The sequence below is a fragment of the Oxyura jamaicensis genome, chromosome 24, assembly GCF_011077185.1.
Source record: "Oxyura jamaicensis isolate SHBP4307 breed ruddy duck chromosome 24, BPBGC_Ojam_1.0, whole genome shotgun sequence".
Taxonomy (NCBI): Eukaryota; Metazoa; Chordata; class Aves; order Anseriformes; family Anatidae; genus Oxyura; species Oxyura jamaicensis.
This window is the reverse complement of record NC_048916.1, coordinates 4,264,240-4,332,101: the sequence shown is the minus strand read 5'-3', so window position 1 is coordinate 4,332,101 and position 67,862 is coordinate 4,264,240. Positions and strand designations below refer to the sequence as shown.

The 67,862-nt window shown below is 54.5% G+C and overlaps 3 protein-coding genes and 2 long non-coding RNA genes across 9 annotated transcripts in view; 3 read left to right on the top strand and 2 right to left on the bottom strand.

Moving 5' to 3' along the window:
• Positions 1–4,303, top strand: part of TECTA (tectorin alpha) — a 26,123-nt gene extending 21,820 nt beyond the window's left edge. The window contains exons 16-24 of one of the 3 annotated variants that reach the window (XM_035346369.1): positions 1–217; positions 325–435; positions 537–739; positions 1,109–1,272; positions 1,386–1,634; positions 2,244–2,406; positions 2,703–2,790; positions 3,008–3,124; positions 3,411–4,303. The exon at positions 1–217 is cut by the window's left edge and continues 64 nt beyond it. In XM_035346369.1, the coding sequence (XP_035202260.1) occupies positions 1–217; positions 325–435; positions 537–739; positions 1,109–1,272; positions 1,386–1,634; positions 2,244–2,406; positions 2,703–2,790; positions 3,008–3,124; positions 3,411–3,511 (1,413 nt within the window). In that variant the 3' untranslated portion in view covers positions 3,512–4,303. Of the gene's footprint in view, positions 218–324; positions 447–536; positions 740–1,108; positions 1,273–1,385; positions 1,635–2,243; positions 2,407–2,702; positions 2,791–3,007; positions 3,125–3,410 lie in introns of those variants that run through there. The other 2 variants (XR_004756073.1, XM_035346370.1) reach the window with 2 other exon arrangements.
• Positions 1–6,687, bottom strand: part of LOC118178118 — an 18,668-nt gene extending 11,981 nt beyond the window's left edge. Inside the window, exon 1 of the long non-coding RNA XR_004756075.1 lies at positions 6,551–6,687. This is a non-coding gene — a long non-coding RNA (uncharacterized LOC118178118). The remainder of the gene's footprint in view (positions 1–6,550) is intronic.
• Positions 5,789–10,051, top strand: SC5D (sterol-C5-desaturase). 2 transcript variants are annotated; one of them, XM_035346375.1, is made up of 5 exons: positions 5,789–5,915; positions 6,657–6,874; positions 7,634–7,766; positions 8,234–8,334; positions 8,663–10,051. In XM_035346375.1, the coding sequence occupies exons 2-5, from the start codon at positions 6,665–6,667 to the stop codon at positions 9,083–9,085; spliced, it is 867 nt and encodes a 288-aa protein (XP_035202266.1). In that variant the 5' UTR covers positions 5,789–5,915; positions 6,657–6,664; the 3' UTR covers positions 9,086–10,051. The 2 variants fall into 2 exon arrangements, with proteins under 2 accessions (XP_035202266.1, XP_035202267.1); XM_035346376.1 differs by having other exon boundaries at positions 5,895–5,915; positions 6,660–6,874.
• A 4,693-nt stretch (positions 10,052–14,744) lies between these two features.
• Positions 14,745–53,479, top strand: SORL1 (sortilin related receptor 1). 2 transcript variants are annotated; one of them, XM_035346368.1, is made up of 48 exons: positions 14,745–15,033; positions 21,879–21,995; positions 22,305–22,430; positions 22,736–22,897; positions 23,716–23,783; positions 24,444–24,624; positions 26,471–26,572; positions 26,701–26,870; positions 26,952–27,144; positions 27,223–27,340; positions 27,846–27,919; positions 29,637–29,725; positions 29,831–30,009; positions 30,567–30,753; positions 31,769–31,897; positions 32,135–32,220; positions 33,319–33,491; positions 33,670–33,801; positions 34,471–34,562; positions 35,047–35,293; positions 35,637–35,775; positions 35,942–36,115; positions 36,281–36,394; positions 36,774–36,896; positions 37,539–37,658; positions 39,843–39,965; positions 40,118–40,225; positions 40,472–40,603; positions 40,848–40,979; positions 41,618–41,752; positions 42,029–42,184; positions 42,406–42,555; positions 43,028–43,156; positions 44,006–44,132; positions 44,706–44,875; positions 45,076–45,188; positions 45,440–45,544; positions 46,515–46,587; positions 47,417–47,499; positions 47,786–47,882; positions 48,461–48,645; positions 48,913–49,032; positions 49,133–49,297; positions 49,754–49,928; positions 50,152–50,258; positions 50,969–51,161; positions 51,457–51,669; positions 52,085–53,479. In XM_035346368.1, the coding sequence occupies exons 1-48, from the start codon at positions 14,821–14,823 to the stop codon at positions 52,150–52,152; spliced, it is 6,567 nt and encodes a 2,188-aa protein (XP_035202259.1). In that variant the 5' UTR covers positions 14,745–14,820; the 3' UTR covers positions 52,153–53,479. The 2 variants fall into 2 exon arrangements, with proteins under 2 accessions (XP_035202259.1, XP_035202258.1); XM_035346367.1 differs by having other exon boundaries at positions 39,840–39,965.
• Positions 16,468–19,598, bottom strand: LOC118178117. Its single transcript, XR_004756074.1, has 2 exons — positions 19,510–19,598; positions 16,468–17,524 (listed from the first exon to the last, which is right to left on the bottom strand). It is a non-coding gene; the product is annotated as an uncharacterized LOC118178117 (long non-coding RNA).
• Positions 53,480–67,862: the final 14,383 nt, after the last annotated feature.

Below are 67,862 nucleotides of genomic sequence, written 5' to 3'. Positions count from 1 at the left end.
CAGAGCGACAGCTACTGCCTGAAGCTGACCGACATGAAAGGCTTCTTCCAGCCCTGCTACGGCCTCCTGGACCCGCTGCCCTTCTACGAGTCCTGCTTTCTGGATGGCTGCTACAACCACAAGAAGGTGCAGCTGTGCGGCTCGCTGGCCGCCTACGGCGAGGCGTGCCGCACCTTCGGCATCCTGGGCACCGAGTGGATCGAGAAGGAGAATTGCTGTAAGAGGGCTGGGTTCCTCTGGGATCCCACAAGGGCATCCCATATGGCACCCATCCCATGGCCTGAGGATAAAGGTCCCGCTCTTGGCGTTTCTCGTGCTGTTTAGCAGGAGTGGTGGAAGACCCCTGCGCGGGCGCCGACTGCCCCAACCGGAGCTGCGAGCTGGATGACGGCGGGGAGCTGTGTGGCTGCGTCGAGCCCCCACCCTATGGGAACAGTGAGCACATCTGCACCAGCAGGGGGGAAGGGGCTGGTTGGGGTGGGGTCTGGGTGTGTGGTGTCATTTCTGGTGGTCCCATAACCCTTCTTTTGCCCTAGACACCCACGACATCATTGACGCGGAGGTGACCTGCAAAGCCGCCCAAATGGAGGTGTCCATCTCCAAGTGCAAGCTCTTCCAGCTGGGCTTCGAGCGCGAGGGCGTGCGGGTCAACGACCGCCACTGCCCCGGCATCGAGGGCGAGGACTTCATCTCCTTCCAGATCAACAACACCAAGGGCAACTGCGGCAACGTGGTGCAGGTGGGATGGGGCGAGGGGCCGGGGTGACTTCTCTCAGACTTTTGGGTGAGATCTCATTGTTCAGCTAACTTGTGTCCCAGGATTAGGAGGAGGAAGAGGAGTTGTTGGGAGCCTCAGGAACCTGTGAGGTCCCTGAGGAGTTTGGGGTCGGGGAGGAGGAGGTTGTCCATGCCAGTGACGCTGGAATTGCTGGGTATGGATGCTCCCTAGGGGAAGGTACTGCACCGGTACACAGATCTTTGGGGCCAGAGGTGGTATTTTATAGAGATGGAGGGCCCCCATGGTCACACCGCTAGGCTGAGGCACCCATCAGGAGCAGGAGATCAGAGACGATTGGTCTCGAGGGGTACCGTTTGCTCCCTCCCGCAGTCTAACAGCACGCACATAGTGTACAAGAACACGGTGTGGATCGAAAGCGCCAACAACACGGGCAACATCATCACCCGGGACCGGACCATCAACGTGGAGTTTTCCTGCGCCTACGAGCTGGACATCAAGATCTCCCTGGACTCGGTTGTGCGGCCGATGCTAAGGTCAGAGCAGGGGGGGTGATGCCACCCCTCCTTCATGTGCACGTGTAGCAAGGTGATGAGGTGTGAGTAATCCTTTCGGTAGGTCCAAGCCTGTTCTGGTTTCTTGTTGTTAGCGTGATTAACCTGACAGTGCCGACGCAGGAAGGGAGCTTCACGACCAAGATGGCCCTGTACAAGAACTCCTCCTACAAGCACCCGTACCGGCAGGGCGAAGTCGTGCTGACCACGCGGGACGTGCTCTACGTGGGGGTCTTCGTGGTCGGGGCTGACTCCAACCACCTGATCCTGATGCTGAACAAGTGCTACGCGACCCCCTCGCGGGACAGCAACGACAAGCTGCGCTACTTCATCATCGAGGGAGGGTAAGGGAATTGGAAGGGTAAAAGAGAAAATGTGTAGGCTGTGATAAAGGTAAAAGGTAAAGCCCAAGCTGTGCCGAATCAGAACAAAATCAGCAATTCATTCACAACATCCCTTCAGCGGGCAGATGCTCAGTCATTTCTAGGAAAGCCAGGCTCCATTGTCTGCAACAGCTGTTTGGGAAAACAAAAGCTGCAAGCAGAACGTCCTCCCGTCCTCATCCAGCTTTCCCCCAGCATTTATTGCTCAGCACGGTGCCACACGGTACTGGATAGCCCTTTGGCCAGTTGGGGGTCACTGTCCTGTCCGGCCAGGGCCAAAATACAGCCAAAATATCAGCCCAGGTTTGGTTATAAATGGAAAGCATGGTGCCAGAGGAGATACTGTGATGGTGGTTAGCTCTCTCTCAGCCAAAAGCCGTAGGGATGAGGTTGTAGGGATGAGGTATGCTGACAAGTGGGTCCCATGATGCTCTCAAGGGTATAGCAGGACCAAAGAGCACTGCTACAGGACCTGGGCAAGAGGTCTTAGGGGGCGAGGGGAGAGTAACATCCCTCCAGGAAGAGTCCTGATAACAGGAGCACCATGGCAAGCGTCCGTACCTTGCACAGGTGCCAAAACATGAAGGACAACACCATTGGCATAGAGGAGAACGGGGTGTCCCTGACCTGTCGCTTCCATGTCACCGTCTTCAAGTTCATCGGGGACTACGACGAAGTCCACCTGCACTGTGCTGTCTCGCTCTGCGACTCAGAGAAATATTCCTGCAAGATAGTAAGTGGGGCAGGCACCGAGGGCCGGCTTGGAGAGGCGGGTCGGGACTTTGCTGCAGCTCTGGAAGGACACCGTGGGTATGGTTTATGTGTTGTTCAAGAGGTGTCCAGAGATCGAGGACTAAGCTAGAAGGACCGTGTCTGGGTCTGGGGAGGAGAGCTCTGCCATGGGCAGGGTGTACATATCCTGAGCTTTTGGAGCCTGGCTGCGTTGGGTGTCTTTTTGGGACCTGGGTTGGTCAGAGGGGGCCCGGACAGGGGCTGAGAGTGATGGATGTACCCCCTGTCCCTGCCCAGAACTGCCCCCAGCACCGGCGGTCAGCCAGCGCATTCGCCCAGGAGGCCCACGAGCAGATCCTCTCGGTGGGACCTATTCGGAGGAAGCGTAAGTGCGCATGGCCAGGGGAAGGGCACGGCGTGGGGGTGTCCACCTCCCACGGGGACCTCTGTGGCACGAGGTGACGGCAAGGTCCCAGGGGAGAGCGAGCACCCTGGTAGGACTTCTCGCTGCAGGAGGGAATGGGGGTCCCGGGTGGCCAAAGCGGGGGCTGCTTGGGGTCCGGCAGCATCGTTCCTCCCCCTTCCATGCACCTTGCCCCCAGGATCAGACTGGTGCGAGGACAACGGCGGCTGCGAGCAGATCTGCACGAGCCGAGCGGATGGGCCGCTGTGCAGCTGTGTGACGGGGACACTGCAAGGGGACGGCAAGAGCTGCAGGGGCAAGTCCTGGGGCCTGGGGTGGTCAGGGTGAGATGGGGGTGGGGGTCTGCTCTGAGACAGAGCAGCAGCGTGGGGAAGGTGGCATTTCATAGCAGGACAGGGATGAGGCTCGGGCTGTGGCTAGAGCATCAAGGTCAGCGGTGATGTGCGTTGTCAGTGGCCTCTTGGCTACGAGGTGGAGCATCCAGAGGGTCCAGAGGAGCAGTCTTGGCACAATCATCTCAGGGGATGTGTTCTGTGTCCATGCAAGGCTCCCAGCTCACCTGCTCCTTCTTGCCTTGACAGCCTCCAGCTCGTCAGGGGACACCCGAGCCCGAGCGAGCCTCGTGGTGGTGGCACAGCTGTGGCTGTGGCTGTGCGTGGCTCCGCGGGACCCGACCTCGTAGGTGTGGCTCCGCTGCCCGGCCAAGTACTGTTCTCGTGTCAGCCTGAGTCTCTGTAGGGTAGGAGCCAGCACCCCCAGCAGCGAGCCTGCCGCCGGCCCAGCAGGAGAGGGGCTCGACCTGGAGAGCGAACGGATGGGCGCCTGGATGGGCATTGGAGGCACCGTGTTTGAAGAGCTGGATGTCTGCTGGGGACTTGGCTTGTTCTTTGCAGCTTTTCCCAGGCTCTCTCTTGTAGCACCCCATCCCCAGCAGTGTTAGTGGAGCAGGATGGGCTCAGGCTCATGCACCCGTATGTGTCCGTGCCCTCAGAGGGGCTCCTGAGGGAGCAGGACGCATTGTTGAAGCACTCGGATCCAGCCAGAGGTAGGTGTTTTGGTGCAGGTCACGGACCAGAGGAGCACGTTCGGATCAGAGGACGTCGGCACACCTCAGGAGCACAGCACCTGGCGGCTCTCCAGAGAGGGGAGCCATCAGGGTGCACAGCGGAGACCCAAGCGTGTTCCTGGGGTTTTGGGAACCCAGGTGCACGTGGTGCCTTGTCCTGATGCATGGCAAGGGGCCATGGGGGGTGAGCCTGAGAAAAGAGGGCTGGAGCCAAGTCCTCTCGTCGTGGTCAGAGCCATCACGGTGTCCTTTGAGGGGAGGGAGCAGGGTCGGGGTCTGCCCACCCAGGACGGCACCAGGCGGGCGGTGGGCTCGGGGGGCCGGCTGGCGCAGGGGGGGCTGTTTCTGTGGGGGACTTGTCTTGTGTTTGTGTTTTGTGACACGGCTGCGTGGGAATAAAAAGCGTTGTACTCCTTCGTAAAGTGGCGTGGTCCCGTGTGGCGGAGCTGAGAGGGGGCAAGGCCACAAGGGTACCAGGGACCCTGGGGGGGCAGGGCCAGGACTTTTGGGGGAAAAATGTGCGGGCAGGGGGAGGTGGGCAGCGTGGTCACAGGCAGGAGATGGCTGCAGGGAGTCCAAGGGGGCAGGCATGAGGAGGGGGTCCCAGAAGAAGGTGACACCAGGCTGGTGGCTGGTCACCAGCAGGGCTCCACAAGGTCCTGCTTTTTAATAAAAGATCTGGATGCAGGACTTGAATCCATACTAAGGACATAAAACTATTAGAGAGCCTCCACAGGAGGGCCACAAAATGGTGAAGAGTCAGGAGAGGAAGACATCAGAGGCATCAGAGGACTGGCTCTTCCATTGCCAGCCCGCCCACCTGGGACACCCCGGCATCACCCCTGCAGCAAGCACACCACCCGTACAGGCATACACACGGGGAGAGGAAGAAAGGGAGAACAACAAGTAGGGAGCAGGAGACGGACGGAAACAGGCACAAGAGAGCAGCAGAAGGGCAGGCAAAAAAGAGAGGGGGGGAGAAAGCGGCACAGCGGGAGAGGGAGGACCAGAGATAACAAGACAGATGGGCAGACACAAAGAGAAGCAGACCTAAGGAAAGAGCCAGAAAGCGAGAACGAAGCAAACACCAAAGAAGAGGCAGAGAGAAGGAACGAGCCAGAAAGACAAAGATGGAAAAGACAAAGTGAAAGAGAGACATAGAGGGAAAGAGGTGCACACGGAGACGGGCACGCCTGGAGGCAGCCAGTCCCATGGCACAGAAAGGGCACAGGGACAGCAGCGTGGGGCATGGGGACAGGGACATGCGTGGGACACGGGGACTGGGGGGGCAAGGGGAGCACAACGATGCTGCTGTATAGGCAGGCAGGTAGCAGGCGTGAATTCATACCTACACCAGCAGGGCCACAACAGGCAACGAGGCAGCACTCAGACACACGAGGACATCAACAACAGCACAGAAAAAACACGCAGCGAAGGCGGAGGCGTTGTCTGGGACAAACACACGAGGTCCGGCCTCGGCACTGCCGCCCCACGTGCAGACACTGCCTGCTGCGGGTGCAGCTCTGAGCACCCAACCTGCAGCGATCCCCCAGGGAACACACGTCCCACGCTGTGCCCGGGGGGCTGGCATTAGGGCTAAAAAACCCACCCGGGGGGGGTCTATTACAGTACTAAAACAGGCACTCCTGGGGTGTAAACGGCCCCAGCCCGGGTGCAGACCCTTCCCCCGAGCGTGCACGGGCTCTCACACGGTGACACAAATCTCGGAGCACTGAGAACGGAGCGGGATGCACCAAAACAGCAAGGATTTACGTGAAAAGGGTTTATATAAAAAGCGGCAGGGGCAGCTGATTCGAGCCCGGATCGGCGTCGGGGGAAGACCCCACGCGAGACACGGGGACACGCGGGCACGCGGACACCCGCCCCCAGCATGGGGCCGTTTTCCCGCGCCACGCCCCCTCGTGACGTCACCGCCGGCGGTGGCGCGAGTGACGTCACGTGGCGCTACCGGGAGGTGCTGCCCCGCTCCGCCCCGCGCCCAGCTCGGGGCCGCCGGCAGGTACCGGGGGGTCGGGGGGCGTGGGGGGGGGAAACGGGGGGAGCACGGCACCGAGGGGGGAGCACGGCACCGAGGGGGGAGCACGGCACCAAGGGGCCAACGCGATCGGGGCCGGGGGGAGCCGGGGAGGAACCGGGAAGGAACCGGGGGGGAGCCGGGGGGTAACGGGGGGATACATGGGGAAAGTGGGGGGGGAACCGGGGGGATGCGGGGGGGTGGGAACTGGGGGGGATCTGGGGAGATCCGGGGGGATCTGGATGATCTGGGGGGGATAAGGGGGGGGTCCAAGGGAATACGTGTGGGACCCGTGGTGATGGGAGGGGATCCGGGGCGGGGGGGGTGACTGTGGGGACCCGGGGGGATCCGAGGGAGATCCAGGGGGATCGGGGAGGATCCGTGGGGATACATGGGGAGACCCGGGGGGGAGGATCCATATGGATCCGTAAGAGACCCTTTGGGATCCATGGGATCTGGGGTTGGGGGGGTCCATGGGGATCTGTAGGGAAACTGGGGGGATCCAGAGGGGAAACTGTGGGGGCCCAGGGGGATCTGGGGGGATCCAGGGAGGCCCCGTGGGACCTTGAGGTTGATCCATGGGGACCTGGGGGCATCCTGGCGGGATTCACGGGGAGGACCCATGGGAGGACCCTTGGGGGATTCATGGGGATCTGGGGGGATCCCTGGGGGCATGAGTCCTGCCCCGGAGCTGCCCCCCTGCATGTCCCCGTCCCTGTCCCCCAGCAGCGACCATGGACCTGGTGCTGGAGGTCGCCGACCGCCACCTCCTGACGCCCTACGTGTACCCCACCGGCTGGCCCGAGGAGGAACCCTGCCGGCAGCTCCTCAGCCTCTTCGTCATCACCAACCTTGGGGCGCTCACCCTCTACCTGCTCTTTGGCACCCTCAGCTACTACTTCATCTTCGACCACGAGCTCCAGAAGCACCCCATGTTCCTAGAGGTGGGTTCCCGGCCTCCCAAAACCCAGCCGTATCCCTCCAGGGTCCCCTACAAGACCCTGCTGTCCTGCAGACGATGCCCCTTGTGCCCATCTGGACACAACAGAACAGTACAGAACAGAATAAAACTAGAACGGGAACAGGAACAGGAACAGGGATAGGAATAGGAATAGGACAGCTGGAAGGGTCCTACAATGCTGGTCCCATCCCAACTGCCTGACCACTTCAGGGCTAACCGAAAGTTACAGCATTTTATTAAGGGCTTTATCCAAATGCCTCTCGGACACTGATGGGCAACAGACCCCAAGCACCTCGTTGGGCAGCTTGTTCCAGTATCTGAGTGGCCAAATGGGGCAGAGTGGCCGCATGGTGATGCGACACGTGCTCCTTGAAGCCCGTCACCTGAAGGACGTGGCGATGGCTCGATGACGGGCTCTGCACGCAGTCTGGCCTGGCTGACAGCCCCCAGACCTGTGATGCTGTCCCTGCCTCTGTTCTCTGGCTCCCCCCTGTCCAAACCCCATCCTCGCCCCAATCTGGGCACCAGCACCGCTCCGGGCAGCCCCCGCACCCTGCTCACCATACCCTTAGCACGGCACTGATAAATATCAGGGACATCACAGCCACCCTGGATGCCGAATGCCACCCTAAATGCCATCCCTCCCAGCCCGGCCGTGGCCTCGATGGGGCAGGGAGGATGGCACGCAGCTCCCCGGGTTCCTCCCGTGCCCTGACCCATCCCTGGCACTGCTGCCCCGTAGAATCAGGTGCGTCGGGAGATCGCCTACGCGCTGCGCTCCCTGCCCTGGATCAGCGTCCCCACCGTCGCCCTCTTCTTCGCCGAGGTGCGGGGCTACAGCAAGCTCTACGACAACATCGAAGACTCCCCGTACGGTGAGCTGCTCCCCGGGTCGCCTGCCCACCCCGTGCTCTCCATCACTCCCTCCATAAATTTCTCTGCTTCCCCATCCTCTCCCCGGGACCTGTAGAGACCTTCTGCAGCCCACAGCACGTCCCGATGGGTCACCATGGCGTGCCTGGTCCCCAGCCAGCCACCACCCTGCTCCAGAGCATCTCAGCTATGAGCTGAATTCCTGCACCGTGCCAGCCCACGCAGGGTGATGGCCAAGCCCCTGCCTAGGGGACGGGACGGCCGCTTTCCTACGTGCCCTGCCCTAATTTGATAGAGCTCCTGTCTCCTCTCAGCTCCCAATAAACCCAGTTTCCCCTGGTAAGGAGAGACTGGCAAGTCTTGCCCTGAATCTGCTCCAGGAGGAAGACCCTGGCCTGACTTCGCTGCTCGCTGCCTTCGTCCCCACGTGCGCGCATGGGGGCTGCCACTAACATGTCTTTCCCCCCAGGCTGGACAGGCGTCTTTCTCAGCATGCTCTCCTTCCTCTTCTTCACCGACATGGGCATCTACTGGATACACCGAGGCCTCCACCACAAGCTGTTCTATAAGGTAGGGGCCTCCCTGGGCCGGGGCTGAGATGTGCCTTGTGGGGAGCGAACACCACCAAAGAAATGGGGATGGGTTGCCCAAAAGCCAGCACTTTTCCCGGTCCCCATCAACAAGCAAACCCATAGCCCGTTAAAAGCCACACAAGGCACACGTCCCACTCCTGGCCATAGAGTCCATGCTCCCTCCTTTCCCTTGCCACTTGGCCACGGACCACAAACGTCCCCAGGGACGCTGGCTGTGACTGTCTCAGAACAGGAGCATCCCACAAGGGGACGGGCTCCCGTCCCTTCCTGCCCCACGGGGCCCACCACGCCTTTTCTCCCCGCAGCGTTTCCACAAGCCCCACCACCTCTGGAAGATTGCGACGCCCTTCGCCAGCCACGCCTTCCACCCCGTGGACGGCTTCATGCAGAGCCTGCCCTACCACGTCTACCCCTTCCTCTTCCCCCTGCACAAGATCACCTACCTGGGCCTCTACATCTTCGTCAACGTCTGGACCATCTCCATCCACGACGGCGACTACCGCGTCCCCCGCCCGCTGCGGCACGTCATCAACGGCTCGGCCCACCACACCGACCACCACCTCTACTTCGACTACAACTACGGGCAGTACTTCACCCTCTGGGACAAGATCGGCGGCTCCTACAAAAGCCCCACCTCGTTCGAGGGCAAGGGCCCCCACGACTACCTGCGCAGGCTCCGAGAGAAGGGCCCCGAGCAGCCCAACGGCGCCGCCGACAAAACCGACTAGATTTTGGCCCAGGCCGGCCGCCGCGGAAAGGGGCCAGGCCTCGTCCTGCTGCTCCCGACCCCCATCGGACTAAATTTCCCCATACAGAGCCCTCAGCTTGCACCAGAGCGACTGACATGGGTTGATTTTCGGCACTGACGGGCACCAGGCCTGCGGACGGCTCCCCCCGAACGCTTCAGAGGGGTCTCGCCCGCTCCCGACCTCCCCGTCCCCTCCTCCTGGCACACAGACACCTTGATGCTATCGTGCTGCTGCTCCTTCGGCTAACACCTGCCGCATCCATGCCCTGCACCAACATGTGCCCTCCCTGCTCCCCGTGACCCCAAGCGTCAGGTTTTGGGAAGCCTGGCACCCGCCCTGCTCCCACGACGGAGCTCCTCAGCCTCTCTCCGTGCTGCAAAGCTCGCTTAAAACCATTTCCTTTGCCACCCCCCGGGTCTGTGCAGCGTGCACCGCAACACGAGCACGGCGGTAACGTCGCGGGGTCTCCGGCCGTCCCGCTCCGTGAGCTGCCGCGGAGGCTGCTGAGTCAAATCGCATTGAGACAAGAGGCTGGTAACTCCAGGCACTTCATTCTCCCATCACAGACACCGATGTTTCACCCACGTGCCTCTATTTCACAAAAAAAAAAGCCACCCCTGTCTTTCGCAGCTGCCGTGGGTCCACTCGACAGCTCCGGGTGCCCGGGGATGTCTTGGCACGGTACCGAGTCTTTGTGACATGGGGACGGGTGACAAAAGGGCCGGCCTGTAGGACAGGGACAGACTTTGAGCCCCGTGGGCCCTTCGAGCTCCCCGAGGGAACCCAGGAGGACGGGCTGGGGCTGGGGAGCAGGCGGTGGGAGGGAGCCTGGGTTGGTGGCAAGCCCCCCTAACAGCCGACAGGCTTACTTGGAAACCCGACCGCCTGGCCTCGGGGTCAGGGTGGTTGTCAATAAATCTCACTTGCCAACCCTGATGACATCTCACGCCTCTGTTCTCAGTCCGGAGAGCTCCGAGCACCCCGTTTCTCCCTCGCTCTGTGCCCCCCACCGATCACCCCCTTCACGAGGCGCAGGGGGACGTGGTCCCAGTACCTCCCCATCACCCCACCGACCCCTTCGTCTGCTTGCACGTCGCTGTGGAAGCCACCCAGAACACCGGCGCGTGCTGAATATGATGCTTAGCTTGGCCGTGCGGGGTCAGCACTGTTCTGGCACCTCCCCCGTCCCAAATCTTCCCCGCACAACGATGCTGGCGGCCTCCTGCCTTCCCAGCCCCAGGTGGGGTGCTGCTGTCCCTCGGAAACCCAACCCTGTTCCATAGCTGGTTTTGGCTGATCCCAGGACCATCAGAGCTGGCCCCAGGCACGGTGCCTGTCACCCTTTTTAATCGTTCTTTCCCCCATCAGAGGGACCAGTGCCTTCGGAGAGCGCCTGCCTGGGTCAGTGCCACGTGGGGTGACCGTACGGCACTTAGATTTTTGGGGTGCTCTGGTGTGCAGGGACATGGACAGTGTCCTGCACCCATTCTGGGACCAAATACCCCGGTGATGGGCACGGCAGACCCTCTGCTCCCCAAACGACGGGTTTACCCGCACCCACAGCCTGCTCCCATCTCCCTGCCCTCCCCTCCCCGCGCTTTCTCAATCCCCCCCCCACGTGCACGCGAACTCTGGCCTTGCATAACTTGGAGTCCAGACAAACACCAAGGGTCAAGGCAAAGCCCGGATCAAACACAGGGACAGCAGCACAAAAACTGGGGGCCCTCCTCCCTCGGGAAAAGCCTGGCACCCATCTCCCTGCCTCTCCCTGCCCTAGCACGGGGCACCCCCAGGGATTTGCCCCCCCCGGCCCCCACCAGGCATGGGTGGGTGTTTTTGCAAAGCAGGCTGCTGCTGATAAATGGGTGGCCTACCCAAACAGGGTAAAAAATAAAGGGGAACAGGGGAAAAAATAAAGGGAGCATGCGGGAAAAACAATTACTGCCAAGCAACTTAATTGTGTTGGCAAGAGCAGCGCCTCTGCTGGTGTGGCTGCTTGCACGAAGGTGGTGGGATGGTGAGAGAAGTCGGGGGCTGGCACTGAAGGACACACTGCCTCGACGCTGTACAAAACCACCCCTGAGCACACGAACACCACGTCACAGGGCTTTTCATCACCAGGATGCTGTGAGCTGGCCCCAGAGGGAGGGGCACACTTCAGCACGTGGGGGTAAAAGCACTAATTACGATCAGCCAGCCTCATACAAAGCACTGGCACTGTAAGGATTCTGTACGTTCCCCAACACATTTATTGCTGCTTAACAGGAGATGCAGACACGGGAGAGGGAGGTACTGTCTGTGCTTCGTGTGCCTGGTCCTGCTGGGGAAAGGCTCCTGGAGAATGTTCCCTGTTTCCCCCTCCCGAGATGCTGCCTGCTTCATTTCGAGCTGACAGCCCAGAAATGGCCAGGGAAAAAAAATAAATAAATAAAAGAGAGGACTGTGGGGTGGAGCACCCACATTTTCCAGCCTGTGACTGGTGCCACCAGCAAAACCATGGGGAGTGCTCAAAACACGAGGGTTCCTGCCATAGCTACTCCTTGAAAAAGCAACAACAACAAAAAACACAACTGACACCACGTCCCCTTGTCCTCCTGCCCAGCTCCCAGCCCCTTTGCACACCTTTGGGGAGAGCCCTGGGGATGCGTGACGGCATGCAAAGCCACGACAATCCATGTGAGCCTGCAGGGGAAACCAGCCCTGAGCCAGCGCTCTCCCCACAGCCAGGCCCAAGGGCTGTAGGAAACGATTTTTCCTCTGGGTTTCCAGCCAGGGATTCTTGGCCTGAGAGCTCAGAAAGGGAGCGGAAAGGATTAGTGACCTGCAGGGCTCCGTCAGTGCCCCATGGAGAGGTTTGGCTCCTCTGGCCCAACAACAGCTAATTGTTCATCTAAAAGCTAAGTGACCTATGAAATACTGCAGAACCGGCTGCTCAGGTCCATACCTTGCTGAATTTCCCAAGGGACAGGCACTTTTCACCGCCCCTGTGTGCCCACGGCACCCTGGCTGAGCACCAGGCTCAGCCCAGGCTTTACGGACGGCTCCTTGGGGTTCTGCTCTCTGGCCCGTGTGCAGGGATGGGATCGCTCTGCGAGGCAGGACAGCTCGTTTGGCACCTGGTCATGAATCAAGCAACATGCAAGGCATCCCTTAAATAACGGGAGGAAGCAGGAGGCAGGGGCTCCTTACCTCCTCTCGGAGTTCCCTGCCCCTGCTGCTGATGAACTCCAGATGTACCTTAAAATAAACTCTGCTGTTCCCCCTCCCCTGTACAGCAGGGGACGGATCATTATTATTGTTATTATTTCAAAACCTTACCTTGGCAGAGGAGAAATACTTAGTCCCTGCTGCAAAGAAAGAGCCATTCATCTGTTCCCAGTTACCAGCGCTGAGCCCCCTCGAGGGGTCCTCGCTACTGCACCACACGGGGGCCGGGAGGACGAGGGGGAACCCGATGTACACCCGCTTCCTTGCTTTGGAAACCATGACCAAGCCAGTTCCTCATTTCTTACCCATTTCTATTTATTTATTGTTTTGTTTAGTATTTATTATTTTGTCTTATTCAGCTGCTTGATAGTCTGGGGGCTTGGGGCAGCGCTTTTGGGGTGGGATGCCGCAGCCTTTTAGGATTTCTCTCCCCTGCCCACCACGTCCTCTCCAGACAGACACCCACTTTATGGATTTGTTCAAAACCAGAACCTCCTGCAGGCTCTGCCCTTACCCCGGTGACCCGTGATCCTCCGGAGGCACATTACACCGAGTCAAGATAGCTAAAAGCTTTATTAGGAGGGCTTATAATTGTATTGACTCCGTAATTGAAACGCGCTAACTAGGTTTCTAGGTGAAAGGTTCCTCAGGGAAAGCTCCGGGCAGCACTGCTGCTATTAAAGCCACCGAGATGTGGGGGACCCAGATTGCCTGGGGGCTGGCCGAGGGACTGATGAGCATTCCTCCCTGCACAGCCAGTCCACAGCCCTCTGCTTCGAGGGTTTTCTTATGGCGTTAGGAATAGTGTTAAGGTGCCCTAAACCTAAAAACCCATCCATCACAATGTTGCCCATCGATATGGCCACATGAGCCCTTGGAAAGGATGAGTGGGACAGCCTCTGGAAGGGATGCTCTAGAATTTCTCCTTGCAGGCTGCAGACACCTTGAGTGAAATCCCCGCTACCACGAGCCAAATTCTCCTGCCTGCACCGATAAATCTGGGTTGCTGCCACCGGCAGCAGCTCTGCGCCATCCCCGTGTAGCCGTACATCATCTCTGCCACAGGGATGAGCTACGAGGGGCATGCAGGCACATTGCCTATGCCGAGTGTTTTACGGGGGAGCGCACGGCCAGCTGGCTTGGCCCGGCACAGAAGGAGCTGCTCCGGCAGCACACCGTGCTGGAAACCTCCTGCTGGGGTGCTGAGGGGTTGAGGATGAGGAGGGGACCCAGGGCTATGGATCCTCATCGCACCCTCCCTGCAGCCAGGACCTGCACCTATGCCACCGTGCACCCTGCTGGCCCCTTCTCCTTGTGCCAGGGCCGAGGGGTTCCCTACAAAACTGCTTACCCCAAAAAGCCCCCAGCACAAGGATGGGGCTGGAGATAGGCGAGACACAAAGCTCTTAGGTTGGCACACGAGGTAATGTCCACAACACACGCTGCACGGCCTTCATAAATCTTCTGTTAACCCCCCCCCAGCTACAGGTGGCACCAGTGACAGCCTGGGCCCAGCTCCCAGTAAACCACAGCCCAGATGCAAGCAGCACTGCCCAGCGGCACCGGGGTGCTCCGGGGCCACATCCTGCCCTGGGGCATGCAGTTAGGGGTGTGCAGAGGAGGAAACGTGCACCTCGGGTTTTGGGGGGTGGTGGGGAAACCTTATGTACCCCCCCCCCCCCGGGAGAAAACACTGCAACCCTTTATTTATTTATTTATTTATGTATTTATGTATTCATTTATTTATTGCTGGGGTTTGGTTGTGGTTTTGATTATGTGTTTTTGATTGTTGTGTTCTTAATTGCTTATTCTTATTGATTTCTTATTGCTAATTCTCAGTGTTCACTTCTGACTGCTTATATTCTCTTGCCTCCTTCTGACCACTTATTTTCTCACCTCTTTCTGACCGCTTATTAATTCTTGTTGCTTTCAGACCCCTTATTTTTTCTCTCTGCTTTCTGACCCCTTATTTTTTCTCTCCACTTTCTGCCCGCTTATTTTTGCTCCCCGCTTTCCGACCCCTTATTTTTTCTCCCCTTTCTGCCCCCTTATTTTTTCTCCCCTCTTTCTGCCCCCTTATTTTTTCTCCCCTCTTTCTGCCCCCTTATTTTTTCTCCCCTTTCTTCCCCCTTATTTTTTCTCCCCTCTTTCTGCCCCCTTATTTTTTCTCCCCTCTTTCTGCCCCCTTATTTTTTCTCCCCTCTTTCTGCCCCCCCTTATTACTTCTCCCCTCCCTCTGCCCGCTCACACACCTTACCACCTATATCTACATCTTTCCTTTTTCACCGCTCCTTTTCCTGCGAGCACCCCCGGGCTAGAAGAACCCCCCCCCCCACCCTGGCTCACCCCCGGAGCCCCGAGCATCCCCCTGGGGGGGGGGGGGTGGCAGCGCTCCGGGGGCGGGGATGCGGAGCCCCTCTGCCCGTTGCACATTCTCTCCGGGCGGCGGCGCGGCGCTCCGCTCCTCCCGGCTCCGCACGGCTCCGCACGGCCCCGGCGGCACGAAGATGGCGACGGCGAGCAGCGGCGGGGCTCGCCGGGCCTGGGGGCTCCCCCGTCGCCTCCTGCCGCTGCTGCTGCTCTTAACGGCGGCGGGGAGCCGGGGGGTTCGGGGGGGTCCCTCGGTTCTGCTCCGAGCCCCGCCGCCCGCCGCGGAAGCCCCGCGGAGCCGCCGCGCAGCCCAGCAGCGCCCGCCGGAGCCCATCCAGGTGTACGGACAGGTGAGCCCTGCTGACCCCCAGCCCCTCCCCGAGACCCCCAACCCCACCCGGAGAACCCCCCACCCTAAAAATATATATTTATATTAAAAAAGATCAGTTCAATTAACCGAGCGGCGGAGCGCCGCGTTACATCACCCCCTGCGCTCCCCCCGCTGTCGGTGTGTCCGTCCCTCTGTGTCCCCCCCCCCGCAATGTGCATTTGCAGGGTGATCGCCTGGGGGCACAGCGCTCCCCCCCACCCTCCCCACGCGTGATTTTTTCCCCGCATCCCCTGCTCCAGCCCCCGGGTTCTCCCCGAGGCAGTGGGGACCCCCCCGGTGATCACGACCACCCCCCCAAGCCCAAATCCCCCCATGGGAAGGGGCTGGGACATGCTCCCAGGTCACCAGCAAAGCATCCCCACGCAAAATCATTTGTGTGTGTGGGATCTGCCCCGCCGAGAGCGGCCGGCAGCAAGATGCTGGGCGCTACTGCCACCGATTTCCCCATCTCGTCCTGTTGTTCTCAGCCACCTTGCCCTGCTCGGGTGCATGCTCACAGGCTCCATCCCACCCAGACGAGCAGCAGGAGCTGCCAGTGGCCAAGGGCACGGGGTGGTGACACCGCCAGGTTGCCCCTTGGCTAGTGCAGAGACGGGACAGCGAGGCCCTGGGGTGGGTGGCATCGTCTAAATGCGCCTGTGTTGAACACGTCAACATGCAAAAAATATGTGGAAGGGGTGACCTTTGATAGAAAGCCTTGCTGCTTGGGATGCGCCGTGCCCTTCTCCGTAAGGATTCTGTGTTTCTGAGCCATTCCCCATGGCTTTTCTAAAAGAGGGGGAGAGGAGCTGCTCCTCAGCAAAGCACAGGAATTGCTGTTTCTGAAAGCGTCCCTGCTCAGGCTCAGCTACTTGGCAAGTTTTGCAACCGGGACCAGAATCCCCCCCCCCCCTCTTTCCCATCACTCGAGGGATGTGAAGGAATTACACCCAGGCTGCCTGCCGCGGGAGGCTTCGGGCTGAAATAGCCCATCCTCTTTTTCGTTGTTTTTAATCTCCATACGTCAGACTACACGACGTTGCCTCGTTTGACCCTCCTGGCTTACACCGCCCGTGTCCCACCGCAGCCCCAAAAGGCTTCCCTGGGGGGGCACAGACGAGGCACGCCGCAGGTGAGGCTCCCAGCCCTCAGCCACCTCTGTTTGCCTCCTTAGCTAGCACTTAACCTTCTCTGGGCCCTATAATTTCCCCTCCTTGCTACTTCTAGGATGGGCAAGAGCCAGCCACAGGGCAGGCCTGGCTCTAGAGGGGCACGAACAGTGCTTGTGCTGCTCCTAAAGCCCCCGTACCTGATTTTTAGGCCAGGAAAAACAATTCTTACCCCCCCCCCCAAAAAAAAAAAAAAAAAAAAAAACACAACTGCTTCACCTCCTCTTCCCCCAACATTTGGCTGCTTTCAGAAAAAAAACGTGACATTTGCCCCTCATCTTCAGTGAGAGGCATTTTCCCCCCAGGCTCCCCCCGCCTGCCATCCAGCCCTCCTGCACAGCTCAGGCACGAGCAGCCTCGGCAGCCTGGACACGTAGCAGTGAATGTGGGAGGCTGCGGTGAGCCCAGCGACACCCAGAACAGGACAAAGGGGAAGCGGTGGGAGTTGCACATCAAAGTTTGCCTCTGTTGGGTCTTTTCTCGTTGCTTTAAGCTTTCGGAAGGGATTTGCCTGGAGAATTGAGTCGCTCTCGCTAGCGGCATCACATTCAGATTGAATACCAAAATTTGCCCTTCTGCTGATTTGGGGCAGGACATGAAAATGTTAAAGCTCAGGTACGGGGTGTCATTGAGTTTATTAGCCCCCCAAAAAACACTTCTGAGTGGTTTTCGATGCAGCCCCTCTCCCAAGCCTTGCAGTGCCTTAAATCACGGTCTGCTTTAGAAAAGGAAGGAGGAAGGTGACCGCACATCCCAGTCTCCATCACAGCACAGAAGAAAAAAAAACCCTGTACAACGATGCTCCTGCCTCATCATGAGCACTACGCGATGCCCATCCCTTCCACGTCTCTGGTGCTCCTCTAATGCTAGAGGAAAATCGCGTGTTCAGACAAGCAGCCTGTAAGGGAGGGACACCAGCAAGGGGACAGTGCTTGGAGCGAGCCACCGACAGCACGGCAGGGGACCCTTATCTGGGACGCATCCTGCTCCCGGGCGCTTGGCAGGTCGCTCGGCCATATGCTGCACCTTGGCTCGTGCCCTGAAGCTCCCTGCTCTGCCCCGGCCCCGAGGCAGCCTCGTGGGACTGCTCGCAGCGTGGTGTGGAGGTGAAGGACAGCGTGGCACGAGGCTGGTGCTGCCTGTCACTGCTGCAGGTGATGTGGCCAGGGGACCAGAGCGAGAGGGATGCACCGCAACGGCCAGAAACAAGGTGGGGAAGGCAGTCCAAAGCCCTCGCTGCTTCTCAAGAGCCAGACGCAGCTTGCTCAGCACCTTCAGTAACAGGCTCAGACACCTCTTGCTCTGAACACCAACAAAGGCCGAGCACAGTTTGTTGTGTGGATTTCCCTCAGCTCACCACGAGCGGTCTCCTCCTCCTCCTCCACACACAGCTACAAGCAAAAGCTTTCCTCCCTGGCTGGAGGGACCTTTGGTGCCGGTTGGCAGAGCTGCATCGAGGTGCCTGGAGCCCCTGGGTGCCTCCCCCAGCCCTGATAACACACAGCCAAAGCAGCCCCCGAGTACAGAGAGCAAGAGCTTTTCTTCTGAGGCCATTAGCACATCTCCGAAACCGAGCCCACCTAGCCCCTAACAACTCACAAAGTGCCAAAGAGCTTTTTTTCTTCCCGAGGACAGAGAAAAGTGCTTTGCGGGGTAAAGCCACCCAGCTACGTGAGCGGAGAAATCAATTACACTACATCGGATTTGAACCGTACTTAATTTTGACCTAGATTGCCGGCCCTGCAGAGACCTTCCTGGATCAGACAGGGACCTTCTGCTGGCACCCAGGGCCGGATGTCCTAGCACGGGTCCCCAGGCCCCCTGCCCCTTCCTTCCCAACCCCAATTTTCCCCCCTCCATCCCCCCTTTGCCTTTCTTCTTTTAGGCACAGCAGCAAAAGGAGAGCTCTGTTGGTGGTAGCGGAGAGAAAACAGCTCTGCAAGCAGATGATTTCGGTATTAGCAGAATTAACACGGGCCTGGCACTCTCTGAAATGAGTCACCCGTGTTTCATATCAATGATTTCAGGCCCTGGCATTTTCAGTCCAAGCCACAAGCAGCGCCGCGGCAGGCACAGAAGGTATTTTAAAATACCGTGGCAGGGATGGAAGCAGATGCTCGGGAGCCGAGCAGAAGGAACGGTAACGGAGCTTCGGGGGGAGCGCACGAGGAGCACAGCGTGCCGTGGACGCGGTGGGCACACGGTGTGGGTGCTGCCTCGTGGCTCAAACCACGCTGGCAGCACGGGGAGGGTCAGGCGAGCACCAGCCCACTGCAGCAGCCAGCGAGCCATGGGGCAGGAGGCACAAACCCTACACTTTAAAAGTCCTGAGCTACCCGAGCAGCAGCTTTGCTTCTGACCCCTTTTGCCAACAGCTTTCTCTGTCCCCGTTCTAACGGGAGCAAAATATTTATCCAGTTCCTTCTCTGCAACCATCACCTCCGGCATTGCTCTCTGAGCACCCTAAGCAAGCAGTGGCTCGTGGACCATGGCCACAGCGTGCCAGGGACTGCACGAAGGCTTCAGCCGAACCAGCAAAGCTCCCACACGAAGCCTGGAGCAGCAGGGACATGTGAAGCTCGTGTCCTCCCTCCTGCCAAGGTCCCAGCCTCAAACCTTGAAAGTTTCGGCAGCAGCTCAAAACCGCAGAGGCCCGTGGCTCTCCAGCAGGCTCACTTATCAAGCCCTACTAATAGCCTATTAATTATGCAGAATTTTTCTAGGAACCACATTTGTTTTTAAGCATCTCATTCTCGTTACATAACAAGGACGGGAAAAAAAAATAAGCGAACCCTGGGAGTCCTTTCTTCTCCTTGTGCAGCCCCACTTTTTCCAGCACCGAGCGCTCGCACCACATTGCGTCTCCATTAAAAGCACGTGCCGAGGTCAAGCCCAAACCCTGCAGCTAAAGCACTAAAGTCAGGGCTGAATAAACCCATCGGCACACACTCAGCTCCTAAGCCCACTTGCTGCCCTGAAGACCCAAACGCCTGTCACTGCACTCAGCTGCTAGGAGCCAGCGAGCACGCAGTATTTCTGCCTGCAGCTCATCGGGGCGATTTCTCCCCGGGAAAGCCAAGCCTCCCACGCAGCCCGGCCTCACAGGGGCTCGGAAGCAGGGATTTGGTGTCCTCCGATGCCAGCCAGGCCTGAGATGCTCCTGCCTAGCAGCTAACACGAGGTGTCCGTGCTGTGGTCACACATCCCACGGCAGTGCCACCTCCCTGGCACAGACAACGCCCGAGCTTGGGGTCAGGCTGTCCTTCGCACCCCAAGGAAGCTCCTACCTGCTCGGCCAGACATCAGCTCCAGGGGATGCCCCCTTGTCCCTTACCAGCTTTTACATGTCGGGGGATGCTGTTAACAGGAGGAAAACCAAACGTGAGCAACGCTGGCAGCATGAACTGCGTTAACTCCAGCTCCGAGCAGCCTCCACTGTGCCTTGGCTCCAGTTCTCCCCTCCCGGACTTCATCTGGCACCTCACGTATTAGGAGGACAAATTAGAATTTCATGCATATTCCATATACACTTAATCACTTGGCAGAGACCAAAACACACCCCCATTAAGAGGGGTTTATGCTAAATGCTGCTTCCATTAGGCACCGGCCATTGCCTCCTTTTAGGTTCGAGCAGCTCCTGGGGAAGGTTCCTCCAGCTGGGGAGCCAGGGACCGCGACACCGGGGTCTGCCAAGTGAGTGCAATCCCTGCAAGCAGGGACAGGTTGCTCAGGGCAGGGATAAGAGATTCTATGCTATTTCACAGGACGCATCCTGGTCAACTGGGCACCAGGGGCTGTTAGCTTGAGGCACGAGGTGCTGCTGCTACCCAGAGAGCAAGGACAGGGGGGCTGGTTGTCCCTGCCCTGAGCATCATGTCCCCACAGCATTTGGGATCACCAGAATTTCAGTTCCAGGGGACTTACAGCACAGGGCAGATTTCAGTTCCAGGGGACTTACAGCACAGGGCAGCCTCCTGGTGCCTTCGTGGCCTTCGGTAAAGCCCAGGTCAGCAGCTTGCAGCTGCCCAGAGCTTTCTGCTGAGCACAAACCCTCAGCACCGCTTCCTCCCAGGCAGCCAAATCTTGCTCAGCCTCAGCTCAGCCTTTATATAAGGGCTCAACCCTAATTAGGTTGCCCCAGGTCCTGAGCAGTAACGAGGTCCAGCTGCTCCTCGGGCAGCCCAGAGCCCTGTCCCAGCCCTGCCCACATGTCCCTGGTTTCCCTTCCCCAGTGACAGGTCCCCTTTTTGGCTCAGTCCCTTTCAGCTCATGGGGAAAAACCTTTGGATGTAACTTGTGAGTTTAAAGCGAGGCACAGGTGGGAGCCTCCTGATCTGGATTTTTTTTTTTTTTTGTAACTGCCCTGGTGTCAGATTTCTGGCAGAAATAAAATTGCAAAGTGCTACTGAACACGCCGTGGAGGCGGTGACAAACCTTTCCTGGAGAAAATGTGCTTGGGGAAGGCCAGGCACCGCTCGGCGCTGCCGTGCCTTCAGGAGCTGTACCCCTGGAGGGACCCTGCACCCACAGGCCCCCCGGCTCCCCCCCAAGCTCCTGACAGCAATAAACCTGCAGCCACCGACCTCATCCTGGGCACGACTGGGAACCTGAACAAAATAATCAGTATTAACTGGGATATAGCTAAAAAAAATAAATGTGTCATTCTGCTTTTAACAGGGAAAAAGGGAGGACTAGGGCTGTGCTGAGCTGAGCTGGGGCTGTGTGGAGCTGCTCAGTGCCCCCATGCCTGGTTTTAATTTGTTTTTATTATTTCCCCCCCTTGCACAAACCCATTATATAAGAGGGATTTGGAGACTTCTGTTCCACTCACCTCCCCGCCTTGCAGAATAAAACCCTCGTTTTTCCCAGGCATTTATCTGCCGGGGGGAGCGGCAGCGGGAGCTGCAGGGCATCAGCCCTAAGAAGGGCTTAGCCCCGTATTTCTGCAGCTTGCCTACAGACGTTGGGGTTGTGCAGAGCTCCTGCTCCTTCAGCTCCTGCTCCTTCAGCTCCTGCTCCTTCAGCTCCTGCTGTGGCGGTGCTGCCGTGGCATCCCTGGAGGGACCCTTCCCTGCCCCGGCCCAACGTGGGGACGGGGTGTAAAGGGGCTGCGTCTGGTTGCATTTGTTCATGGAAATGGTGTGTCCTGCTCAGTGCAGAGATCGCCACGGGAAGGTGGCTCCGGTTCCTTCTGGCCCTTCGCCTCGCCTTGTACCGTTCCTCGGCTTTCATTTTTGTTCTTGTCGTCCCCCAAATCCTCTTAAACTGAGGGAAAAATACAAGGAAAACGAACCCCTTCAGACACGTAGGTTTCGCCAGCATGTTCATACCAGATGCTCCTTTACCGCCTCCTCCCCGGGGAAGTCTTCTCGGTGCTTTAACCCTGTGGTAGCTTGCAGCGAATGCTGAGCACCTTGCCAGGGCTGGGGCATGCCCGTGAGTTCATTCCCCAGCCCCACCAATGTCTGAGGAGCTGGGCACGAAGCCCTCGGGCTTGTTGCCTTCAGGGTTTTCATCTCACAGTTCAGATGAGTTTCCCCAAGCCCCGGTTTGAAGGAGTTTCCCCCAACCCCGTGCGTTTCCCGGGACGAGCCGGTGCCGGCAGCCGCCCCCGCAGCCCAGGCTGACGGCGGTGCCCTTCTCCTCCGCGCTGCAGGTCAGCCTCAACGACTCCCACAACCAGATGGTCGTTCACTGGGCAGGAGAGAAGAGCAACGTGATCGTGGCCTTGGCTAGAGACAGCCTGTCCTTGCTGGGTCCCAAAAACAGCGACGTAAGTACCGCAGCCTGCCCGTCCCACGGCGCCTCGGTGCTGGGCGAGCATTCACAGCCTCCTGCTCCGGGCAGAGATGCAGGAAAGGCCCCTAGGTTTGCCCTGGGAGATAAGCACAGTGTGACCATGACCCCACACTATTTTGGGGTCAGTTCTGGCACAGCAGACCCCCCAGCAGCATGCAGGGTGCTGTACCCCATGGTGATGCTGCCCGGCTCCGGCACGGGGCAGCTGCGGGTTCCTTCTTGCTTCACCTCTGCCTTGGCACCGTATGGCCTCTGCCCGCCGTGACCCGCTGTGTTCCTCCAGGTCTACGTCTCCTACGACTACGGGAAGAGCTTTAAAAAGATTTCGGAGCGGTTCAGCTTCGGGGACGGGAACGGCAGCGCCGTAGCCATCGCCCAGTTCTTCCACAGCCCGGCCGACAACCAGCGGGTGAGGAGGGACGAGCCCTTTGGGGTGGGAGGGATAAGGGAACCTTCCTCCCACCTGAAGCTCCTGTAAAGTGGGGTGGGACATCCTTGCCCTGCAGCAGCTGAGCTGCCACTTGCCATCCCCGTGGATATTCCCCTCTCCAAAGGAGAGGGCAACTGGGCCAAGGTCCTCCCCTGTGGAGTTCACCCACCCCAAATGCACCCCCAGGACCTGTTTTCCTCTCACTGGTAGCTTGTGCCCTGCTCTGATCTCCTGGAGACTGACCTGCTGCTTGTCTCCTTCCTCCCTGCTCCCTCTGTCCCCAGTATATCTTTGTGGATGCCTTCGTCCCGTACCTCTGGCTCACCACTGACTTCTGCAAGAGCATCCAGGGTTTCTCGATCCCCTTCAGGGCAGCAGACCTCCTCCTGCACAGCAGGAACCCTAACCTCGTCTTGGGCTTCGACAGGTCCCATCCCAACAAGCAGGTGAGAGCTTCTACCCTGGCTTCACCCCGACCCCTGGCCCCATCTCCTCGACTGCTGCAGTCCTAACCCGCAGCTCAGCCAGGAACGGCCCCTGCAGCATTAAATGTGGGCATGTGGTTTGGCTTTGGGTCTTGCATAACAAATTGTTTCTCAAAAACAACTCCCCCCCCGCCCCTTTTTTTTTTTCCCTGGAGGCACAGGGTACACTTTGTAAATAATTACATCACCTTCAGATACGCACATGCGTGGCACGTGCGAAATGTGGAGACTGAGCAAGCATCCCCTGAAGCACGACCAGGGACATGTCCCGGGCAGGCTGCTGGGGCTGGCCAAACGTGGGTGCAAGCAAGAAAAAAGACGCAAAAATCACAGCTTGGGAGCCACCCCAGTGATTAGAAAATAAGAAAAAAAAACAGGCAGCTCTCAGGGACACGGGCCCTGTGGAGGCTGGGAGCTGCAGCGGGGCTGATGTGCCTGCGGGCGGGCGTGTTTATCGCTGCTGCTGCTCTTGCTGGCGCAATGCGAGATGCTATCTCTGCTCGTGAACTTTGCCTTTCTCGCAGCCGCAGCTGGGCAGTGACAGCGCGCTGCTGTGCTCGGTGCTGCAACCGGCCCCGAGAGGGAGGCGGCTCTGCCCGGATATTTACCCATTAAAAAAAAAAAAAAAAAAAGTTATTTTTAATTCTGAGTTACTGTAAAACCAAGCAGGTTGACAGGCAGTGGGAAATCCTCCTGGTGGGAGGGATTCCCTCTCGTGGGTTGCGCTTTCTGGAGCAGGGTCCGTGTCCCCCTGGCATCTCTCACCTTTGTCGTTGCAGCTCTGGAAATCGGATGATTTTGGCCAGACCTGGATCATGATTCAGGAGCACGTCAAGTCCTTTTCTTGGTACGTGTCGCAGCTTTGTGTTCCACCCGGCTCCTGCCCTCTCCCCCCCTTTTTTAGGGGGTGCATCCAACCCTGTCCAAGCACCCAGTGGCAGCCCAGGCACCGACTTTCTTCATCCCTGGCCACCGGAGCTCCCTCCAGCAGGGCAGCTATGCCGGTGTTCCAGGACAGCACCGAGCCCTCCTGATCCTTATCCCCTTCTCCGTAGTTTCACCACACGCCTCGCAGCATGCAAACTTGCCGTTTAACCTAGATTTCCATCTCGTCTCCTCGGGGTCACATCAGAAGGGACAGCACTTGACAAACAGGGCTTGCGAGGTCTCCGAACCCATCATTCCTAGAGCTAACAAGGAAAATAAGGAAACACCGAGCGCCGCGGTAACTTCAGGAGGCAAACGCACCTGGGCAAACATTGCCGTTGCATTCCCTGAGCCGTGCCCGGTCCCTCTTCCTTTCACAGGGCTCCCGTGGGCACTGCAGAGCCTCCTCCTCCCCGAGCTCCCTGGGCTCTGCACCGTGGGTGCAACCAGGGGTGCTCCAGCTCCCGCCGCACTTCGCGTGCTGAACATGTCTCTGTAAAGGGCTTTAGCTACTCAGTGCCTTTGCATTGCTCTGTGAGCTCAGGAATGATAAAACCTCACTTTTTGTTTTTAATTCCAGGGGTGTCGAGCCCTACGACAAGCCAAACACGGTGTACATCGAGCGGCACGAGCCTTCCGGGGCTTCGACTGTCATTCGCAGCACAGATTTCTTCCAAACCCGAGAAAACGAAGAGGTGATCCTGGAAGACGCCGAAGACTTCCAGCTCAGGGACAAATACCTGTTTGCCACCAAGTCTGTGGTACGTACCGTGCGCTGGTAACGCACCGCTGTGGCCACAGTGGGCAGGGGCCGGGAGCCTGACCAAACCAGCTAGCACGTAGTTATGTCTAAAGCATGGTGAGAGCATTTCCTAGGGATGCTGCTCCTTGCTGCTACATCCGTAGCCTCTGGACCGTCGGTAGCCTCCGGACCAGCTTGCCACCGAGGCACCCCATGGGCTATATCGGCCACTGCCTTCACTGCGTGCCCTCACACTGCTGTGGATAAGGCAGTGCCGAGCAGCTCCGCTGTCTCCTACCCTCTTTTTCTATCAAGCTGGGCAGAAGTAGGTCAGGCTGCCAAGTGCCGGGCCCCGAGAGTACGCACGGGATGCCTGCAGAGGCAGGAGGAGGGGGGATGTGGCTCGGTGGCTGGAGGCCACGTGTCAGCGAGGATTACGCTCAAGTGTGAGCTAGGTCCAAGCGGCCTAAAGTGCTCCAGCATGGTAAGGGAGCCCGACTGTCACTTTGCTTTCCTGAGGAGAGGAGATGGTGGTGGATGGCGGTGGTCCTTTGGTCCCCCGGCAGCTCAGTTGTCCTCTGATCTTTGAAGCTGTCAGGCAGTTTCAAACAAACCCAAAGGAAAGACTGAAAGCATCAAGCACCTTATCGGTGCTTTCACTGTTGGCAAATCCTTTACCAAAGAGACACAACGCTTGTTCTTTTAGAATTTAAGGAGCACCATCCTTTTTTACAAGATGCAAGCACTGCTCCCCCCCCCCGCTGCTGCCATCGAGGCAGATCCAGCAAGCTCTTTGTTTGCCCTTTGGGGGTGGCTCCTTGCACAGCCACACCGTGGTTCCTCAGCAGCGAGCAGCAAACACATCGCCTCGCAGGCGGTGGCTCAGAGGAGGGCTTTCAGTTTCTCAGAAATCTCTCCTGCACCTCCGAGGGCCCCGGCGCCTTGGCGCTGCGCCCGCCCTACAGATTTTATCTGGGCGTGCTGCTGGTGTCAGGGGAAGCGTGGGGACGTGGAGGAGCCGGCCCGTCCTGCACAGCCCTCGGGTTTGTGGGCAGCACCCCGACAGCTGGAGCTGGGCTGATCCTTGATTTTTTACAGCATGACCTCAATTTGGGGTTTCTTCAGGGTGGTTTCTGCTCCTGGAGAGCTCTCGGGTTGCAGGGGCCACCGCCACGCTTCCTCCTGCTCCTGCACTGGCTGGCATTGCACCAAATCGCATTAAAATTACCTGTACATGAGTAGCAGTAGGACCCACTCTGGTGGAATCAGCCTGGCTGGAACCCCCCGGTTTGGCGATGGGGGTCCCATGCTTGGGATCTGGTCCCTGCCCCAAACCTTGCTGTGGCGCAGAGGAAGAGAGCGGCCGCGTCTCGGGCGCGGAGGCGCGGGGACCTCCTGACTCGTGCTCCTTGCCGTGGGAGCCGCGGTTGCTTAGCGATGCAGAGCCTGGGAAAAATCAGGCCGCTTATTTTTGGAGCCTAAATCTGGGTTTGGGTTCTTACCGTTGCCATCCCACGTGAAATGTGTTGCCCCCAGCTTTTGCTTTTTTGGCTCAGCGCTGGCGCCTTTTGCTTCGTGCAAATCATTAAAAATAGGAAGGCGAGGACAGGCTGTTCTGCTTCAAACCAGCCTCCTTCCCTCCACCTGACCTGGCAGAAGGGGCAGCAGGAGGGATGCTCGTGTTCATCGCCGCTGTAGGGACGCTGTCACCATCCCTGCCGTGTGGGTTTGGGTTCAGGGAGACGGGCAGTGGGTGCCAGCTCGCTTCCCAGCCACACCATCCATGGATTTGCCCCATTCAGCTGATTTCAGGGTGATTTCAGGGCTGAAATCTGCTCCTAATGTTTCTTTCTGCTCCACATCAGCGTTTGCTGGGCAGCTCGCAGCCGCCGTCGGTCCAGCTCTGGGTTTCCTTCAACCGCAAGCCGATGCGGGTGGCCCAGTTCGTTACCAAGCACCCAATTAAGGTGAGCGGTGCCGTCCGAGGTGACCTCCCCGCTGCAGGGCGGAGGGGAGAATAACTGTTAGCTGAGTGGAAATGATAAACTGCCCTACACGTAAGCCCTGCTCGTAAGCCTCCTGTTGCATCCCACAGGAATATTACATCGCCGACGCATCGGAGGACCAAGTGTTCGTGTGCGTCAGCCACGACAACAACCGCACCAACCTCTACATCTCGGAGGCAGAGGGCCTGAAGTTCTCCCTGTCCTTAGAAAACGTGCTGTACTACAGCCCGGGAGGAGCTGGCAGCGACACCTTGGTCAGGTAGCGTGCCCTCCGGCCGAAATCCCAGTACTTGTCAGCTGCCTTTGGTCCCCCCGAGCTCCCCTTTGCCTCTCCTCGCAGGTATTTTGCCAACGAGCCCTTTGCAGACTTCCACCGGGTCGAGGGCGTGCGGGGCGTCTACATCGCCACGCTGATCAACGGCTCCTTCAGCGAGGACAACATGCGCTCCGTCATCACCTTCGACAAGGGGGGCACCTGGGAGCCGCTGCAGCCCCCGGCGCAGACGCGCTACGGGGAGAAGACGAACTGCGAGGTAGCGCCGGGCGGAGGGGGGTCGCAGGACTCGGTGGGACGAGGGATGGATGCCCACCGATGTGCTTTGCTTTTCCAGCTCTCCCAGGGCTGCTCCCTCCACCTGGCCCAGCGCCTGAGCCAGCTGCTGAACTTCCAGCTGCGCAGGATGCCCATCCTCTCCAAAGAGTCGGCGCCGGGACTGATCATCGCCACCGGTACCGCTGCTCCTCCTCGGGGCTGCACGGGGGTGGGCTCGGGGGCTCCTTGCTTTCAGGACACCGAGAACTCGGTGGCATCTCGCTCCCAGATGCACCAGCAGGAGGGATTTTACACAGAGGCAGCACGGTGACATTAGAAACCTTGCCCACTTCGCTCTGTTCCTCTTTCCTGCCGCTGTCCAAGCAAAGGGGGGCTTGGACATGCAGAAATCGCTGTTTGCTTCACTTTTTTTCCCCCGTAGAAAACAAGTTATGAAACATTAGCAGAACTACAAGCACGTTTTGTTTGATCGTGTTTATAGCCATATGCTTTTCCCCAGCTGCTTTTAAAACTTGTAATAGTCCTTAAAATACCTGGTTTTAAAGCATTGGCTTCTATTGGGAAAAATCAGCTCCTCCATCACTGCCGCTTGGCTCACAGACCAAAATAGTTTTTGAGGTGGCTGCCTTCATTTTCAGCAGTGGCTCTGTATACCTGGAATGATTTTTCTCATTCTCCTAGGCTCTGTCGGCAGGAACATGGCCAGGAAAACCAACGTCTACATCTCCAGCAGTGCCGGGGCGAGGTGGAGGGAGGTAAGGGCGCTCAGCCGCAGCGGCGGTGCAGCAGGCGGGACGTTGATAAGAGCCGTGCAGCCCCCAGGCACTAAAGGTGACCTCCATGCGTGCATCAAAGAGCTGTAGCTGGAAGATGCTGAATGCCCCTCGAGATCAAAGCCAAAAGGCTTTATTTTTTTTTTGTAGGATGTACGTTTTGTAGGATGTAGATGTAGGAATGGACACGGTGGAGGGGAGCCTCATGGCCAAGGCAGTGCTTCACGTGCAGCAGAGCTCTCCTCTCTGTTTCTATTTATTCAGCTCGCAGGACATGTCCTTGGCCTGGGTCATCTGGCCCCCTTTTAGACAAGCCTGACAGCCAGGGCTTTTGCAAAGGGGCTGGAGAGGCTCCAGCATCTTCCAGAAGCACGGGACGTTGCCCTCAAGTTTACAGGGAGCTCAATGCTGTTTACTAAGTGGGTGTTCTGGTCTGCGGCAGTATTTGTGGTCTGCCCGCGCTCTCTGCTGTGAGTGTAATATGGTATTTCAACATCTGCAAGCTATTTAGTCCTGTGAATTTAAACGGCCTCCTTTTCCTCCCCGTAAGTGCCGCGCGGTCTGGGTTAGTGTCTGGGCACACTACTAGCTCTGGCTGCTGCCACAGCTCCGAAATCCATCTGGGGACCCACCCGGGGACCCAAAGTTTCCCCTGGCGAGATCATTGCAGTAAGACAGAAGTGCTCAGGGCCAGGGGGGGTATCCAGAAAGCTGAGACTTTTGAGTGCCGTGCTCCCCTGGCTCGCAGGGCAATGAAAGCATGCTGAGGACAAGCAGAGCCGCGGCGCACAGCACCGAGCCGCTGCCCTACCCAGCCCCTTTGTGTCCTGTGCAGAGGTGCGGAACGACCCCGTGCTGTTGTTTGCCAGCTGGAACCAGCAACACAACCTTTGCTTCCTGGGTTTGGAGGCTGCTGGAAGGCTCTTGGCTCTGCAGATCACTGGTTTGGTCTGAAAAAGCAGTAAAAAAGGAGCCAATGCGCTCGGTGCCCTTCACGGGACCATCCCTGGGCGTGTTGGTGCATACTGCGAGCAGAGTTGGGCACATCCGTGCTTTCTGTTTCGAAGCCGAGCTCCCCGGGGAGGAAAGCAGAGTGGTTTTGTGCTGGGGCTCACTGTGCAGAGCCGGGGAGGGAGCAGGAAGCACAACAAGTTTCTTCCTGGGGGCGGATGCGCAGACCATCTCTGGGGCTTGTTTTTGCTCGCCGCAGCCCTATTTCTCCTTCAGCTCTCAGGCAAGCTCTCGGCCTGAGAAGCAGCACTTCTCTGCTGCTGTAGGAGGGCGGCGAGGCCCTGCCGGGCTCTCGGGCATGGCACAGAGGTGGGGAACAGGAGGATGAGTGGTTTGGTGCAGGAGGAGAGCCCATGGCACAGCACACAGCTGCGTATTTAGGGAAATGAAGCTGACTGCCCTGACAGCAGGGGTTGGCCCATAAGCAGCTGAATTTCTGGTGCCTCCAGACACTTGGCGACCCGAGGGGTTTGTGTGGGTCAGACAGCAGCCCTGACAATGCGTGCTGCCCAGCAAAGCTCTCCCCTTGATCCGACACAGCTCTGCTGTGGGTGATCTCAGCGTTAAGCCAGGGGCATCCTAAAGTGCATGAACAATTCAGGATCTCGACACTGGGATATGAAAAATGCCCCGGCACCCCTTGTCCCCATGCCCCGATGTTCTCCCTTCACCCCCGTTTCTCTTCCAGGCGCTGTCGGGGCCCCATTATTACACCTGGGGCGACCACGGGGGCATTCTCGTGGCCATCGCGCAAGGCACGGAGACCGACCAGCTCAAGTAAGGGAGGCACAGTGGAGGCTGGCCTCTGGGGCTGGGGCCAGAGGTTGCCCCGTGGTGGACAGGTCCTGTCCACTGTGGACATCCTGATCTTTTTTTCCAAAGGTACAGCACCAATGAAGGGGAAACCTGGAAGACGTTCACCTTCTCGGAGAAGCCGGTGTTTGTGTACGGGCTGCTGACGGAGCCCGGGGAGAAGAGCACCATCTTCACCATCTTCGGCTCCTACAAAGAGAACGGCCACAGCTGGCTGATCCTGCAGATCAACACCACCGACGTCCTGGGTAAGGGGACACCACCGGGGCCCTGTTGGGTGCCCAAGAGCCATCCCAGGTTGCTCAATTTAATAAAGCTCTTGCCAAACCCCAGCTCGTCCCCACACCACGCACCCACCCCAAAAACACCCGTGTCCATGCGGACACGGCTGCTGGAGACACTCGCACCCAAACCCCCTCACTCGTCTCCGAGGGGTTTGTTCGGCAGGAACAGAGAAGAGCAAACCTTCTGAAGGCTTGTGCCTATGAATGTTTTATAACCCGTTTCAGCTTTGATTGCGAGGCAGCGTTTTTAATCAAAGAGCAGTTTAAGCTTGGCAGAGGAATTTGCTCGACTGAAATTTGCAGCGGATTCCCTTGACGTTTTGTTAGAAGCGGATCTGTCTGGCAACCAGAAGGGCTCCATGAGGCATCACAACTTCACCATCACCGCCACGGAGCTGGGGGGCCGGGCCAGAGGCCGGGGTTGGCGCCTCCTCCCCGGGGACCCGGCACTCTCCTGCTCCCAATCCTTCCTTCTGGGTTGCCTGCACAATTTTTTAAGCCAACCTTGTCCCTTCTCGTAGGGGTCCCTTGCACAGAGAACGACTACAAGCTGTGGTCGCCCTCCGACGAGCGAGGCAATGAATGCTTACTGGGGCATAAAACCGTTTTCAAAAGGAGGACTCCTCATGCGACGTGCTTCAATGGGGAGGATTTTGACAGGCCTGTCATGGTCTCCAACTGCTCTTGTACGAGGGAAGACTTTGAATGGTAAATACCAATTAATTTCTTTTAGTCTGGGTTGTAAGTCTGCGATAAATATCTGTGACCAATCGCTCAAAGTGGACAAACATCCAATTTACTTAGCTCTTTGTATCGCTGCTTGATTTTATAGCAAAGAGGAAACTAAATAGACTGAAAACATCCTTTCATTAATAATGGGGCATGAGACTTAATTAATGTCCCTCGAGCCTTTGGTGAGCCTCTGAAAGGTTCTTTAGAAGAGGAAAGTATTGTTAATCCATCACCTTCTTTCAAGCGACGGCAGATAATTTGCCATCACGTACAGGGATGCTCTGCTAAACAGCCCGGTGACCCCGAGCAGGAGCAGCTGGCCCTGCTCTATCATTTTATCTGCCGTGTGCTCGGCACTGCAACCGCACAGCTGTCAGGATTAGGAAACGGGCCCTGGTAATTGGATGCAAAGGTTTGGGGTTGGGAAGTGAGCGGCTTTTTGCGGGCTGGGCTTTCAGCAGAGCTCGAAGCTGCTCAAACGCCTGGTACCGGGCGCTGAGCAGCCCTGCCTGCCCGGTGCCCAAATGGGACCGGAGGGGAAGCTGGCTTCTCATGGGCAAAAAAAGTAGGGCTGGTGGGATCTGCTCCCTGCCTCGGAACCACGGCAAAACCAGAACGATATAACCTCCTCCACGGCATGTTCCAAACACACCTCAACTCCCATTTTACAGACGGGGAAAGCCGAGATGCAGACATCAGGCACGGGGCTGAGGCTCGCTGCCCGGGCTGTGCTGGCTCCGCTCGGCCTCGCTGCCTGTCCCAGCCCAGGCTGCTCAGCCACGGGGAGGCTTATTTGTGAGGTGTTGGTGAAATGTCCCATTGAAAAAAGGATCTGTCTTGGCTGTACAGTATTAGTATACAGCTAAATATTGATAGTACATGAGTGAGAGCTTAAAACTTCTCTGTGAAAACAGAGGGGAGTAATAGCATAGCACGGTGACACTGTTCTCCTTCCCTCCCTTCCCTCCTCACCTCATTTGTCTCCTTGCAGTGATTTTGGCTTTAAGCTGAGTGAGGATTTATCATTGGAAGTCTGCGTCCCCGACCCTGAATTTGCTGGGAAGCCGTACGACCCGCCAGTACCTTGCCCCGTTGGCTCAACTTACAAGAGGACTCGAGGGTACGTGTTGTGCTCGGGAGGGGAACCCGATCCTCTCAGCGCTGGCATTTATGCTGCTGGTGCTAAAACTGTTGAACCGCAGACACAAACACCCCGTAAGCAGCACTAAATGGATCGCGTGCTCAGCCATACATCACAACATCTAATTTGGAGCTTAGGACCTTAGGGTTATTCTGGCTGCGCGCGGTGCCGTTACCAATTTTCTTGAGATAAGCTGCCTGGCTCTGTGCGTTGCAGCTACCGCAAGATCTCCGGGGACACGTGTACAGGTGGAGACATCGAGTCCCGGCTCGAAGGGGAGCTTGTACCGTGCCCGCTGGCTGGTGAGTACCTGCAGGACGGCCTCATTCAGACACCTTCGGCTGGTGCCTGAGGTGTAAATTAGCCATGGCTACTGGGGACCAGGGCAGAGGCTGCCCTTTCAGCCTCACACACCCAGTAAGACGTGACCTCCATCCCTGTGCTCTCTCCTCTCACACGTACGATGCACTGACACGCTGCCGTGCCTGCGTGCTGCCAGCTATTTGCATTCTGCTCCTCGCAGCTTTAATTTAATCTGCCATCACGCGGCAGCTCGAGAGTGATGGCTTTGCACAAGGCTGGCGCCGCGCTGCAGGCAGGGCGCACCCGGGGCCCTCGCCGCGTGTTGCTTTCCTCCTTGCCCAGCATTGATGCGATTTCCACCCCTCTGAGACCTCTGCAGCTATTTGGAGAGCTGCTCTGGGCATGCTGTGACGGGCCCTGGCAAGCAGCAAATAAATCCATGGTCCCTTCCTGCCCCAGCTTTGCAGTGCCATGTTCCCAGAGCGTTTGTTGGTCGTCTTTGGAAACGTGTTGGCTCACGCCATGGTAACCCTTGGGTGTACGGTATCCGTTTCCTATCTCCATATAATCTCATTAGGGGTGCAGAGCCAGAGCTACTCCCTGCCATCAGCCTCCCTCGTTAATAGCATTATCGGGCTTTGCTTGTAGCGTGCTAATGCCCGGGAGACTTTGTCCTGGGCCGGGTTCCCTTTGTGCACCACCCTGCACACATCAGGAACACAACCCACACTCAACAGCTTCCGCGGGGAAGGTGTCCCCCGGGACCGCGCTCTCACCTTTTTTATGAGAATTTGGAGGAGCAGAGAGCAGCATTTTGTTCCTAATTGGCTAGCGGAGGAAGGAAGCAGTCACGGCGCTTTTTGCCATCCTTGCCTCCTCCTTCAGCCCTCTGGAGGGTTTTTCTGGGGCACGAGTGAATAAGGGGAGCGAGTAAGGCTATTAGCGTATCCTAATTAGCCTAATCCCACCGAGACAAGGGCTTTTCCCTCCGTTATGCCGCGGACACAGGCAGGGGGGAGGACAAAATGCCAGCTATTTCCCTTGCACCCATGAGACTCCCTTGGGGTGCCCGGGTGACGAGCGCCCTGTCCCCGCAGAGGAGAACGAGTTCATCCTGTACGCCACCCGCTACTCCATCCACCGCTACGACCTCTCCTCGGGCGTCAGCGAGGAGCTGCCGCTGGCCGGGCTGCGCGGGGCGGTCGCCCTGGATTTTGACTACGAGCACAACTGCTTGTACTGGGCCGACGTCACCCTCGACATCATCCAGGTGAGCGGGGGGGGGCTCCTGCCACCGGGGCAGGACTGAGCTGAGAGGCTGATTTCAGGCGTTCCTCGTCGCTCAGCTCTCTGTGCGGCTTGTCTCGCACGCCTGCCTCTGCTAATCTCGAGGCTGGGAATGTTCCTGCTTTTTTATTCATGTTCATTTTTTTTTTTTCTTTTCCCAGCGTCTTTGTCTCAATGGCAGCTCTGGGCAGGAAATAATCGTAAGCACCGGGCTGGAAACGGTGGAAGCCTTGGCCTTTGAACCCCTCAGTCGGTTGCTGTACTGGGTCAATGCTGGGATTCCCAAAATCGAGGTATGGCCACACCACCCCTGCTGCAAAGAGGGGACTGCAGCAGGGCACCTTTGGGGTGGCAGGGCCCCGAGATGCTGCTGGTGAGCTGTGACTGAGCCCCAGCCCTCACCCGCAGCACGGTGTGGTGCTGCTTTAGTCTACAGAACCATCTAGGTAGGAAAAGACCTTCAAGATGATCAAGTCCAACCATCAACCTGACCTACTGTGTCCCTTAGTGCCATGTCCACACATCTCCTAACTAGCTCCAGGGATGGGGCCTCCACCACTGCCCTGGGCAGCCCCTTGTCCGCCCTCTCCATGAAGAAATTTGTCCTAATATCTGACCCAAACCTCCCCTTGGTGCAACTTTTTCCTTGTGTCCTACACTTGCTGCCTGAAAATATGCTAATATTCAGCCCTGAGGTCATTTTGTGAGGCCAAAGAGGGGGAAAAAAACAACATCCGCACCCAGCCAGGTGGGTTGCAGGCAGAGCTCCTTTGGTGACACCAAGCTGCCGATAAATTCACCACCCCACCATCTGTTGTCACCCGCCTTACAGTACCTGCTCCTTGTGCCCGTGGCTGCTATGTTATTAGGATGCTCTAATTAAGCCCCCCAGGTTTCGCTAAGCTTTAGGGGGTGCAGCAGCCCACAGTAAGCACAGCCCTTCTCTTTCATCACGACTCCAGGTTGCCAATCCGGACGGAGACCTGCGTCTCACCGTCCTCAATTCCTCCATACTTGAGCGACCCAGAGCCCTCGCCTTGGTTCCCCGAGAAGGGTAAGAAAGAAACCATCCACAGCAGCCACGTCCCTCGCTTCTCCTAGGTGGCACCAGGCAGACCAAGCCCTCTCCACCACCACATTCACGCGAGCAGAACCCAAGGGGGGTGCCGCAGGCAAGGCTTGGGGGTGATGGGGAGGCACCGACAGACCCCAGCTGCACGCCCGTGGCCGGTTAGAGCACGAGCACCACCCCGACAGCCACATCGGTCCCTTGCAGTGCTCCCATCTCTTAGACAGAGCAGTTCACAGCTAGGTAACCTCCAGCTGCACTCATGCCCCAGAAACTGCAGCTAAATAAGCCTGCCTTCTGCTCGCAGATCTGCTGCTCACGCTCATTTGACTTGCAAAAGAGCTCCTTTCCCAAAGGCACGTCTTGCAAGAGACGGGGAACGTAAAGCACTCAAATACTGCTTGATATCCTGGTCCCTTGCCACACGCTGGTTTGTTGTTATTTCGGGTACGCTCTCTGCCTGTTGCAGGCTGATGTTCTGGACCGACTGGGGAGACTCCAGACCCGGCATTTACAGAAGCGACATGGACGGGTCCTCGGCCGGCTGCATCGTCTCGGAGGGCGTGCGGTGGCCCAACGGCATCTCGGTGGACGACCGCTGGATCTACTGGACCGAAGCCTACATGGACAGAATCGAGAGGGTGGATTTCAACGGGCTGCAGAGATCCGTGATCCTGGACAGCCTCCCGCACCCCTACGCTATCGCTGTGTTTAAGGTATCGCTGCAGCCTCTCATTTCGTACACATTTCCGTTGTATTCACGTTGTATTCACATGTGGCTGCTGCTTGCATAGGGCGGGTGCATGCAGAGCCTGTAGCACCTTGGGTTTGGTGGGAAGGAGCTAGCATGATGCTCGCTCTGGTTCTGCTCCGGGTGTGTTCCCGCAGCCCCCTGCAGCTAGCCCCTTCTGCATCCACTCCTGCTCAACTCCCAGTTCAGGTCTTCCTCATCTTCCTCCCCACGGGCTGGGGAGGGTTTGCACTCTGTTGCCCTGCAACCGCAGGGTGCCCGGGTGTTGTAGGGCATGGGGGCACTGACAAGCAGGGCCTGCCTTTCAGAACGAGATCTACTGGAACGACTGGTCGCAGCTGAGCATCTTCCGAGCATCCAAAACCAGCGGCTCCAGGATGGAGACTTTAGTCGGCCGGTTAAACGGGATCATGGACATGAAAATATTTTACAAAGGGAAAACAACAGGTAATGGACTGGCTTCTTTTTCAGATGGGTGTAGGATCTCCAGAGGGCTTTGCCCAGCCTGAAAGAGACCTGGGGTGCGAACCAAAAGCCGGGTGCTGGGTGGGATAGGGCTTCCCGTGGGGTCTGCAGCCCCCTGATGGTGTCCCCCTCCTTCCCCCGACGTCAGGGCAGAACGCCTGCATCGCCCACCCCTGCAGCCTGCTCTGCCTGCCCAAATCCAACAACGGCCGGAGCTGCAAGTGCCCCGAGGGGGTTTCCAGCACCGTGCTGCCCACAGGGGAGGTGAGGTGCGACTGTCCTCGCGGCTATGTCATGAAGAACAACACTTGCCTAAAGGAAGGTAAAACCACGCTCGGTTCCTGCTGCTGCTTTGCCTTGTCAGGTGGCAGCTTCTGCTATTTCAAAGCCTCTCCTGCTGCCCTTTGGGCGAGGAGAGCAGCCCGCTGTCCCAAAATGCGGCGTCATGCCTCGTGCCGGCTTGTTTTTGTTTTCCCCTCTGCACCAGAAAACACGTGTCTGCCCAACCAGTACAGATGCTTCAATGGGAACTGCATCAACAGCATTTGGCAGTGTGACAACGACAATGACTGCGGGGACATGAGCGACGAGAAGAACTGCCGTGAGTGTCCTGCGCTGGCGTTCGCCCCTCCAAATTTAGATGTCTGCTGCGGCGGCGCTGCACCAGAGCCGACTGCTTATGCTCCCTGTATAGTTGGGGGGAGCAAGAGGTCCTCCCAGGGAAGAAATCCCAAGCTGGCCGGGCAACTGATGCCCTGCAACATTTGCCCCTTGATTTTTCTGCCCTGGCTTGCAAGCAGTGGGGAGAGACAAGCTTTGGCCCTGTCCCCCAAAATTGACATCGACATCAAGCAATACTTCAGGCTGCATTGAGCGAGGTTCTGCGGGATGCTCTCCCTCTCCTTCACACGTGCCCATGGTGGCAGGATCCGTCCCCTCCCCATGATCCTGACCTCCTCCTTCTCTCCCCGCCACATCAGCCACCACGGTGTGCGACGCCGAGACCCAGTTCCGCTGCCGGGGCTCGGGGACCTGCATCCCGCTGTCCTACAAGTGCGACCTGGAGGACGACTGCGGAGATAACAGCGATGAAAGTCACTGTGGTGAGCTGCCTCCTGGCCTGAAATTTCCTCCCCTGTCCATGCCGAGGCATGAAAGCCTGATGTTGGGCAAGGCAGTGCTGCTTCAGATCCCCTCGTGTTCACCCTGGCCAAAAACCACCTCCTCCCATCATGTTCTGGGCAGGAGATAAGGGATGGAAGAAGCCAGCGAGGCCGTGCAGTGATCCCCCCCTCGCTGTGGTCTGGCAAAAAGGGTTCTGTGCCGCTATCATCCAGCTCTCCTGCTCTGCTCATTGGGTTCCCCTGTAACTCGAAGCCAAATATTTGGGAGAGATTAAAGGCTGACCTTGGGCAGCCGCCCAGCAGACGCATGGGAGGCGTGGGTTGCTCGGTGTTCCCGTGTTTGTGGCCATCCATCTCCAGCTCAACAATTCAGAGAGGTCAGTGCTGAACTGAAGGAGAGAAGACGCTGGTAAACAGAGCAGGGTGGGACCTCTGGGCCATCCAGGGCTAGGGACAAGGCAGGAAAAGCTGCTTTTAGGATGGCTCTGCTTTGCAGGGCTGCATGGGCAGTTCCTTCTGAACCATCAGCCTCCTCTGCCCGGTCCTTAGCCTATGTGAAGTTGCCCTCCTGCTCTCCTCCAGCCCCTAAAGCACCTGAAAAGTGCCTGTGCTTGTTTGCAGAGGCTCACCAGTGCAGAAGCGACGAGTTCAGCTGCAGCTCAGGGATGTGCATTCGTCTTTCCTGGATGTGCGATGGCGATAACGACTGCAGGGACTGGTCTGATGAAGCCAACTGCACGGGTAAGCACTTCAGTGTCTTCAATAACCTGCTGCCATCACTCCTTACGGGCTCACAACCTCTCCAAACAGCATTCAAGGGGTTTCCTTAGCGTGGCTCTTGGTGAGGACGGTTTTACACCATCTTTTGCACCACCACGGGCTGCTCCCAGCTGCATCCTCAGCAGCCCGAGGTGCTGCGAGGCGTCGTGCCACGGCAGCCGTGCCTTTGAAGGCGCACTGAATAGCAAAGCGAGGCCGTGGCCGCCGGGCAGCCAAAGGATACTTGTGTGCAAAATGGGCTCCTTTGTTGCAGCGAGGCAACAAACAGGGCAGTGTGCACTGATCTCCTTTCAGAGCTTGAACTCTGACCGGTTTCTCGCCGTTAAGCACGTTGCAGAAAACAGGCATGTTCTGCAGAGCAAGAAACTGCAGAGAGGCTGCAAAGGAAAGGCAGATTTGTTGGGGAAGCGGCTCCTTTTGTGAGCAGCCTTGCTGTTCTCCATGGATTCAGAAAACTAAAGTGGGCGGCATGGCTATGGAGTCACAAGTGGCAGATCTGCTCTCTTTTTTTTGCTTATAACTCACATTGATGCCACCTGGTTGCAAGGAATGCTAGTCCTCACCTGGTGCATCATGCCCTGCACCTGGGAGCCTCATGCTCTGACAGTCACAGCACTCAACCATCCCCAACGCCAGTGTAAGGCTGACAGTCTGCTGAAGTCAACAATCAGACAGAGCCTACTCCTCATCAGAAAATCCAGCAGATAACAACGTATTGGTCTTTTTCATTAAAAAAAATAATAATAGTACCAAAGCAACAACACAAAAACAAACGTTTGCATGATTTAGAAAAGACTTCTGAGAGCAGACAGCGCTTCATCAGTGAAATCCATAAGGTCACGTTGTAAAGCAGTACACAGGAGAGGCCAGATATCAGCCAGCATCAGAGCAGATGGGCTGATGGGGCGAGGGGAGCCCCGCGGGGCCCACGAGAGCCCCCAGGGGATGGGAGCCGCCGTGCTGAGCTCCTGCATCCCCCCCCCGCAGCGCTGAACCTGCCTCGAGCACGCAGGGTTTGCGGTGATGCGCTGGGGACTGGGTGGTTGGTATTCCATGTGCGTGGCTGCACGAGGAGGTTTAATTTATATTGGTGGCACTTATCTCTCCTATGAGTTTCTCCAGAGAGAATTACTACAGGAACGGAACCTACTTCAAAACACGTATCGGGTTTGTAAAGCCTGAAGTTGAAATTATCTAAGAGGATCACAATTATTTGAGAAACATTTCATCTGACTCCACTGGCTGCATTTATTGCTCTTATCTAAAATAATTACATTTCACACGGAATACCTAATAGAATATTACTGCCACAAAACTGTAGCATTCAGAAATATCTGCAAGGACACGTCACTAGCTAACCTGAAATTCACCAGCATGCAATTTAATTAAGTTGCACATTGCTTTTCTTCTCGATAATGACAAGTGCTCTCCTGGTTGAAGAGCGGCATTTGTCTTTAAAGCGACAACATACGCCAGGCTTCAACCAGCATCCCCCAAAGGCAGGTACTTTTGCAACAGGACCCTAAAAAAGGCCAAGGCCCTGATCCCCTTGAAACCTTGTCCTGGTTTCAGCTGGGACAGAGTTAATTTTCCTCCTTGTTTTGAAGAGACTTGTATTTCTAGGTTGCTGTGGCAGCACAGAAAAGCCTCGCCTGCCTTAATCCCAGACCGTCCCCAGTGCTCCTTGGTGCCACCCATTCCTGCTCACTGCCCCTGTCCTGGGGTTCCTGCACGGTCACCCTGCCACCCTGCCAAAGTTTTGCTCGTTTGCTGTGCCATTTAATGCCATCCATAGCAAGATGCAGCCACAGTCACCTGTGCCCACACTCGTCTAGGGTTGGGATCAAAGAGAAAGAGGCTCACGACTTTGGAGAGCATTAGGACCACTGAGGAGCCTCTGAAAACCATCCCTGGGGCACAGCAGGCTTGTGAGCAAACGTAACAGAGAGAAAAAGATCACGGCATGGCCCAGGGGGGACCCAGATTCCCAGCACTACCTTGCCTGGGTGCAAACTCTTGCTGTAGTGATGCAAATCTGTGCTGGGACCCGGCACGATGCGATGTGCCCGTGCAGAGGGAGGGCGCAGGGCTGCGTGGTGCTGAGTGCTCCGCGCTCAGCGCCGCTCCCCACTCTGCTTCCAGCAGCGTCCCACACCTGCGAGGCCTCCAGCTTCCAGTGCCTCAACGGCCACTGCATCCCGCAGCGCTGGGCTTGCGACGGCGACGCCGACTGCCAGGACGGCTCCGACGAGGACCCTGCCGGCTGCGGTATGGCACAGGGACATTTCTGCAAACCCAGGGAGACGACTCCCAAAGAGGGCAGATGCAGGGAAGAAGGGAGTCGGGGCTGCGCTGTGGCTTTTTGTATGGAAAAGAAAGCCAACGAAGTCTGCCTAATTCTGATTATTTTTTTTTTTCAGAAAAAAAGTGCAACGGCTTCCAGTGCCCCAATGGGACTTGTATCCCCACCAGCAAGCACTGCGATGGCATCACCGACTGCTCTGACGCCTCGGATGAGCAGCACTGTGGTGAGCACCCGAGGGGCTGGTGGGACCTCGGTAGCGAGGGCTGCTGGGCTCAGGGCGCAAGGGAAAGAGTATCGTGACGTGTTATTGGGTGAGGGACAGTGCAGGGACAGTCTGTTGGCCCTGGAAACCTCCTGTAGCTCCTTGAAATCTGGACGCTGCGCTCGGGTTTGTCCAAATCAGTGTCCTCCCTGCTGGCAATGCCTGCTGAGCCGCCATCCCCTCCTCCTGAACTCCCCTCTTCCCCAGAGCCCCTGTGTACCCGCTACATGGATTTCGTGTGCAAGAACCGGCAGCAGTGCTTGTTCCACTCCATGGTGTGCGACGGCATCGTCCAGTGCCGAGACGGATCGGATGAGGACGCCAACTATGCCGGATGCTGTAAGCGTGATATCACACAACTCAAGGCACTTGGCACGAGGAAGGATGGAGACAGAAGGGAACCAGAGCTGTGGGGAGGGTACCAGAACGCTGCCAGCTCACCCAAACAGCGGCACTGGACTCTAATACTTTGCTTTCCAAAGTCCAGATGGCCCCTGAGGGTGCACCTTCCTTCCTCCTCCATGATGGGATTCCCATAGTCACCATGCTAACCCTTTGGTTTCCCTCTGTGCCGCCCCTGCAGCCCAGGACCCCGAGTTCCACCGCACCTGCGACCAGTTCAGCTTCCAGTGCCAGAACGGTGTGTGCATCAGCCTGGTGTGGAAGTGCGACGGCATGGATGACTGCGGCGATTACTCGGACGAAGCAAACTGTGGTGAGCAGTACCTCGAGGTCCCTCGTCACCTCCCTTGAATGTCAGGGGCCCCTTTCCATTCTGTGTACCCACACATGCATGTGTGCACCTTCCCACCTGCATATTGCAGAGCATCTTGGATATAGATCTCTGTCATCTTCCTCTTCTTGCAGGTAGGTTAACTGGAGCACACTGAAAATCCGATACAGGCACACGTTGTGCTTGACTAAGCCTTGTGTGACCATATTTACTCCACAGCTTCCCAGCCCAAAGCAGACAGGCAGCTTACAGCCAAGCTCAATATTTATCAATGTTCCCTCGGTAGCTTTAGGAGCTGTGTGGAGCCAGATGAAGCAGCTGCGGCTTCGTTTCAGGGTTTGCTTCTCCCTTCCTGCCATGCTCTGGATGAATTTTGCCATCAGCCCTGGTTCTGAGATCGTAGGTGCTGCCTGGCCATGGAGCACCCAGCACCGGGGTGGTGCCACCAGGCCAGGGAGGGCTGCGAGGAATCGGGATGCTGGAGAGAAAGAGAAGACCCACAGTTTGTGTGGGGGGGATGCTGGGGTGATGCTCTCCAGGACTGGTGCTCCCGTACCTCAGCTGTGCCAAAGGCTGCTGAGATGACACCGGGGCTCATGGGGCTCTCCTCTCCTCGTCAGAAAACCCGACAGAGGCCCCGAACTGCTCCCGGTACTACCAGTTCCAGTGCGGGAACGGGCGCTGCATCCCCAACCGGTGGAAGTGCGACGAGGAGAACGACTGCGGGGACTGGTCGGATGAGAAGGAGTGCGAGGGTGAGGGCCCTTGTCGCCGTCATGCTCTGCGTGCAGGAGCCTGCTCCAGCCCCACAGCCCCAAAAATCCCCCTCAAACATGCGTTCTGCCTTTTTGAATCCCCTGATCATGAGCTGTGCAGACACGATGCAGATAAGAACATGGTGGTTAAGGATGCCTGGCTTGCTCCCTGCTCCCCCCCACCACAGGGGCTGGCTGGGTGCTGGGGGCAGGCTCAGCCTGCACCCGTGCACAGGAGCAGCCCCTGAGAGCTGCTCCGTTTGATGTCCTTTCAAGGTTCCCCAGTAGTTCCCGTCACCGCAGCCGCCCCGCCGACGTGCCTGCCCAACCACTACCGCTGCAACAGCGGCGCCTGCATCGTGAACAGCTGGGTCTGCGACGGGTACAAGGACTGCGCCGACGGCTCCGACGAGGACGCCTGTCCCACCTCCCGTAAGCTTTTCTCTTCCTCACCCCCTTGTTCCCGACCGCCCGCCGGCACCGCCGCCTTGCACCCCAGCAATTTGCATCGCAAGCTTTTGGGCACCCCAGCGGGAGCCATCCACCTGCTGGATGGGAAGACATTGCCATCTAGTGGAGTCGGGACCCGGGGACGGCTTTCGGTCCCTCCTGCTGGCAGCCGTGGGTGCTGTCCTCACTTCTCCTGCCCGCAGGACCCAACGTGACGGCCACCTCCCCGGCGCCGCGGGGCCGCTGCAGCAGGTTCGAGTTCGAGTGCCAGCAGCTGCACAAGTGCATCCCCAACTGGAAGCGCTGCGACGGCCGGCGGGACTGCCAGGATGGCACGGACGAGAGGAACTGCCGTAAGTGCGGGGCCAAGAGTGTCTCGCCTGGCTCCTTCCCTTGGGGTGCTCTTTGCGAGGAGGGGAGGATTTATCGCTGGTGGAATCCACGCAGTAAAAAAGGAAGAAGAAGAAAAAAAAAGCCCAAAACACACAGAGCACCAGTGCCTATTCCATTAGAAGTCCAGCTGTGCATTTCATAGAATGGATTTCATTTCATTTAGGTCGGAAATACCCATAAGATCATAAGTCCATCCATCACATAACACTTCCAAACCACGTCCCTAAGTGCCACATCCACCCGTCTCTTAGATCCCAAGATCTAAGGAGGTGACTCTGCCACCCCCCTGGTGGGATAAGCCCCAGGTTCTCTTTTGTCACGCCAAAACACTTTGCCAGGACGCAGAACGCTTTTGCACCAGCACCTGGCATTGCAAACAGCCCCGTGCCGGTGCGGGACGGTGCTGAGCCCTGCACCCTTTCTGCCTTGCAGCAACGCACAGCACCCTGCCGTGCCCTCATGGCTTCAAGTGCGAGGACGGCGAGGCCTGCCTGATGGTGGCGGAGCGCTGCGACGGGTACCTGGACTGCTCAGACGGCAGTGACGAGAGGAACTGTACGGGTAAGCTGCTGCCCGCTCCCCTTTCTCCTGCACACCCCATTTCCCAGACATTTTCCGTCGCCACTGCCACCTCTGGTGGCCCCGTGGGGACAGGGGGATGTGTGCTGCACCGGCCCCGGGCAGAGAACTGTGATCGATCGCTGTCTCTGCCCAGCCACGAGATGTACCACGGTCCTACCGACCTGCTCGGGGCCTTGAGCATCAGTCAGGTTTTAGTACTTTAATTAAATATTGATTGGGAGAGGCTGGTTGGTGCAGGGTGGAGGCACTGCAGAGATTCATAGGGAGACTACACCCAGGGAAAACCATCTGTTTTCCCTTGGAAAGCTCATCCGGCTGGGCCTGCCCATGCCTTCCCCTTGCCCCAGCACACTGCTGCCCAGATTCCCAGCCTCAGCTTTGGTCCTGCTGCTGAACACGAGACATGACATGGGCAGCCCCACAGAGGGGCCCTGGATGGCTCGCAGTGACACCACAGATCCATTGCACAAGCAGAAAAGTGACTTAGCTTGCACTGATACACTTCCAGAATGATGTTAGAGACTATTTCATCAGCAGCCACGCTTTATCTTTCCTTGGGGAAAGAGGGTGTTCTCAAGGTGCAGCCCAAAGACACCCAAGGTCTGTTCTGGGGACACCTGGGAGCACCAGGGGGACGTTTCTGCTGTGCACTGCCCACCCTTCCCCACCTAAATCACACACCCAATGCGTGGTGCAAACGCTCCCCTCAGTCACCTTGCTGTTTCTACCCCCAGATGTTCTAGGTACCATGACCAAAACTCCCGTTTCTGTTCCCGGCAAAGGACTCGTTTTCCTCCAGCAGACTAACTCCCCCTCTTGCTCCCTCAGACGACACGATCGTGTACAAAGTCCAGAACCTGCAGTGGACGGCCGATTTCTCCGGCGCCGTCACTCTGACATGGGCTCGGCCAAAGAGGATGTCCTCGACCTCCTGTGTCTACAACGTGTATTACAGGTACACCACTTACTGCACGACCCGCAGCTGCTTGTGGCAAGTAAAGGAGAGGAGAAACACGAGCAGAGGTAGCAGCACGCACGTATTTGCAGCAAAGCACCGTACCAAATCGAGCCCCAGAGGACAGAGCTTTGCAGTCTATTTCTGTTTGGGAAATCTTCTAATGCTTCGTTGCAAAGCAGACCCAAAATAGCAGCAACTGGGGGACGTTTGTGAAAAGCTGTCTTTGTTTCCTTCAAATTGTTTACTCGGACAGAAATGTGGGTATATTGGGTTTTCTGTTTCTGCTTGGGTCTCGTCTTTGTGGGGCTGCTAACAATGAGAACAAAGTCAAGAAATAAGAGCGCAGCGGTTATAGCAAACCTCAGAGGACGGTGCTTAGGAGGCGCCGAGCTATGTTGGGTTCGGGCTTTGAAACAGCAGCTTTTCAAGCTGGTGCCGTGGCTTTACTGAGCAGAAAACTAAGCAGCAAGCCCTTAAAACACAGAAAAATGATTTCATCCTTCGGGGCAAGCTGCGTCCCCCTGTGTTACTGAACATATTCCTGACTGCAGGGGTCTGACTCTTGTGCAGGACGGTCGGTGAAAGCATCTGGAAGGTTTTGGAAACCCACAGCAACAAAACCAACAGCGTTTTGAAGGTCCTCAAGCCCGACTGCACCTATCAGGTGAAGGTCCAGGTGCAGTGCCTCAGCAGAGTCTACAACACCAACGATTTCATCACCCTCCGGGCACCCGAAGGACGTAAGCAGACCTGCCTGGCTCCTCTCAGTTCTAGCTGGAGGTCAGATTAAGAGAAGGTTGAGGAGGCCTTGGGACACAACTGCAGAAGATAACCTCTGCCCTCTCCCTTTCTGGGAGACCCTGGTCACCTGCTGCTGTTCCCCAGGAGACCTGGACACGCCGCCTGTGACCATCACTAACACCTTTGTTTCTCTCCCCAGTACCAGATGCCCCCTTTAACCTTCAGCTGTCCCTAAAAAAAGAAGCCGAGGGGGTGGTGACAGGCTGCTGGAGCCCCCCTGTGAATGCCCACGGCCTCATACGGGAATTTATTGTGAGTCCTGCACAATGTTTTTGTATTTTGCATTTCGTAGTGGAAATCCACTGAGACTGCTGGGCAAGATGGGAAAAGAAATGATGCAGGGCTGTAGGTAGCAACACAGTCCTCAGGTTTTGTTTCTGTCCATGGTTTTCAGTCCATGGTTTTGTTTCTGGCTTCCTTCCTCTGGTTGAGTAATAGAAAGACCTGTGGGCCTGCAGGACTGCTGACCATGGAGCCCTTACCCCTTGTTTTGGTCCTCCTAGGTGGAATACAGCAGGAGTGGATCCAAGGAGTGGTCCTCCCTCAGAACCACCAAGAACTACACTGAGATCAAGAACTTGCAGGTCAACGCGTTATACACGGTTCGAGTGAGTATTTTTGGAGCTCTGTCTGTAGGAGCACTCTGCGTGAGCTTGTTACTGTTCCCTAGGCAGTCCAAGTCCTGCACAGTCAACTAATTGCTAAAAAACTATGTAGTTAAAATTCTGCCCTTTAATGTCAGCCCTCAGCAGGGGCCTGGCATTTGTGCCAACAATGTGTATAGTTTTAAGTCCTGAATTACGGCCCTTGATTTTGCTCCTCCTCCCAGGAGGCCAGGCTGTGTTATGAAATCTGTGTTGCCCATTCCAAGCGCACTGCAACTGCACCAGATCTGGGGCAGAGATAAATTTGGTCCTAACTATCACCGGGAAAAGAAGCAGATACACATGTAGGGAAGGCGTGCACATGGGAGAAGTTGGGTAATTATAGGCAGAACTAATAAGGAAAGGAAATGTAAGTCTGCACAGCCAACCTTGGGAAATGTGTACTCTGCCCCTGTCCATCCTCCGTGAGCAGAATGAGCATGGGTACCTGTGGGAGCTCACTGGGGGCTGGGATAACCCCCATGCATTAATGTTTTTCTCTGGGTCAGCTGAAGTGAGTCTTTCCTTCCATGATTTTCCTTCCCATTCTAACTTGTTTCCAAATAAATCTCTGGAACTGGATTCAGCTTTCTCATGGGCTCCACAGGCACGACTTTTACCTACACCAGGGCTGATCGATTCCAAGGCTCCTTATCTTTACAGACTTTTTATAAAGATCTCATCAGAGAGCGGTTATCTGCAGAGAGGATGCACCTCCCTCCTCTTAGATTCTTTTAATTGACTTAAAGTAGTCTGCTTTATCTCTGTAATAAGCATTTTATTGCCAAGTAATTAAATTATTGCTTGCTTCAATGTCCTTTTCCCATGAGCTCCGCCATGTCCATAACCTTGCTCTAACCTCGCTCTCTGTTTGCATTATGCAGCGTTGGTGGCATACATTCGTTCATATTAACTAACCGTCTTATTTGCAAAGGTTGCTGCAGTGACTAGTCGAGGAGTAGGAAACTGGAGCGATTCCAAATCCATAACCACCATCAAAGGCAAAGGTAAACGCTGTTTTGGTTTCGACCAACTTGGTCAACATAGCAAAAATGCTGAATATAAGCCCAAAACGTTACTATCAGCATGCATAACTGCCTCCTCTTTCTTTACTTTTCCCTACTGAGCATCTGACATTTATAACAACTTTGCTGTACCTGCTCGCTTAACTGGAGCCACCTCAAAGTTCAGTGGCAAGTCTGAACGGGTTGTTGACTCTTCCTCTGAACTTTGTGGCATGCAGGATGCATTTCCCTCTCTCCCGGACTGCAGATGGTTTGCCACTGACTTGTGTAGGCTAGATTCTACCTTCGGATAGGCATGGTGCATTAACAGCCATTCCTTCAATATTGTTATCTGAAAGGATGCTTGCTCCTTCTTCTCCCTCTTAGCTTATCACTATGATGGTTGCTGCTTTTTGTGTTGGTTAGACCGCTAAAAAAACACGGAGGTTCCCAGAAACGATCACAACGTTGCAGCCTGACAGTAGATAAATCCAACCAACACGATAAATCATTTCCCTCTGAAATGTTTTTTGATAAGCCTTTTGAAATTGTTTGTATTCCTGGCAAGTTTTTTTTCCAAACCTATATTCTGATGTCAAAATTGTCTGCTATCTAATTTGTGAGATAAAAGTGCACCCTTGCTATCTTGACAAAGAAAGGAAAGAAAACCCCGTGCTACTAAAAATGCAGGATTCTTTGTAGTATGGAGAGATGGGGATGTTCTGGGTCTGGTTGGTGGCTGTCATAATGAAAGTCTGCATTTTGCCTGTCCTCTCCCTATATTCTTGTTTTTGGGGGCTGCAGTAACAGCCGTTTCTCCCTTTCCTTCCAGTCATTCCTCCACCTGTCATACGTGTTGAGGGCTACACTGAGGACTCCATAAGTTTCAGCCTAAAAATGAATACTAATATCAAGGTAAAATTTTAACCTTTACTTATACAACTACAGTAAAATAAAAGACCTGGTTTGGATATGGGATAAACACTGAATAAGATAAGCTAGCACCCATTTTAGTAGCACAGTTGCTTTTGGAAACTAATTATTCCATGCCAATTTATTACTTGGTACTCATCAGCTCTCCCAGCTCTCTTAATTAGGATGGAAAATACAACTTGGAGACTTAATATGGTGGCTCTTTCACTCAATACAAGAATAGCTGAACTCATGTAAGTTTATATTGTGTGTGATTGCTGCTTGACAGGTCAGCGGTTACGTTGTGAACATCTACTGGACATTTGATACACACAGGCAGGAAAAGAGAACTCTGACCATAGAAGGAGAAAGGTCGATCCAAAAAGGTAAATTTAGATGTAAAGCTCTGCTTAAATCACCTCCAGAGTGTTTTTACTGAAGGCTACAGTTATTTTATTTTTTGTAATGGCAGCTCAGCTCAGTACTTTCTGTTTAGGAAAGAGTAAATCCTGCAAGGACAAATCAGCAAATCCTTAGCCTCTATTCTTAGGACTTGGAGATTTCAAGGAGATTTGGGATTTATCCCCTAGAGCTGCACTAGCCTTTTCTCATCATGGGGATTTTGTTTGTGATTCCTTATCTACTCAGCAAAAGGTCAATGATTTCTTGGGCTGGTATACAGTACATGTCCCTGTTAATCAGATTATTTTGGGCTTTGGAGAAATAACTGGTGTGCACAGTCAAGATACAGGAAAACATCCCAATACAGGCAAGCAACAGGCTGGGCTAGATACCCTGGTGCTTCTGTGTAAAAGAAATTATTCAGAATGAATGAAAACACAAAACAAGGGAGAGAGGATCCTGGCTATGATTATTTAATGATGCTGACCATTTCCTAAAGCTTTCACCCTGTCATTGCAGTACTGGGCCTCACCTAACAGTGCAAATCTCTCCTCTTGCTCAGTGGCCAATCTGACAGCTCAGACACCCTACGAAATTTCTGCTTGGGCTAAGACGGAGCTGGGCGACAGCCCTCTGTCCTTTGTACACGTCGTGACCAGTGGGACAAGACCGGCGTCGCCAAGTCTCAAAGCCAGAGCCATCAACCAGACCGCGGTGGAGTGCAACTGGACTGGGCCGAGGAACGTGGTAAGGCACCGATTCTTTTCTATTCTCACCACCCAGGATGGGGTCCAGCTTGGAGCCTCAAAAGGCAAGAAATCTTTAAACAGGATTGTTTGTTGGGACTGAATTCCATAGGAAAATCTATGTCAAAAAAGTAGGAAAAGTGCTTGCTACCCCTGACAATGGGGTCTTTACATCACGTCCCTAAAAAGCAACAGCACACGAAAGTTTGGGTGGGAGCTCCCTGCCATGATAAGCTTTGTACCCTCCCTGTTGTCTCCTCCTCTGCAGGTCTACGGCATCTTCTACGCCACATCCTTCCTCGAGCTGTACAGGAGCCCTCACAACGCCACCACGACCTCCCACAACATCACTGTGATCGTGCAGCGGGACGAGCAGTACCTGTTCCTGGTAGGCTGCATTTCTGGCCCCTCTCCTACCCGTGCTACGGGCCGCAGTCCGGTACCAAAGCCCGAAGGCACCCTATTAACTGCTGGGCCGTCCCTTCGAGGTCCGTGTGATGTCTCCCTACCAAGGGCCACCGTCTGACTATGTCGTGGTGAAGATGATCCCCGACAACCGGCTGCCCCCCCGGCACCTCCACTCGGTGCTCACCGGGAAGACGTTCGCCGTCATTAAGTGGGAATCGCCCTACGACTCGCCCGACCAGGACATGGTAATACCTCACAAACCCTGGCTCACAGACAGGCCCACTAAAGGAGAGTCATTCTCTCAGCAAGTTTTCCACTCCTAATCTGGTCCAAGGTTTTAACAGCAAAGGTTTAAGGGTATAAATCTTCCCAGCAACACTGCAGACTTTGACATGGCACAGGTTTGCATTGCATCCCTCTTGTTCATTAAGAAATACAACCTGAGGTCTTCCTCCTGCCCTCGTACACCCCAGTAACTGCATTTTCTCTATCTGTAAGTAGCGATCTCGGGCAGGGATCCAGCTAATCCAGCAAGAAACCAGAAAACTGACTTTACTTCCCAGGTTTCTGTAGGGTGCAGACATGGTTTAATGCCAGTTTTGCTCCCCAGTCTGATATCCTAATACATGAGTTTGCTAGCAAGGCTGCAGGAAAGTAAGGTCTCCTGTCATTCACCGTGCGTCCCTTCCCTCCCCCTTCAGTTGTATGCTGTTGCAGTTAAAGATTTGGTAAGAAAAACAGATAAAATCTACAAAGTGAAAACGCGGAACAGCACAGTGGAGTACACCATTAAGAAACTCGAACCGGGAGGCAAATACCACGTGATCGTTCAACTGGGAAACATGAGCAAAGAATCCAGCATGAAGATTAACACAGGTAAAGGAGCAAGTATTCATATGAAATGCTGCCCTACCGTAAAACCCACGGTCAGACTGCTATCAGATCACACACCACAGCATCCTTCCCTTGTAAGCATTGCATTAGGCTGATCCCACAAACCCACTACATTTCAGAAGTGGCCCCCGCGCTGTTTCTCATCCAGAAGCGTCATCAGTATTAAAACCTAACCTGCCGGCTGTTTTCTTTTTCTCATTTGCAGTACCACTGTCTGCACCAGATGCCTTAAAAATTATAACAGAAAATGACCACATTCTCCTCTTTTGGAAGAGTTTGGCGTTAAAGGAAAGTAATTTCAATGAAAGCCGGGTAAGTGGCACTCTTCCCCGATCCTACGGGCAGCGTTTCAGTAAAAGCAAGAGCGGAGTCGCTTGCAGGGCTCCTTACACAGAGTCTTTAAGTACATCAGGAAGCTCTGCTCCCCTGGGAGTCCCTGATGAGCCCTCCACATAGAGCTTGCTTCAATTTGCATCACAACCACGGCACTAGTGCTGTTAGATCCAGCCGGTCGCCTTTTAAGAACATAATTATCCTCTTGAAAAAGGTCAGCTATCACACGTGCACAGGACTGGGACCAGGCCACTGCCCTACCATGCTGGGAAACACATCGATAGCGTCTGAGAATTGTTATTTAGACTTTGATAGAAAATCTGCAACATGCTCTCTGTTGAGGCATGAGGAGGTAGAAATGTACATCAGAAAAACAAACAAACAAACAAAAAACAAACAAACAAACAAAAACATCATCATCTCTGGGCTCCATTTTTTGGATGGCCTCAGGTGGCTACTAAGAACAGAGAGAACTAGAGGCCGAAATCTCCTCTCTGACCTGGCCAAGGTCAGCGTGTGCTGGCAGGGGTGCCTGGAGGAGGCTCCACTGTTGTTCTCCCCTGGCTGGTAGCCTGATGCACTTCATCACAAAGCTTCAGCAGGAAAAACAACTTTCAAAGGCCCGTCAGAAGCAGCAAAACTGACCTCTGCAGCCGAGTGATTTGGGGTTTGTGTTTTTGTTTTCTCAGGGTTACGAGATTCACATGTTCGACAGCCTGATGAACAGCACGGCTTATCTCGGGAACACCACAGAAAACTTCTTCAAAGTTTCCAACCTGAAGATAGGGCACAACTATTCCTTCACAGTTCAGGCCAGATGCCTGTACAGTGGGCAGATGTGCGGGGAGCCGGCCACGCTTCTCTATGATGAGCTAGGAACCGGTAAGACACTAACATCATCCCCTCTTCCTCAATTAACACTAATTAAAGCCTCACAAGCAGGACCCAAGCAGGAGTTAATACAATATTACACAGCCAGTCACTTGGTGGCTTTGTGTCCTAGCAGGGCAGGATGGAAGAAACCATCCTGGAATTTTCACATGTGAATATTGTGGCAATCTGGCCATGTTTGGTTGGGTTCAGTCCACTAACACCCCCTTAGGGCACTGCACAAGTAGCATGGGGAGAAAAGTGGCATCGGTTGCAAATGGTGCTTCCCACCCTTCCTGCTCTGTAGGTGAAGACTCCTCTGCATCAAAAACCGACAAATCTACAGACGTAGCTGCCATCGTGGTCCCGATCCTGTTCCTGCTGCTGGTGACCCTGGGGGTTGGCTTCATCGTGCTCTACACGAGGCACCGCAGGCTGCAGAGCAGCTTCACTGCCTTTGCCAACAGCCACTATAGCTCCCGCCTGGGCTCGGCCATCTTCTCCTCAGGGGACGATTTAGGTATGTGGAGTCTTGGCATCATTTGGTTGGAAATGATTTAGTCTGGAAAATGCCCTTATGATCATCAGATCCAACCATCAGCCTAACAGTAGCTCTTGGTGTCATGCCTTGGGATTGCAGGGCCACCAAATCAGCACAAGACCTAACCTCTTATGGTTTAGGCCATCCTTGGCATGAAAATGTGGGTTTGATCTGGTTCTAGGAGGATAACCCTGGCCTAGGGTGTAGGTAATTAGTAACCTCACGTAAACAGCTCCCACTAATCACAATCAATTTAAACTTGGATATAACAGATACAACAACCAGCTATGAGCCACACACTGATGCGCTAATTTTGGGGCCAGTTTTGAGGCCGGTTTAGTTGTGCCTGATGAAACCAAGGGCAGCGTAACAGAGCTCTGGGTTTGTTTTCCAGGTGATGAGGATGACGAAGCTCCCATGATAACTGGATTTTCAGATGATGTCCCCATGGTCATCGCATGAAGCGCATTTCTGACTGTAAAAACCAAATGGTGTAAATATTTTATTTGATAAAAATAGTTGATTGTTTATTTTAAAAATGCACTTTGAGTTGCAATACGTTATTTTTATATGGGCCAAAAAATTTAAGAAACACTTTGTAGTAATCAACTGTGAATTGCAAACTAGGTTGGTTTAGTAACAAATTGCTTTGATTTAACATTGATTTAGTCTTACAAGGCTATGCTTGCTGGGCATGCTTTTAAGTCTGTGAGATATTTTCCGTTGACTAAATTGGCTACTCATTTTATTTTTCTAAGACAAGAATAAATTTATTTAAAAAAAATTCAGGAGATTATATATGTAGAGAGAGATAAGTAATATAGTCCCTGAAGGTTTTGCTTTTACTTAAAAAAAAAAAAATCCTTTGGACTTTGTTTTATATGAAAGTATTTTTGTTGTGTTAATTTATTGGGAAATCTGCTTAAGAACAGATTTCCGAAGTCGTCAGACATTGTACACATTATTGTGTAGAACATGTGCCACTTTATCTTGCAAGGCAGTAGTATCTTGGCATCCCCATCATTGTTCTCACCATGAGAGTAAGAATCCTTATTTTTTACATATTTTTCCCCTCACTGAAAGACACAATCTTTCCTCAATCATCCCTGGGCAAGTGCCCAGCTTATGCAATTTTGACCTCACGTGCAGGCAGAGCTGCCCACGCCGTGCTGCAGCCCCCCAGTGTTGCCCAAACCCCTCCAGCGATCACCAGCAGGTGCCAACCCGTTGGCCGTGCCCTGATCCGTAATTTATGTCAGTAACGTCACTGCAACAAATCGCCATCCCCTGACTTTGAAGTGCACACCTTAAAACGTAGCTTCCAGGAAAACTTTCCTCTGTGAAGCTGCACGGAGATGCTAGGATGGTGAGGGACGGAAGGGGGAGCCTCCACTGTGTGCAACTGGAGAAGAGCTTCGCTTACAGATTCTCCACAGTCGTGCAGAGCTGTAATTACCGAGCAGCTCGATTCATCTGGTTTACAGCAGGGATTCGGTGCGCCTTCAGTAGCATTTCCTAAAAGTAGCTGTAGTCGCACCTTCAGCTTTAGAAGTAACGTAGATGTAGTATATTCCTATCACTCCTCATTTCACCTTTACTGTAGACATAATACTGGCTAACAGAGCTAAGCAGTAGAAATGTCTGCTTCCCATTGTCGAGGCTATTTTTTTGGTGATAGCAAAATGTGAATCTCACCACGAATCCCACTGCTCGCCAGCCCAAGAGCACCAATACGAGCGGATGTCTGCGGCTCACACCTGGCCGTACTCTATATATGCAAAACCCAGTAGCTCCGCGCCAGTAAAAATACAGCACACTGTCTTGTCATGCTATTTTCTTTGTTTAAACCAGAAGTATTTTTGCTGTGTAAATTACATTATAATTGCAGTCTTCCTACAGATGAAACCAGAGGCCGACTATGTTTTGATACACAACTGATCCATTTAATTTCACTTGCAGAAAATGTATAAAAAAAAGTTGAGGTTCTGTACGGTTTGATACGCTATAGAAATACTGACTCTATTTTTAATTACTGGTGTTCTCAATCCCAGTCACAGTTTATTCCCCCAAAGTTGGGACCAAACCATAACCAGATTTTATAAGTAGCAGCGAGCTTGCCAAGTTGCAATGTTTTTAACCTTGTTAGTGGGTCAGGTGCTGTTCACCTGAGTACAGTATATTCAACCTAGCACGTAGGTCTCAATTTGACTGGAGTCACAGCTACAGAGAGAGCAGAATCTGACCCAGAAGCAAAACTATTCTAAAGACGTAAAGCAGAAGATTTAACATATTTCTGCAGGGGAAAGCCTGAAAGCAGAGGTAAAAAGCATTGCATCCTGTCCTTATTAAGCAAATAGTTCTGGCACAGGTAACTGAAAACTGCAGTATAGTATCCCAGAAGACGGTACCTCTCTGGTGAGAATTAATAGCGGTTACATTCTGCTACTTTACTCCCCTAAGGGAAAATCCTGCCCGAGTAAGGGGAGCAGAAGTGAGCCCATCTCACGCCTTTATGTGGAAGGCAGATGCCAAGGGGGAACCTCGAAACCACTTTATATTCTGCAGAAATCCCTTGGCTGGATGCTTTCAGCTGGGGACGGGTCACTTCTGGTCACTCTGAAAGGCTCCTTTGTGCCGCAGCAAAGCGACGCTCGCACGGCGCTGAGCCTGTTGCCAGCGAGGCATTTTGCTGGAATACTATATTCCAAAAATATTCCCAGCTAGCTGCGCCTCTCCAATGCAACAGGGGCGAGGGACACCTCAGCTGCACGCTCTGCAGTCGTCCCTGCATTGCACGGAGCTTTGGGGCACTGCAGCCTGCAGCCCTTGTACAAAGCTGCACGCACCAGGGCACTTCTTGCAATGCACAGACGCTCCCTGCCCTCAGAGGCTTTCCCTTCAGGGCAAAAATCACCACTGTGCTCCCAGCAAAGCAACTTTACAGGGCTAGTGTATTTGTATTTTATATATAAATAGAGAAGTCTAAGCTCCAGGCGGAGAATAAGCAGGAGTGATGCAGTTCTGGGTAAATTGTATATTTTTATGAACTTTTGAAGCACGGAATCTTGTTCACAGAGATGTATATGGGGTGGGAGGGTTGTGGTGTATATATGGTACATGGATGTGGATGCAAATTCTGTTCTGGTTTTGTTTCAGTAGCCTGATGCAATGTGACATGAGTCCTTACCCGAACTTCTGGGAGGTGACTTGGGTTTACCTGGCAGTAACCCTGTGAGATGTTTGGACCCATAAGGAGAAAAGGAAGGGGGGAGGTACGTGGGCTAAGGAGGCACTTCTGGTACCTCGTGTTTGAGCCCACTGCAGGTTTCACTGCAGATGCCGGCTGGTACTCTTAAGTCCATTTGAACAAAAGACTAAGGCTGACTAAGATCAGGCGGGCTTTTGGATTCTTGGGCTTATTTAGCCTTGGTAGGTTTTTAGATTTTTAAAATGAGGAAGAACAAGGAGGCACCATTTGCCAGGCTTGAGCTAAAACCATGATCCTTTCAGCCTGAATAAATCCCATGCTCCTCTGCCCATGGGCTGCTGCTGCCATAAAACAGCTGGGGTGGGTGTGCAAGCACCAAGCCCAGCATCTACCACGAGCACGAGCTTGTGGCTCCTCGGCCACCCTGCCAGGGCTGGCACCCCAGGGACACGCCAAGAGGAATTTCAGATAGGGGTGAAGCGTTTTCTATTGACCACAGGGGAAATTTGTGCATGCAGATATTTAATGGCAGAATAGCTGGCGTGCTGCAGGTTCACGCCTCGGGTAAGGCTGCCCTAACTTGTTCCATCTGCTCCTGCCTTGCCACAGAGTTAGCAGCAGGGATCTGTGGGTCTAGTATTGGGAAAAGACAATTTTCCTTGGGCTGAGATCGAGTTAACTTCTAGATATATATGGGTGCATGCCCAGACAGAAAGAGGAGGAGAGCACACGAGAAGGATGGAGCACGTGCAGTGATGTTCTGGGTGCCACTGCTAGCCTGTGACCTTGCAACCAGGAGACTCTAAAGGACATCTGTGCCTGCAGGTCACCCCGGTGGTCACTAAACCTGATCACATCCTACCAATTTCTAGAAATCCTCAAAATGACCTGAAAGCCCCACCTTGGGCTTCAGTAATCTGCTGGTAGGAATTTAGAACTGCATTCAGGAAAGACCAAAAGAACGTTTTCCAAATTTCAAGTCTCCTTCAAATGGACTTTAGAACAGAAATGGTGCCATAGAGGTGGTTACTGTGGGTTCCAGAAAGCATCTTCATTTCTGGTACTAGCTGTGATGTTGATAATTAGTCTTGGGGCAGACTACAAGCAGCCAGTCTCTAATGAAGTTTTTAGACATAGTGTCAACTTCTAATCGGGTTCCTTAAGTGAAGTTTAATACTATACCATTTGAATTGCTACTCTGTGTCTTTTTTAATTTCTTCTTTTGTTTCCATTCACTGATTTCTGCTGTGTTATTATTGCACAATTTTGAAGGAATTTTTTCTGTCAATTTTATTTTTTTTTTCACTTAATAATGATAATAAAAATGGACTGGGTAAACAGAATGACTCCTGGTCTCCGTAATTATCATCTAGTCCCCACAGTTCCCATGCCTCTTCTCCAAGGAGCCAGGCAGTGAACACCACCCTCGGGGGCCAGAAAACCTGTGGAGCCTTTCTGAGTTTCACATCCGTGCTCACTGAGCACCATCGCCAGCGCTAACCCCATCCGGTGCCCAAACCACAGGGTTCTCCCCATCCTAGCATCTATCCCCTCAACAGTCCCATCCCTGCACTGCATTCCCATCGCTGGCTGAAACGCTGTGTGTGCAAGTACACCTGACACCCCAGCAGCTGAAAGCGAGCAGAATTATGACTCCCAGAGAGGTAATGAGCAGGCAGCAGTCTCTTCACACGTACCTCATTTTTTAGCCTACATAATTGGAAAGGCAACGTGAGCTTGGTGGACGTAATTGAGGCATGCAAGCATCTTAAGTGTTGCACTTCATTAATGTTTAGCTTAAGGCAACGCTAACAAACAGCCATTCCTTCCTCCCTGTTGCCCCCTTCTTCATGAATGAAGCTGATTTTTGCCTATTGTTGCTGGAATAGATTGCTCTCCCCGGAGGTACGAGAAGCGACACCTCATTCCCATGCACCTACTTTCCTTCGGAGCAGCCTACGTGACTCTTCAGCCTCAGCGTCCAGCCTCACTGAGAAAATCCTGATGGAATAAAGGCTAGACACAAAAGTGATCTGATTAGGCTTCCTAACAACATTTGCAAATTACTTTTTTCTAAAGGAAAGATTCTACCCCTATTCATTTGCTGCCTTCATCGGAGCAGTGCATACCGTTACCTTGTGACTGACTGAAGAAATATTGCTCTGAGAGCTCGAGACACAGCCTCTCCCATCCCAGCCCCACTCCCAGACCTCCCCAGGCTGCCCGGGGACGTTTTGGCACAGCCCCGCTGGCTCTCACCTGACTCACGTCTCCAGAGCATGGCCTGGAGAGCAGCAGCTACAGCTGCAGACTGCGCCCACCTTCCTGGGACGCCTGCACTGCAGGTTTTTCCTGCCCTTTCTCTGATTCTGCATCTCCCTCCTTTTTATGACCTTTCCATATTACTTAGCCCCTAAATGCAACCAAGAGATTCTTGCAGAGTCTCTATAGTAGAGACTAGCCACTCTATAGTACCCTTGCAAGTAGGGATAGCCTGGCTCTCCAGCACTTCAGGTAATATAATTAGGCAAAACTCCTGATGAACAATGGCACCTTAATAATTGCTAAGTGTGTTGCCAGTTCCCGAAGAGATGTCCCAGCTTTGCTCATTGCATGACCCTGAGACACCCAAAAACCATGGAGGAGGAGGGTCCCAGCCACCAGAGGAGTGCACAGAGCAAAGCCAGCCAGGTGTGCGTGCGGCATGGCCAGGATTGCAAAAGCACTTCCCAGCGTGGTTTGAGCATTTCACAAAGTAGACGCGCTCTGATCTTGAGAGAGCACAGCTGAAGGTCTGGCTCGCTGATCCTCTTTTGAGTAAGCAATCTGAGTTTCTCGTGCCAGACACCCGAGTGGTTGTGTTTAGCCTTTCTCGGCAGGAAAGACGAAATAACTGAGGATATTTCGCAGCAAAATGCGAGCTGGAATTTAGGACGGGGGAGCCAAGAGCTCCCAGATAGCCCAACCCCTGGCTTAAGGAGGGAAGAGAGGGTCTGTGTGGGAAGGAAAGAGCCACGCTCACCATCACAGCCCTGGCTCCTGCCATGAGCCTCTCAACCTGCCAAAAGTGGGATGCAAGAAAAACGGCAGCCCAGGGCTCTTCCAGGACATGCGGTTTCTTTCTTCCCTGTAAATTACAGGCAGCCAGAAGCCCACATTCCCCCAGATGCTCACCGCTGAGCTTGCCCAATGCTCGGCAGCTTGCTCTGCCCAGGCCCTGCAGCGGAGCTGACCATGTGCTCGGCATGAGCACCTGCCTGTGGCCGGGCTGGAAATCATCACACCGCTTTCCAGGCTAACCGAGGATGATGAGAACAAGGCAGCCACGAGGGGAGGAAGGCCAGGAGGATGGTCAGCAAATGGCACGCGGGGCTGTGAGCTGAGCGGCAGTTAATGAAATACATCCTGAATCCAGCTGCAGCCTGACACAGTCTGTGCAGGAGGGGATTGGGTTTTAGAGACAGAGGATCAGAGGCAGAGACAGACAAAATACGGCATTCCCATCACCCTGCTTCATGGCTCCAGGGTGGCCCAGCCAAAGGAGAAAGCCAATTACCCCTGGATCTTTCTGTGTCCCAGGGAGGGAAGCAGATGCTCTCTGAGGGGGAATTCAGACCCTGAACAAGCCATGTTAAAACCTTTTTGGCACTTTTTTATTCCCCTCCCTCTGCGAGAATGGCTGCTTGAGCATTTTGTATTTTCCCAGCCCTGTGATCCCAAAGATTAACAGCAGGGAGATGGAGAAGAGGTCGAGGGCTCCTTGTGGCCACAGCTCTACACAACATAAGGCAGGATCTGTCCCTGCCAGGCTGAGGGGGTCCCTCTGGGTCCCATCTGTGGCCAGGGCAGAGGCCCAGCAGTTCAGAGCGTGCCCTGCCCCGAGCATCCCACTGGGACTCCACTGGCACTGTGGCAGCGTGGCACGTCCTTGCCCAGCTTTGTGAAATCCCACGGCTTCCCTTTCCCCCATCGTGGCTTTCTTGAGATCCCGCGGAAAGCCAGGAACAGAAGCCCAGAGGCCAATTCCCAGTTGTTTGTTTTGTCACAAGAGCAGCTTTATTTTTAATCCAGTTCCACTTCGCAGTGGCTCTCTGCAGCTCATAGCCAGCATGCCTATGTACCCAGGAAATTACCACGGCAGGCTCTGAGCTAGTCAAGACAATAGTGCCTTTGGCTCCTTCATTTGGATCAGCACCATCTGAAATGTACTTTTCCTCCTAAACTTATTTAACCTCACGACCAAGAGCCGCAGCGATGGCGAGCTATTTGTTTCGAGACCAGATCTCCTGGGAGAACGGGCACAAAGAATAGCAGGCAGCCCGGAGAGATGGAAGAGAGAAAATTGAGAAAGGGATTCGAACGCATTGCCCTTGGAGACCGTGCCAACGACCTGCTCGGGTCCAGCCATCATAAATAAATAGGCTCCGTTTATTGTCTCGCCAGGCCGGCGAGCACGGTAATGCTTGAGCTGGGTCCAGCGGGTGGGGCCACGGGCCGGCACCGCGCCTTCGTGCTGCGCTTGCTGAGACAAAACAGATGTCGGTCACCCAGCGCCGGGTTTGTCGTGTGATTTGCGACGCAGCCGCTCGCATGCGGCTGATGGGAGCTTTGTTAGCGCTCCCCCTCACCCCCTCTCCCCAAAAACCGGAGCCAAAAACGTCTCCCGTGGTGGTGAATCCTTAGCAAGTGGCAACAAAGCCCGTTGAGCGGGGCGAGGATGAAGCTCTGTGGGGATGGAAGCACCGCGTTGGGGTGCCTTTGGGGCAGCCCGACCAGATGCTGCGTGGTGCTTCGGGCAAACAGCGAGAGCCAGAGCCCAGGGCTGAGCGGGCGTGCAGAGCTTTGGGCATCTCCTCTCAAACCCCAGCCCATCCTGCAGCATTTAACCTGTTTTGTGGCCGATTCAGCCCAAATGAGAGCGAATCCGTAGCTGGTCCTGCTGCCACCCACGTGCAGTAGATGGCAGCAGAAGCTTTAGTCACCGGCCACCAAACTCACCAGGATTCCTGTCCGCGCGCCCCCCCCCCCCCACACCCTTTTTTTTTTTTTTACTTTTTACTTTTGGTGGCCTCAAAAATTATTAGTTCCAGATGAGCTCCTGCCATTGTAATAGTCCATTTAACCCGATCTACTCTGAGCGGAGTCAGTGCGAGTTCAACTGCAGCGTTTGCACATGTAAACTATCCATCAGAGACATATTTCTGCACGGCTCCGGGCATTCCTCGTGCCGCCGAAAAGGGGAAAAGCAGGAGGTTAAAGCTTACACACGCACCCCCTGTCCTGGCCATGGGCAGCATTGGCACCTTGTTCGCCTCCGAGCCGAACCAGGAACCTCAGCCCCACGCCTGCCTTTGAAGATTAGAGCTAATAAGACAAACCGGTGGGTATTTGGTTTTATAAGGAAAGAGCTTTTCAAGTCACGTACGCTGCTATTGTTGGACACAAAACATGTACTGTCTCTGCCTGCGGTGACTCTAGTAACCGCTCGGCGCTTGTCTTTTGCTGGGATTACCTTTATTTTTATACTATATTAAATTTACCTCCCTCCATCTTTCAGGCCTATTAAAATTGATGACGCTTCCCATGGCTAAGGAATAAAATTATACGCATATATAGTTATAAAACCTATTTGTGCTATTTTACCATCTTATTCAAATTTTATGCCTTATGTGGATTACGTATTCAGAAATGATAATCAAAACTACCAGATTTCCCTCCCACTGGAATAATAAGCACATCCTATATAAACAGGCTGCGTACAAGAGGTACATTAAATGATTTGTTTCTCATAAATGAAGGCAACTACAGCAAAACACAGGCAAAATTTCACCTTGTTTGCTTTTGTAACTTGCTGTACACGCAGCCTTTAACTTGAGGATCTCCAAGCACTTGGCACAGTTTAATTAAGTCCCACAACAGCCGTGTTGGGGACTATATTGAGTGCTCTTCTGCTGGTTCTTTATAAATGGGGAGACTCGGGGACCAAACACCCCTCTCTTTATTCTAGATCTCCTGAAAGCTGTTCCGTGTGGCCTTCCCAAGGACAGACAGAGAATATGCACGCTAAAAATCCCCAAACCACCAGGAAAACCCAGCCTCCCTTGAAGGCTGAGCCTTCCAACAACATGTCGGTCCCTGTGAAACCTCTGAGCGGGTCCTGCTCCATCACCACTGGTGGAAATCTGTGCTCCTGCTACACGGATCAGCGCGATCCTAAATGATCTCTCACAGGTTTCACTGGCTGATCAGTGACGTGTTAAAACCTAAGGCCATGCCCTGGGTACTGAGAACCAGAACCTATCCCAAACTTCAACTTGTCAGGCCCCAAAGCTGCTCTTCCACTGCGGAGCCCAGCTCTTGGCTCCCAAACCCCCATTTTTCCACGGTCTTCTCTCCTGTAGGGTCTGCACGGAAACCACGTGTGCTGCTGATCCAAATGAGAGGGAATTCGCCCTGCCCGTGACATCCATCGGGAGGCAGTGGTTTTTGTGGGGCAGGAACCACCCAGCTCACCCAGCCCCTAACCCACCGCTTCCTTGACAGCCTTGGGAATGGGCTAGCAACCAGCTCCAGACGAGGCATGAATAGGTGCTGAAGTAATTCAGCTTTTCCCAACATTGTTTCGGCTTTGGCCGCTTATCAGCTTTCCATCTCTCCCTTTTCCTTGTTCCGTCCCCCTCTCCTGTGCGAGCTCCTTTGTTCCCGTGTTTACAGTAGCATCGATTTGCTGTCAGAGAGCGGGGCGGCCTTGGAGTAAAAAAATGCTGCTTCTCCTCTCAGACATCGGGGAAGGAGATGTGGCCCCACGCAGAGCCGTGCCTGCCCTTCTGCCGACTACATGGGTTTTATTGGGAATAAATCTACACGACCACAGGGCAGCCTTCTGGCTCCAGACCCACGAACCCTCATGTCCCAACAGGTGAGGCTGCTTGCAGGCAGGGAAACTGAGGCACGGAGAGATTAAGCACAAGGAAGCGAGCAGCAACATGGAAACTTGGTTTCCTACACTCTTACAGCCAAACCATGCCCTTTTGCTTCTCTTTCCCCTAGCCAAGACCTTCGGTCAGGTTTTCCTGTTATAACTTGATAAAATTTCCTCCCTGCTGCCTAAAACCACAGCATGTGTTACAATTTGCACAGAGAGCTGGTTTGTCCCTGATCTCTTCAAACACCCTGGCAACTGCTTTTGGACACAGAGCCCCTGGCACACTGGACTCTGGGCATGGCCCTGCACACCCATGTAACTCTTGAAACCCTCCACAGGGATTTTAGCACGGGGGAACAGTGCCACGACAACAGCCCTGGACCCAAATCCTCTGTGTGTTCACAGAATTAACGCAACACAAGCAGGGACAGGGCAAAGCTCCCAGCAGTTGGGGCTGAATCAGCAGCTCCACAGGTCCTCCAGCAGCACGGCACCCAGCCTGAGCATCACAGCTTCCACTGTGCTGGTCTCAGCTGAGCTCTGCATCACCCCTACACACACCCCCAACCCCCCCAAACCTCCCACAGCCACTGCCCTGGTGTGGGGCAGCTCCAGACCCAGTAGAGTCTTCTTGGAGGGCAGCAGCCTATATTTTTGCTCTGGTTCCAGTTTCCAGATCCCCTCTCTTTCCCCAGCTCTGCTGCTTTTACATGCTTTTGTTCAGCTCTCCTGTGAAAGGAGGGGTTTGAAGGGGTGACAGGTCTGTAAATATATCGTATTGTCTGCAGAAAAAAAGAAAAAAAGAAAAAAAAAAAAAAGGTAGAGCAGGAAGAGTGATGGATATACTCTTCCCTCCCTGCACTTGGGACAGATGAAGGAAGATGGCAGATAATTGCTCTTTATTGTGCCCTGGGTTCACCTTAAGATGAAGGAAGTGATAAGATTTCAATTAATGTCATTTAAGATTCCCTGCAAGCTGTCCTGGTCCTTTCTTGGCTTCTTTCCTCCCCTGAAATGGTGGTCCCTCAATGCTGCTTTTGTAACCCCAGGGGACCGCCCTAGACGGGCCGCGTCCTCACCTGGCGAGCACTGTCAAGGCGCCATCGACATCAGCGGAGCAATGCTAATCGAGACCAGATGACAATCCCCCTCCAAGCCCTCTCTCGATTTATTATAGGGCAGGGTAGATAACATACTTCATTATACAGAGCAGGGATCGTTTTGCAGCCTGCCCAGGACTGAACTGAGAAGCTTTCCTAATCAGTTTCACCCATCAAGATACCCAGGCGCAGGAACTGCTGTGCCCGGGTTTCGGTGCAGGACACCTTACGCAGAGCCTCGTGCTCTCCTCGCACCCGCATCAAATTCCTCGGGATCACTTGCTTGGAAAGAGAGAACACAGCAATCTGCAGAGCACGGACCTGGCTCCTTGCTGAATAATACACACACCCTCGGGCAGAGTGAAATCTTCATCAAAAAAAAAAAAAAATAATCAGGGAAAAATCAGGGAAAAAGACACTAAAAGAAAAAAAAATGGTCAAAGCTACCTGTGAGAGTTTCCATAATAGAAACATCTTAGTTTGGATCTCATGTTATCTAAAGCCAGGAGAACTAATTGAATCACCAAGGTATTCCAGAGCCAGACCCCAAATCGTGGTTGAGCCTGAACTGGTCACTTCAGCTTTTCAAAATGTCTCCTCGCAAATATCTGCTGGTACACGTTCCTAACACCTTGCCTTGTTACTTTGCCTTTACAGTTAAAAAACAAAAGTTTAACATTAAGAACGGCTCCTGGCTTTCACAGACTCAGTAATTCAAATAAACGATCTATTTCTTTTTTCCTTTTTTTTTTTTTTTTTTTTTTTTTTTAAATGAACACTGGAGAAGAAAACACCGGCAAAAATCCCCCGAAGCAGCACAAATAGCTGAAATTCTTGCTTTTCCCCCCGCAGACACGCTAATGTTTATCGTCCCCGAGAGCATCCATTTTCGCTCCTCTCCTATATATACCCGCGTGACGTTTCCATATGTTCTTTAGCTTAGCTCCCTGGTAACGCAGCACCCTGCCGGGGAGGGGAGGCCGGGCGCGGAGGGCTCGGCGCGGGAGGCCGGGAGCGGAGGTGAGGCCGGAGGCCGCCAGCCGAGGTCCTGGCACGACACCGAGCCACCGCGTGCCACCATTTTTCTTGTGCCACCAAGCAGCGTGTGGCCCTGAGGAGTGGCTTCGTGTGGCAATAGCCATCCCCGAGGTGTGAAATCATTTTTTGGGGGGGGAAAAGTGGGGAGGGGGGCGTGGATCCATGAACACAATTAGAGGCTTAAAACGTGCGAAGTCTTTTCAGGCTCAATGAACCAGCGCGCTGCTTCTGTTTTGGCTGTGCATATTTTGAACCGTGATGGATGTTTATTTAGCCTAATTAATTGCCTTTTCCATCCTGCAAGGGGGCCCTGCTCGGCTCTCCCAGGTGCGAGCGGTCCCTGCAGGCACACAACCAAGGTGCTCCCCTTGATACCTGGGCTGAGGCCTCTGCTGGCACTGCACACTGGTAGGAGGAGGGGACGGGGCTGTGCTGAGACAAAAACATCATCTTCAATGGACTAAAAAGTCCTTTTTCTCCTCTCAGGTCAACACCGAGGCACTGCGTTTACCCGGTCTGCTTTTAGAAGTCGCTCGGGGTGCGGTGCTATGCAGAAAGAGGCCGCGACGCAGCGGCTGTGCACACCGCACACGTGGCCTTTCCAGTGACAGGCAGGCTCCTGTATGGTATTTACACTCACCTTCTAGGATTTAAGTCCTCCATCTAAAGAAAGGCAAATAACAGGGCAAAAACAAAGCGGGAGGGAATCCTTGAATAGCAGCAGCATCCATCCCAGCACACAGCCACCAGCCAAGTGGCCAGGATGGCAAATTGAGATGGAAAGGATGGAAAGGATGGAAAGGATGGCCCATCCATGCCTCAGCTAGTGAGCAGAGACCCCTACAGGACCCCTACACACCCGTTCAGGAGACGCTTTAACACAAAACATGCCCGGGGCTAGAAACCTGGGCTTGCACCGGGCAGCTAACGATCACGTTTTCCTGCCCTCGAAATTCTTCACCCAAACGTCAAACAGGATTTTTTTTTATTATTATTATGAGAAGTTTTTCAGGACAGGAAAACCGTTTCCTGTCCAGACCAGACACCGACTTCCTGAATGCTTTCAAGCAGATCATGTAATCTTATGCCCCTATTTGTAAAATGAAGATGATCAACTGCCTTTGTCTGTCTTGTCTATTTAAACTTACAAGCTCTAGTCCTTAATACATGCACGTGGCCAGGCATAACTGTGCCCTGATCTCATATAGCACTGCAGTAACACTCATAAATAATGACAGAGTTACGAAAGTAGGATTTACAGTAATGCGTCAGAGCGGGGAATGACAAAATTGCATGGGTTTGCTCTTGATTTACATCAGAATAAACAAGGCCAGACTTTTGCCCTAATTCTGCAGCAGGACTCCAGTTTGTGCATCTACTTTTTTTCTCTTCTAACCCCTCCCTGCCCCCACCTCTTCGATGGAAATTCATTTATTTTAGAGTGGTGAAACTGCACACAAAAGTTTCCCAAGCCGAGCGGCCCCACGGGCTCTGCTCAGGGGGACGGATGAGGATGGGACGAGGGGCACTGCAGGGGGAGCCTGGTGTGTGTCTGCCTGTGCACGGCCATGGGACAGCCCAAGCGTACATCATCCCCTGGGGAAACCCACTGAAAATACCTTATTTCTGCTCTGGGGAGAGGAGCTGAAATGGTTAAACTGACTGCTTTTAGGATAAGCTCCGCTTACATAGAAATTTTACATATTTTTTTTTTTTTTAACTTTTCCTTTTTTTTTTTTTTTTTTTTTTCCTACTTTTTGGGCATGGGCCACAAATGCAAATGCTCTGAAACTGGAATTAGTGCTCCCGGGCTGTTATAAATAAAATGGCCGGTCTCGTAGCTGGCTTGAGGACGGGCACACTCGGCGTGGTGGCACGGTGCACTGTCCTGTGTGCGGTGCAAGGGGGCTGATGGCAAAAACCCACAGCTTCCAGCCCTGAATGAAGCACAACACACGCTGCCTTTGGTGTCATCGACTTCCCCGTGGGCTCTGCAGAACCACCACGGTGACCTCCATGAAGCCACACGTCAGTGCCCTCTCCACCCAGGAGCAACGGAGGGGACGGGCTGGGACGATGCTCCAGCCGGTGGGTCAGGGTGACGGGCAGGCAAACCTGCTCACTTGGCTGCTTGGCCATCAGGCAAGCACTTCTAACAACTGAAATAGGAATGCTTTTTATAGCTGGGGCCTGAAATACCAGAATCGGACTCGGTTGGGCTTTCTGAAGTGATACTTTCTGCTCGGAGGTGTTTGCGGGGACCAGGATCCCACCAGCTCCTTGCCTTTGTGGGGGATAGCCCAAGAGGTGAACCTTTCCACCAGCCGCTGGCCCCACTCCTCTCCTTCCTCCTACGGGCACTCATCGCAGCGTGGTGCTACCTTGTTCTCTGCACACCATGGACCTAGATGGCAATAATCACCAAAACTGGAGGAAATCAGTTCTACCTGTTCTGTTTCTGCAGGCAGAAGGTAACAAAAACCTTATATAATCTACATTGTCCGAGAGGAAAACCGGCCCTGCTCCGACCTGCCAACTCAAGCAGAAGGCAGTGTGGCTGCTAATTGCCTCCGACCCAAGGCTGGTCCATTAGGGCAGCACCGCCAGCCTGCACAGGGGAAGATTTTAGGTTTAATTGCCCCCGCGCAGTGCTCTGTGCCACAATTTGCTCCGACACCGCAAACACATTAATTGTCCCGGCCAGCGGCGCCTCTGCTCCTCATTTCTATGCCGACTGCTCCCTCCCCATTGGCTGCCCGAGAAAACCCCGGCAGCCAATGGGCAGCGCCTTTTCCATTCATGTCCTAGCAACAAGGCCTGTTCCAATCTCGCTCCGGCAAACTGACACCTGAAAAATGACATCATGAAGAATAGGAAGGCAGCGGGGCCAGGCCGCTCTTTTTTTTTTTTTTTTTTTTTTTTTTTTTTTTTTTTTTCAGCTGTCTGCTGCAGAGTTCATTTGAGGTGTTTCAGTCTCGGTTCTTAAAGCTACACCACGCGAAACGCCGCCTGCGCTTCTCCCCTTTTTCCCGAGCTGGGGATGTAGGTTAATAACCCGCAGGAATTGCGTTTCATCCCTCTGCCCCTCCAACCTCTCCCATCACGATGCTGCCCATCACCGGTCCTGCTGCGACCAAAAGGCAAACCCCAAATCCAGCCCCATCCCAAAAATCCCCGGTAAATTCCCCCAAGCTGCTCTGCAGCACGTCTCCACTTCTCTCTTTGCCACCTCAATAAAACAAACCAGTGGGAATACCTACGACAGCCCACATGAGACGGACAAAAACCCCCGTGAAATATTTTCTCTGTCATTTTTGTCCCTATCTGCTCCAATGCATTGTGCTTTTTCCGGGGAGGGAGGCAATATTTTCGGATACAGACAGCCCTCCGAGGCTGCGGCGTGCAAAAGGAACGCCAAAATCCGTCGCTGAAAGGGTTTAGCAGAGGCTGCACGCTGCTTCTCGACGCAAAGATCAAAACCTTTCGCTTGCCTTCCCTGCTATCATTTTTAATTAATGAAGGCAGAAATGCCTGCAGATACGGAACCGGGGAGAGAACGCCCTCCCTGTCTCTGCACTGTATTTTCTTTAGGGGGAAAAAAAAAATGGCAGCGAAAAAATCGCGATCAGCAAAGATTGCAATCATACAGCAGCTCCAGGTGATTAACTGCAGCATTTGCTAATTTTTAGAGGAGCCGTGGGACACGGGGATGAGGGGGTTACAGCTCAGGACCAGTCTGCAATTTATGTAAAACGTTTTAGCGCACCGGAAAATATACAGCAGAGAAAATCCAATTCCAGATGATTCAAAGGCACAAAGACAATGGAAGAAAAGGACTAAGTTCAGCTCATTTAAACGTTGTTACTTGTTCATTCCCTTAGTGAGACGGCTTCTTCTGCAA

Bases quoted from the DNA above. Each gene is read 5' to 3' on its own strand.
- SC5D (XM_035346375.1), top strand. From the start codon at position 6,665: ATGGACCTGGTGCTGGAGGTCGCCGACCGCCACCTCCTGACGCCCTAC. The intron at 6,875-7,633 runs GTGGGTTCCCGG...GCTGCCCCGTAG, and splicing joins AGCACCCCATGTTCCTAGAG to AATCAGGTGCGTCGGGAGAT. The intron at 8,335-8,662 runs GTAGGGGCCTCC...TTCTCCCCGCAG, and splicing joins ACCACAAGCTGTTCTATAAG to CGTTTCCACAAGCCCCACCA.
- SORL1 (XM_035346367.1), top strand. From the start codon at position 14,821: ATGGCGACGGCGAGCAGCGGCGGGGCTCGCCGGGCCTGGGGGCTCCCC. The intron at 37,659-39,839 runs GTAAGCACTTCA...CTCTGCTTCCAG, and splicing joins TGATGAAGCCAACTGCACGG to CAGCGTCCCACACCTGCGAG. The intron at 51,162-51,456 runs GTAAGACACTAA...CCTGCTCTGTAG, and splicing joins CTATGATGAGCTAGGAACCG to GTGAAGACTCCTCTGCATCA.